This window comes from Sinohyriopsis cumingii, unplaced genomic scaffold, assembly GCF_028554795.1.
Source record: "Sinohyriopsis cumingii isolate HCF-2022 unplaced genomic scaffold, ASM2855479v2 utg002917l, whole genome shotgun sequence".
Classification (NCBI taxonomy): domain Eukaryota; kingdom Metazoa; phylum Mollusca; class Bivalvia; order Unionida; family Unionidae; genus Sinohyriopsis; species Sinohyriopsis cumingii.
Window position 1 is genome coordinate 847414 of NW_028316337.1, and position 72089 is coordinate 919502.

The window sequence follows — 72089 nt, forward strand, 5'->3', positions numbered from 1 at the left end:
CATGGTAATGCTACAACTGAAAGCGTTATTGATTGAGAATTTTTATTCTCTATTTGAATGCATCATTGACTGAAGATAGCAATTTTCTCTAAACACATCTTTCGTTGAAGATGATAATTTTCTCTGTACACATCACTGATTCAAGATGGTACATATCTCTCATTGATTGAAACTATTATCCAAGAGATACCTCTGCGTATTGCATTATTCAATGCCCAATCAGTAAAAGCGCAAAGAAATAGTTAATTTTATCAACGACCAGAATACTGACGTCTTTTTCATAACAGAAACATGGCTAAAAACATCAGGCGAGAAGCCCAAGTGTGCGGATCTAACAGCCACTGGTTACTCCATCAAGTCGTTCCCCCGCAACTATCGCGGAGGTGGAATTGTTGTCATCACAAAGAACTCCATGATCAAACGTCTTAATCAGACCACAACATTCTATTTCGACCACACATCGTTTGAACTAGTCCAAACCACACTGACACTGGAGCAAACGACAGTCCATTTTTTCTGCCTATACCACCCTCCTCCATATAGAAAAAGCAAGCTGACCGAATCGCTCTTTTTGGAGAAGTTTCCGAATCTCCTGGAGTATGGAAATTCGATCGGTGGCAACCTGATTATTCTTGGAGATTTCAACTTTCACTTTGACTGTCCCAGAAACACAAACACATCAAAACTCATAGATTGCATTAATGTTTTCAACCTCAAATAGCCAGTTAACCAACCCACCCATAAACATGGTCACATTTTAGACTGGATTCTTCATAGACCTGATGATAACATTCTACGGTCATCCCTGGTATCCCATGAACTTGCATCAGATCACCTCTGCATTATATGCCATCTTGACGTATCAGTCCCTAACCCCCACCTTTATCTGCTACTTAGAGAAACCTCTGTATGATAAATAGAACCAAACTAATGCATGACATCCAAGAAAACCTAACAACTTGCTTACCTCCTACAACAGAACAACTCGATAACTGCCTGCGTTTTTTGCTCGACAAACATGCCCCAGTTACCAAGTGCAGAGTATCAATTAAAAAGTGTTCTACATGGTATGGCAGTGTTAGGGACCAGCTTCATACTGCTAGAAAAGACCGCCGTAAAACTGAAAGGCTTTGGATTTCCACCAGACTCACCATTCATAAACAAATCTATGAAGCCGCTAAGAAGACTGTCACAAATATAGTCCATGCAGCGAAATCAGCCCACTACACTACTAAGATCATGGAAAGTTCCAGCTGCAAAGAGCTCTTCGAGATTACTAGCAAGCCAACGTCAAGGAACAAATCTACACCACTTCCAACTACCTTCTCTCCAGTCGAGCTTCCGGACATGTTTGCAAATTTCTTCCGTGACAAAGTACAAACCGTTAGAGATAAGCTTGACACCACAATTTCAGTTGACACGTCGTCACCCTACAGTTGGGATGCAGAATTTGAGCGGCAACCATTAGCAGCATTTGAACCTGTCTCCATGGATTTCGTACGTACAATCCTGATGAAGAGTGCAACGAAGTCATGTGAACTTGATCCAATTCCAACATCACTGCTGCTTGAGTGCTTAGATCCAGTATTGCCTTCACTAACTGATGTTATTGATACCTCTCTCTCATCAGGGGAATTCCCATCATTTTTCAAAACTGTCATTGTAAAGCCTCTGCTGAAGAAACCAACACTAGACCATAACGATTTAAAGAACTACCGCCCAGTTTCTAATATCCCATTCATATAAATAAATCTTAGAAAAGGTTGTTCTATCCCAGCTTGTATCTCATCTGAATTCAAAGGGTCTTCTCAGTAATGTACTATGTGAGTAGTAATGGGGCCACTTTAGCCTCAAGGGGAATTAGCATTAAAAACACCCCTGGGCCACTATAGCCTCAATGGAAATTTAACATTAACCACCCTGGGCCACTTTAGCCTCAATGGAAATTTAACATGGGCAAAAAACGATGGGTCACTTTAGCCTCAATGGAAATTTAACATGGGCAAACAAACCCTGGGTTACTATAGCCTCAATGGAACTTAACAATGGAAGAAAAAGACGTTTGGGTCTGTTGAGCCTCAAGGGGAATGGAATAGGGTTGGGACCCTATTTTTTTTTAAAGAAAAAAAAGGGGGGGGGTAGGCAATGGAAAGTCAATCTCTTTTCGAGAAATGTGGGTGGCCCTGAAAAGGGCCTTTGGTTTTATGTTAATATTAACATAGACGGCATCTGTCACATCTTCATCTTCTTAAACTCCTTCTAACTGCAGGTCCATACACAAGTACCCTCTTCAGGCATCCTTGTCTTTCTATGTAAACTCTTCTCATCCATAGACTAGTATCTGTCCTATCGACAACAGCCCACTTGGATCGGACATACATGGGTATGTCCGTCCTGAACATCATTGTTGACACAAGCGTGGAAGATTGAACGTCGGTCCACATCTTGAGGCTCCGAGAACAGGTGAGTGATTGCGCTGAACTGCGCTTATTTATAGGGAGAGGCAGGATTGAAACGGATTGAGTTCATTGACCAGTCCAAACACGCGTGACAAAATTCAGTCAGCCCGCATCCAATCCGAAGAGAGCAGTCTGTGACGTCACGTGGTCTATATAAATTCGCTAGCGCCTGCGTGCAGTCAATCTATGCGACAGTGATTCAACATGACGGAAACTCAGAAAACGATTCACTGGGGTGCACCAGCAGTGGAGACTGCCCAAGGGAACCCGGACTTACTTTCAGAAGAGGTACATTGGGATTTTGTGCATTTTCTTACCTCGCAAGAATTTGTTCCGGAACCTTCGTCTCCTTCTTCATTACCGCAAGTGGAGAATTTTAGACAGAGACAGAAAGAAGAATTGGAGAAATTTATACAACGACAAAAGGAAGCGGAACAAGCTTTTCTCCTACAGCAACAGCAACAGCAACAAGAAGAGGTAAGAAAAAAACAACAACAAGAAGAAGTAGCAGCAAAGAAACAAGAGGGTGAAAATCAAACGGTCACGGTACTGTTGGACATTTTAGCGGAGTTAAGAAGTCTGAAACAAATGTATCAGACTTCTTTATCACGACCGAAGAGAATACGACCTTCCCGAGCTAAACACGCCAACCCTGTGACTAAGCCTACCGTACCACCCTTAGTGATTTCAACCCAATCATCATCATCAGAAGTAGGTCTCAGCCGTGGTAAAGGCTTAAGACAGTTAAAGTTGATTGCTTAAACTCACCCCTACACCCCCACCCACTTCTCTCGAAAAGAGATAGCCTTTCAATTTGTCAATAACTCAAAAATCAACAACAAAAAAAAACCATTTTACCCCTATAGTACGTGTCTGTGTATGAGTGCGTGAGTGTAGCTTCATATTTAAAATCAAAACTCAAAGACACTTACCTTATATAATTAATGTATTCTTTTGTCCATAGTTACAATCCAATTCACAACAGAGCACTTTAAAAAGTTCATACACTTCTTCTGTTTCTTTTTTTTACTCTCTCTGTTTTTTCAATTTCTTCACTGTCACAGTCTTTTCCTCCTCTTCCTCCTCACTTTCTTCCCTTCTTCTTTTCTTCTCCTGTTTCTTTTTCTTCACCTGGCTGCTTTCTTCCTCTGAAGAATCTCTCTCTTCTTCTGAAGAATCCCTCTTTTCTTCTGACTCCTCTTGTTTCTTTTTTGGGCAATCTGGAGACCAATGTCCTTTTTCTTGACAATAATAACAGGTATCTTGACTTTTGTCTTTTCTAGCCCCTGTTTTTTTTTTCTTTTGACGGTCTGGACACTCTGAAGACCAATGCCCTTTCTTCTGACAGATATAGCAAGTATCTTGACTTTTATCTCGAAAGGAAGGAGAGTAGTCCGTCGGCTGGTCTGAAGAGAATTTTCTAATGACCCCTCGCAAAGCTCTGATGAAACGTTCGATTTGGCTAGTCTCTTCCATCGTTGTGCTCGGTTTGAGAGTGAAATGAATAGTGAAAGGACAAGACACACACCCTTTTATATACGCTGGTTTGCTATGACTATAAATTAGTCTATGGTGTTTAAACTTGAGTCATTTGACGTTTTGCACTCAAGATGAAACGATCCTATTCATTCGAGAAGAAAGAAGAAGAAAGTAAGAGGCAGAAACGTGATCTATCGCCTCGTACCAGAGCTGAAGTCTTGGCACAAATTCATGCCAGTGATTTTGAAGAGGACATGAGTGAACCAGAATCCGAACCCTCTAAACAAAGTTCACCACCCTTAGTCAACCCTGAAAAGTACTATTCCATTCGAGAGACGGAAAAGCGCTCCTCTAGAAAATTTAGAACCACGGCTTACACCTACACAGTGAAGTTTAAAGATTTCAAGGCTGACGTACCGTTAGAGAAAGCAGAAGGGTTTATCACAGAGATGTGGGATTCTTTGCTCACCGCACTCAAGCGACAATGTCAACCCAAAGAAGACGATCGCTTGACACTATCCATAGATCACGACAGCTTGAAATCCCCTGTTTGGATCGAGTTTAGCAGACCCGCAGAACTGACCCCTTCCAAAGTCATGGACAAGATTCAACACTTACAACAATCTAATGATCAGTTTGACATCACCGATGGTAAAGCCACACTGAAAATGGCTCACGTCTCTCTTCCTCAAGGGACAGGACGCAAAAAGGTCTTATTGGTGAATGACCTTCGCAGCACCAAAGAGAGTCTCGGCTAAATTAACAACCCTCAAGACCAGATGTGCTTAGCCCGAGCCATCGTGGTGGGAGGAACCTATGCCAACAAGAACGACACGACAGAATGGAAAAGAGCCTGGAAAACTATTCGACAATCGGACCGAGCCAAACAACGAAACGAAGCAGAACTCCTGTTACAACAAGCTGGCCTGTCCAAAGACACACCCTGTGGCATTCCTGAAATGCAAAAATTGCAAGATGTCCTAGCTCCACGCTACACCTTGAAAGTGCACCCTCAAGAAGTGCGTGGGCCTCTGTTGTTTCGAGGGAAAGACTTTAAGGATGGAAAATACATTCATGTCTATTATCACGATGACCATTTCGATACCATTACCATTATCACTGGATTCCTGGGACACAGATATTACTGTGAGAAATGTGACTATGGCTATAATAATCGAGAGCAACACAAGCATTGTGGATTGAAATGCTCAGGATGTTTGGCCTCTCCACCCTGTCTGAGCGAAGGGCAAAAACCAGTGCATTGTCCTGCTTGTCTGCGCACGTTTGTCAGCCCTGCCTGTTACCAACAACATCTGAAGACGCAAGGTTCACAGCAGAAATGTGCTTGTCAATTCCTGAGATTGTGCCCTACATGTGGACAAGGCCTACGTACCAACAGTGCAAAGGCACACTTATGTTCAGGAAAGAAAAAATGTCACATTTGTCATCACATCGTGGACTTGGAACACCAATGCTACGTGCAAAAATACCAACCCCCACCAGAGAAAGAGGATGGACACAAGAAGAAAGGCAATTTCATCTTTTTCGATTTCGAATACATGCAAGAGACTGGTATTCACATTCCTAATTTCTGCGTGGCTCATCGAGCGTGCAAGAAGTGCATTCAAGAACCTATCTTCAGTCATTGCCCTCACTGCAGCAAGATTTAAGGAGGGCGTGAAAAAATCTTTCGGGGACCGAACACGTTAGCCAATTTTGCCCAATGGGTCTTAGACCCCATCGACAAGACGTGGAGCCAAGAGGACATCGAGGAGATTGTCATTGTCATGCCACAGTGATGGGTCACAATTTCTCCGGACAGTTTCTTTTGAGGTATTATACGGAACAAGGCACCGAGCGTCCTAAAGTCACTTTGAACTGAGCCAAAATCAAGTGGGACAAGTGCAATTTAAAGATTCGATGAGTCACTTGGCATGCCTTTGAGTCGAATGCCTAAAACATTTGGAATGACAGAAATGGCTAAAGGGTACTTTCCACACTTTTTCAATACGGAAGCCAATCAACACGCCATTCTACCCCATTTGCCTGAGGCTCACTATTACTACCCCGACAACATGCGTACCGAACAACGAGAAGCTTTCTACGCTTGGTACCAGGCTCACGCCTCGGACCCTTTCGACTTTCAGGAAGAAATGCTAAAGTATTGTCGTTCCGACGTGGACATTTTACGACGTTGCTGTGGAAAATTTCGAGAACTGTTCATGGAACACGGAGGGGTCGATCCTTTAAAAGAAGCTTGCACCATTGCCAAAGCGTGTTCCTTAGTGTACCGCCAACGATTCATGCTTGAAAACACCGTGGCTGTCATCAGTCCTCAAACGACCCACTATGTCAAACGTCAATACTCGGTCAAAGCCCTACGCTGGTTACATTACTTGTGCGACAAGGAAGACAAATGGATTCAGCATGCCCGCAACGGAGGGGGCGAAAAGACCATCGGAACGGATTCGGTCGACGGCTGGGACTTAGAAAACCCCAAGATCGTGTACGAGTTTAACGGTTGCTTATTTCACGGATTTCGCGTCTGTTATCCTGACCGTTGCACTAAAAATCAGTTTTTACAACGAACTATGGAAGACTTGTACCAGACCACTTGTCAGCGACGCCTAAAGTTAGAACAGGAAGGATACCAAGTGATGGAAATGTGGAAACACGAATACGATCACCGTATGAAAACCGATCCCGAGTTTAAACGCCTCGTGGAAAGTTACCAGTTCATGGACCCCCTGAACCCGAGGGATAGTTTGTACGGAGGAAGGACCAATGCCACCTGTTTGCTGTACCAAGCCGACGAAGAGAAAGGAGAAGAAATCAAATACTTGGACGTGTGTTCGCTGTATCCCTACGTGTGCAAATATTGTCGCTTTCCTGCAGGACACCCACAATTGTTCACGGAACACATCGACCTGAAAAACATTCGACAATACGAAGGCTTGATCAAGTGCAAAGTTTTGCCTCCCACGGAGTTGTACCATCCCGTCTTACCTCACCATTGCCAAGGCAAACTGATGTTTCCTTTGTGCCTTACTTGTGCCGAAACGTGCAACCAAGATCAGCCTTGCCAGCACACCCAGGAAGAACGCGCCTTGACGGGGACGTGGGTCAGCGTAGAATTGTTCAAAGCTCTGGACATGGGATATCAACTGTTAGAAGTGTACGAAATTTGTCACTTTCCCAAGACACAACAATACCACAAGGGTGACCCCACGCAGAAAGGCATTTTCGCCGACTAGGTGGATGCCTTTTTGAAACTGAAACAAGAAGCCAGTGGCTATCCGTCCTGGTGTCACACTCCCGAAGACCAAATAAAATTCAAAGAGAAATACTGGGCACAAGAAGGCATTACTTTAGATCACATCGAGAAAAACGAAGGCAGGCGATCGTTTGCCAAAGTGATGTTAAATTGCTTGTGGGGTAAAATGGCACAACGTCCGTGTTTACCCAAGACGGAGTATTTGACAGAACCTTCCCGCTACTTTCAGATGATTCACGACAAAACCAAATTCATGAAACACGTGGACGTCGTTCGCGTGGATTTGATCTTGGTCAATTACGAAGAAGATCTGGACTTTGTACAAGACGACCCTTTTGGAAATGTCATCATTGCGGCTTACGTGACAGCTCATGCTCGCTTACAATTGTACGAAGCTTTAGAACTGTTAGGGGAACGCGTCCTGTACTTTGACACGGACAGTTGCATTTACATCCATCACCCGAGTCAACAGCACCCTGACATCGAAGAAGACCGTTTAGGAGCCTGGACAGACGAGCATCCCGACGACAAGATTCTAAGTTTCGTCAGTGGCGGTCCAAAAAATTACGGCTACGAATACCGGGACCCACAAGGAGAAGTGCACACGAAGTGTAAAGTGAAAGGATTGACTCTGAATTATTATACCAGTCGTGTGGTCAACTTTGGGGTATTGAAAGAAGCCTTGCAATCTGGAGAAGATGAACACTTTAAAGTGACAACCTATCAACCCAACAAGATTGTACGTTTACCCACTCACCACATCGTCAGTCGACCCTTGGAAAAAGTCTATCAAATCGTGTACCAGAAGCGAGTGCGTCTTCCCAACCACTTTACTTTGCCGTACGATCACATCGATATCGGACAGTATATCAAAAGGAATCATCTGCAAGGCCAATAGTAAATGGTCAAGTGTCAGAAGAACCCGTTACCTAGGACAACCATTCCCTTGAGGACAGGACTTTCGTTTACATTCCCAAAAGACCCTTTCGGGAGGACACTTGTGTGACAATACCTCATGTAAAGTCTGTCAGAACATTACACTCTGTCCCTAAGACATCTTAGTGACCAAACACATGTTTTACAGAGACTTGTTTCTATTTCACGTTGATCGTTTTCATGTGCCTTGTATCGTTGTACATAACTATTTGACTTTGATGCATTTTCGTCTTTCCTGTTTATTTTTGAAACATTCAATAAACGTGTCCTGAAAAAGGTATATACACTCTTGTCTGGTCTGTTTTCGTGTCACAAGTGACATTCCTAACACTATGGCTACCTCTGCTGTCTCTGCTCCCTCTTCCTCTACTGTCAAAGTGATCGACGAACACTTAGATCGTGCCAGTTGGGAGGCTTTGTATCTTCGCCATCCCTTTAACATGCTCATTGCTGGACCTAGCGGTTCAGGGAAAACCGAATTCGTCAAACTCTTGATCGAACATAAACATCATTTGATCGATCGACCACCTCAGCGCATCGTGTGGTGTTACAAAGAGTGGCAATCGGCGTACAGCCTCTTGCGAGAAAGTCAAGGCGATTCCATCGTGTTTGTGGAAGGCATTCCTAAAGAAGACGACGGCATCGTCTCTGACTCCCGTCAAAACCATTTGGTCATTTTCGACGACATGTTAGGAGAAGACGAAGAAGAAATTAAACTGTGGTTCACGCGCAAAGGGCATCATCGTAATGCCAGTGTCGTTTACATCACTCAAAATTTGTTTCAACAAAGTAAAGCCCATCGCACCATCAGTCTCAATGCGCATTACGTGGTCTTGTTTAAAAGCCCTCGAGATAAATCGCAAGTGCAAGTCTTAGCCAAACAGTTAGGGACACCTTGGCTGACTCAAACACCTCCACGCCTATTTACTCGTCGATTTGAAACCTACGACCCCCGAGGATTTGCGATTTCGTACCCACTTGTTTCACCACTGGTGCCAAGACGGAGGGCCTGTCCTGTACACGTCTCCGTCCTCGACTTAATTTCACTCCACAAAAAAATCTATAAAAACCTCAGACCCTTTACGTCTGTCTCACACACATTTTGAACATGACGTCCCTTCAGTCGCATCTTCCAGTCAAATTGATTCGTGCCTTGTATGGCATCAGTCGAGAAAAAAATCCACAAATACGAGCTCGTGTCTTAGAAGCTAGTCTCAAAGAAGTCTTACGATGGTTCACGGTGACGGCTAGCCAATTACTCCAAGGAATCATTCAGATTCCTCATCAAACCAAACGCTTTTTTGATCGAAACAAAGTCGCTTTGACCCAACTGGCCGATCCCCGAATCGACACTCAAACCAAAAAACAAATCATTTTGAAACCTGGAGAGAGCGGTACTCTAGGAGGGGCCATCATTCGCTCTCTCTTAAGATGGGATCCTAATGCCCCCAAAGTTCTCATCAAGAAAAAAGTCAAACGAAGCTCCAAGAAGAAGAAAAAGACCAGGTCCCCAAGGAGAACTTCTCCAGTGGCGGGACCCTCCTCTTACCAGACACCACCCCGGAAAAAGAAAATAAGCCCCCAGAAAAAGAAAAGTCCACAGATGAAAACTAGTCGCAAGAGAGGCACTTCGGCCAGGACGCAACTTTACACTCGCAAACCACGACCTGCCACGGCGGTGACCGCGTCTCCGGCAGCCTCAAGTTCATCCACTTCTCCGTTGATGACACCAAGAACTGAAGAGTACTTGGAGACGTTGATCACACCAAGAACATCTCCGTTGATGACCCCAAAAAGAACTTCCCCAGTGGCAGGACCCTCCAATTTAGTTAGTGTGGCTGCTGCTCACAAAGTACCTTCTCCCAACATCAAAGTCCAAGAAAGATCGGGCATGCTACAAAGTTTACTGGATTTGTCCAAGCAAGAACTGGCTCGATTTAGTCCGTTGCGTACCCCTGCACGACGTGTCATGCCTGTCCTGAAGTTGATACAACGTAAAGACAGTCAGTGGCGACGCGTTCCAGTATAAAAAAGGTGTGTGACCAAGTAAGGTATCAGTGTTTTTGGTGCTCCTGAAGACTCAAAGATGTCACCCTCCAGAAAACATCCCTCTTCTAAACAACCCCAAGGAAAGAAAAGGAAAGGACTGCCTCCTCGATTAGTCAAACATGGGGACATGTTATCTGTCCTGTCCAAAACTTCTCCACCTCTACGAAAACAACTCATTCAATCAGCCCCCAAAGAGGCCATCGATACCGTGTGCGAATGCTGTTTGAACGTCTTGAAAGGCATGATCCCTTTGTCCAAACACCAGAAACAATGCTTAGGCAAACATCGTCACGTTCTTCGCCAAATGATTCAAAAGAAAATTCCCATTCGTCAAAAGAAGAAGATGTTGGTCCAACGTGGAGGCATTTTACCCCTCTTGTTAGGTCCCTTACTGAAAGGAGTCTTGGGAACCATGTTGGGAGGACTGGTGGGAGCAAGATAAAAAGGCCTTCGGAAGTCCCAAGATCTCAGAATCGACCCTTGATAACCCCATGGAAGGACGAAAACTGGCTTTAGTGATTTTCCAAACGATGGATGGAATACCATCGTTGGCAAGAACAACGCACCCCGCATTTACATCTAAATCCCCATTTGAGCGAGATGTCCCAGTTACAACACGAATTGCAGTCCTTGATGGATCGCCAAGATTTGTCCGAAACAGAAAAATCGCAAAAGTACGGTCAACTCTTGCAACGACTGCAACTCTTTCACCAGAAAGCTTTAGACGAAACAGCTCTACCCACTCTGAAAGATTTTAAGACCTTGATGAAAAGTCCAGCACCATCACCAGTACCACCACCACTACCAGTGACCAAGACAGAAAACGGAGAAGAAGAAGAAGAAGGGTTTGAAACTTCACCAGAAAAAGTACGCAAGTTAACAACACCAGCTACCTCCAGAATTGGATGGATTAAAACGATGATGGCCACCCCTTCTTCATCACAAGAGAAAAAGAAAGTGAAGACAGAAGTGAAGACAGAAGTGAAACAAGAACCAATATCCCCCGCTCAGACATCCTCCTCTTCAACACCTATTGCCGGTCGCACACGCAAAGCATTGCAATCCAAGAAAATACCCCAAGAGAAAAAGTGTAGCATCTTCCAAGAGTGGGTGTCTTATTAACACACAAACACAAAAAAAATGGAAAAAGTCTTAGCCAGCATTTACTACGATCCCTCGCATCCTGCAGGTTACGCAGGAGTTCAAAAATTGTATCGTGCTGCCAAAACTCGACTGAAAAGTCTCCGTTTACCTCAAGTGCAACGATGGTTACAAGAACAAGCTACCTACACTTTACACAAACCCATTCGACGCAAGTTTGCCAGAAGTCGCACCCGAGTGGAAGGCATCGATCATCAATGGCAAGCCGATTTAGCCGATGTCTCTCATTTGGCCAGCTACAATCGTGGCTACAAATATTTGTTTTGTGTCATCGACGTCTTTTCCAAATTTGCCTGGGTCGTACCCTTGACTTCCAAATCGAACAGCGAGTTAGTGCGAGCCCTGCAACGAGTGTTGAAACAAAGCGGTCGTCACCCGCTTCGATGGCAAACGGACAAAGGCACCGAATTTCTGAACCAAGCTTTCCAAAAAGAATTAAAGAAACGTGACATTCATTTTTTTACCACCGAGAATCCCGAAACCAAAGCCAGCATCGTGGAACGTTTTCAACGCACTTTGAAAGAACGTATGTGGAAATATTTTACGCATCACCACACTCTGAAGTACATCGACATCTTATCGCACCTGGTGCAAGCGTACAACCAATCTTACCATCGAAGCATCGGACGTGCCCCGCAAGAAGTGACTCCCCGGAACGAAGTTTTGGTGTTTGAGCGCCTGTTTGGTACGTCCCCGACGAGGGCTGTCCCCAAGAAAAGTGGAGAGTTGACCGTAGGAGATTGGGTGCGCATTGGCAAAACCAAACGCACTTTCGACAAAGGTTACTTACCTAACTGGACGACCGAATTGTTTCGTGTCACTGGACGAGTGCATGGCCGTCATCCTGCCGTCTATAAATTGGAAGACATGAACGGAGAGGTGCTCAAAGGAACGTTTTATTTGCCCGAGTTACAACGTGTCACCAAAAAAGAAGACGACGTGTACGATATCGAAAGCATTCTCGAACGCAGAACCCGTAAAGTGGGCAAACGACGTGTCAAAGAAGTCAAAGTACGTTGGAAAGGATATCCACTCAGTTTTGATTCTTGGATCGACGCTTCGCAAGTCATCGACTATAAAAAGAAGTGACCATCATGTCCTTTCACACAGATGCAGCTACGTCGACCACTCCTTCACCCAGTTCTTCTGTGCAAGATTTACAAAAACAACCCTTGTGGGTGTGGTGTGGAGAACGTGTGCCTAAAACGCAAATCGTCTTTTTCTGCCAAATCTACGTGGTGTATTGTGTCATCGGGGCAGCCATTGCCAATTTGAGTTGCAACAAGGAGACAAACAATTGTGGACCATTTTATTGAGCAGTTGCATCGGTTACCTGCTTCCTAATCCCTCCCTGAAATACTCTTCCAACGGGAACCACGGGAACCTTGTGTCCAGTGCCAGTGCCAGTCACCACTCCAACAACAACCAGAACCCCATTTTGGGCGGAGACACGCCTCTGACGTCCAGTAACCCCTCGGACAGCCACAGAACTCTGGAATTATGAGTCGCCAAAACCAATTTTACTTAACCTTACCCAGTGACAGTTCCATGGAGGTGTTTCCCAACAACACGTTGTGCTGTTACACGGCCAAATTACCTCAGACCATCCCCTTAGATCACGAAGCCCATTGGGAAGTGGCTTTAGTAGAAATCATTCACCCGACCCAAGTCCTCAATGTCCTTCCCTATCGAAATGTTTTTGATGTAGAAGTTCATGACGAACAATTGCAACAGTACTTGGATACCTATGGCAAATATGACAAGAAAACCTCTGGCACAAAAATTCAAAAAATACACCACCTATCACTTGTTCATTCCTCCAGGCTATTATTTTAGTGGTCAACATTTGGTCAGCACCATAGCCTCAAGATTTAATGTCGTGTTTCTGAAAGCTTTGGAGAGTGTCAAAAAAAGTGTCACCATGGAATACCACAAAGCAGCTCGTCGCTTATTGATGAAATTTGACGGGAGTAAAATCGTGTCCATTTTATTTTGTCCTGAATTGTTTGACATGTTGGGCGGAGACATGGACATGAGAATGGCCATACTCAAGAAAAACGAATTACCAATCGTTTACGACAACGAGTCTTTTAGCAAGTTATTTCGTACCCCGGTAGAACTGAACCAAGGACTGAATTTGATGTTTGTGTACTCCGATGTGGTGGAGTACAACGTGGTGGGACACACCTCCGTACCGTTACTGCGTGTCATTCCTTTCAAAGTGGATTCTGCCACGGTCACTGACGAGGAAGGTGGAAACACTTATCACGTTCACCGCGAATTTGTCCATCCTCACTATTTGCCTGTCAGCAAGTCGTATTTGGACACGGTCAACATTGCTATAAAAGGAGATCTGGGGAAAAATATTCCATTCACCAAAGGAAAAGTCACGGTGAAACTCCATTTTCGAAAACGGTTCTCTCACGACTCGTAAGTCATGTATCCAGTGTACCGAGGGGTTGCTCGACAGCGAGGACACGGTTTAGGAGATATGTTAAAATCGGCCTTTCGTTCGGTGGCCCCGGTGTTGAAACCGATGGTGACACGCGGATTACACGCCTTGAAAGATGCGGCACTGACGCAAGGCAAAGAATTTCTCCAAAATGACATCATCGACAAACAAAACCCTAAAGAAGCCTTCATGAGGGCAGGCAAAAATATCTTGCTGCAAACGGGCAAAGACCTTTTGGGCCGACGCGAAACACCTATAAATGCCCTGCACGCTACCGAGTCAGGCATTCAGCAAGGACAAGGCAGAAAGAGACGACGAAGAAAACACCCTTTCACCAGACTTCACACTTCTAAAGCGAGAAAGGCAAAGAAAAGAAGAACCGTTCGAGACTTAGACGTTTTCGATTATTGAGACACAGAATAAAATGATGCACCGAGAGTCTTGTGCTTGTTCCAAGTCGGAACTGGATCTCTTTGCCATGCCCCCTACCATGATGACGATGCAAGAATCTCAGTGGGTCGAATTTCATCCCGTCTCCTCTTTGACGGATTCCGCTCCCATCGAATTTGAAATCAAAGGACAACCCGAAGATTACATCGATCTGAATAGCAGTTACCTGTATTTGAAAGTGAAAGTGATCAAAATGCACAACACCAATCCAGGAGGCGATGCTAGAGTAGCTCCTGTCAACAATTTCATGCATTCCTTGTTCAGCGAAGTGGACTTGTACTTGAATAACAAACTGGTCAGTAGCAGCATGGATACTTACCCATATCGTGCCTACCTGGAAAATCTCTTGACGTACGGAAAAGAAGCCAAGAATACTCATCTGGATGCTTGCGTGGTATGGAAGCCTGACATGGCAGGTGTAGGCACGTTTAGCGACGCAGTCCTGACAGAAGATGACAATCCTCACAATGTGGGGTTTAACGACCGTCGTAAGAAAATTCTGCAAGGGCGAAGTTTAGAACTGATGGATCGTTTGCATTTGGACATGTGGTTGCAAGAAAAGTATTTGCTGAACGGGGTGGATATCCGTCTGAGACTGAATCGTAGCAGTGCCGCTTTCCATTTGATTGCCCATGCCAACGAATACAAAACTATCATTCAAGAAGCCCGACTTTACGTGCGTCGTGTGGAAGTGTTGCCTAAAGTGGGAAACGACATCAGTCAGACGTTGAGCAGAACGACCGCCAAGTATCCGATACGACGCGTAGAAGTGAAAACGTTCACCATTCCCGCTGGACAACGATCTATGATCGAAGATCATCTGTTCCAAGGACAGTTACCCAAGCGTTTGATTGTTGGTATCGTCAGGAATTCAGCCTTCAACGGAACCCACGATCAAAATCCTTTTGAGTTTCAAATTACAATGTGTCCAAGATCGAAGTCAGTCGCGACGGCAAGACCTTGTGTACCCGACCCTTTGAGCCCAACTTTGGTGTCGCAAAGAATTATTTGAGATCGTACTTGTCCCTGTACGAAGCCACCGGACAGTTAGGAACCAACACCAGTCACGGTATTTGGTACGACGATTATGCAGGAGGCTATGCTTTGGTGGGGTTTTGATTTCACTCCAGACCAAGGCAGCGACGAGGGACATTTTCACCCTATATAATCGGGTCAGATTCGTGTGGAACTTCAGTTTGCAAATCCACCTCCAGATCACACAGTGAACGTCCTCCTGTATGCAGAATTCGACAATACCATAGAAATCAACAGTTTGAGAGAAGTCATTCTAGACTATTAGAAGTCATAGAAGACTGTTATCCCTCTTTGCCTAGTGGAGAAACTTTGAAGATGGAATGTGAGGAAACCGGGGAAGAAGAATCTCAAGACAAAGACGAAGAAGTTGTCATGATGAAGTCAAGATGGCCAAAACAAGAAGCCCATTTAGTCTCCTGTTTTGCCAAACACTTGGTCGAAAAAATGACGGAATTGATCAAGAAAAATTGCTATGGATGTCAAAACGATCATCCCAGTCAAATTCAACACGATAAATGCCTGATGTTGAGTCAAGAAGAAAAATTGGACGAGTATCTGGACGAAGCTTGGAGTCTCATCTCGAACGAAGTCGTGTGGCATCAGTGGTATAAAGACTTGCGTGAACATTCTTGTCCACCATTAACCACTCAAGAGATCCATCGAAGCTCTCCTGAATCAGAGTGAGGAGACGAAACGAAGAAACGGTTATTTGTCAGACATTTTCAAGCAAAAAGTCAGGATCGAATTGATGACATATTATTACCTGTGAAGAAGAAAAAAACATGGATACGTGGGAACTTTATTACCTTTTGAACCACAGTTCGTATACGGCTTCTTGGAATCCTGTCGTCTGTGCTAAAGATGAACTTCCTCATCTCAAACCTCAAGACCATCAAGCTTATGTCATCAACACGGACGACAGTCATCTCCCAGGAACCCACTGGGTAACCGTTTACTTTCCTCAAGAAGGATGTGTGGAATATTTTGATTCGTATGGATTGCCCCCTTTGGAAGACGATATCATCGACTTTATGAGAAGAAATGCTCAGACTACCCGATTCAATAATGTGAAATTACAAGGCACAGATTCCTTGGTGTGCGGACAGTACTGTGTGTATTTTCTGCATCATCGCAGCCTGGGCTATTCCTGAGAACATTTAGTGACTCATTTTGATCCTCGTTCTTTTTCTAGAAACGATGTGAAAGTAGATCGATGGTTTTGTGACCATTATGCTTATCTTTTGTCTCAAGCTAGGAAACGTAGTGTCCATCAATGGCCTAATGACTTCCAACAGTGGAAATCACAATTTCATTCACAACGTTTTCAGCCCTGTTCAAAATAATGTGTAAATTGAAAAAAAATGTTTGTGATTTGAAAAAAATGTTTGATGTTATATGGTTGGATTATTGTTAAAAAATGTTAGAGTTGTTGGTTAGTGTTAAGTGATTTTGAATAAAAAATGTTGTGTTTTGAAAAAAAAATGCCTTTGTGGTTTGTTTGGCTATAAGAATGTTGATTTATGCTCTTTGACTTCTTAGTATCCCTCTCATGACACTCATTGAACGTTGCGGCTCGAAAAAACCGTGGAGGGATGTTTTCCTTCACGTCCGCGCTTTGACTTTAATAACCGGGTCTGTTTCCAGTCTAACCATCCATTGTCGACTCATCCTCCTACGAAGATGTGCTCCAAACTAGCTAAGCTAAACGAAGCCTACGTGAATTTGCACAGGGTCAGACACAGTCTGATACCGAAGCCAGAAGAGATAGAGAATGTGAGAATGCTAAAAGTCACTGAAGACCTGATAGAAGAGCTCTTCAGGGAAGAAGTGAACAGGGAGAAAGAAGAATGGACAGAGAAGTACAGACTTCAGAGACAGCAGCAACAGCAACAACAACAACAGCAGCAGCAGCAACAACCTGAACCTGACAGAGGCTTTGTCGATTGTCGTATCGACACCAAAGAGTTCTTCTTCTCTTTCCGAAAAAGCAGACTTATCGTCAGAAAGTCTATCCTCAGAGGACGTCGCATTCTTAGAAACTAAAAGATTGCCACAGCAAACAAAACAAAAAACAAAAAAAAAACCAGCCCTTTTCAGGGCTACCCCAATACTCTAGAAAAGAAATAACAATCGATTTGCCAATGTGTGTAGGTAGAGTAGTGTGAATATAAACACTAACTCTTTTTTATAGTGAGAGGGTATGTGTTTGTGTATAGGATTGTGTGTTTGTAAGTGCTCACGTACGTTAGTGTGGATAGTAGATTAAGATCATGTTTTTGGCTGTTTGCGGTGTGGGGAGAGTAGATTTGGGGGTTTGATTGGATTGCTTTGCGTATGTGGATAGTATATTGAAGTGATTAATGAAAATTTTTTTTTAGAATAGTAATGGGTAGTATAAACAAAGTGAGTGAGTGTTTCTTTTAGGTCCGCGCGTTGTTTTGGTCATGATCTATGTAAGATCAATTTTATGTTTTTAGGGGGATGTTTTCCATCACGTCCGAGCTTTTACTATAAATTGAAACTCGCTCGGCAGTCTAGCTACCCTTGTTGATTGATCAACACCAACAGAATGAACACCAGAATTGTAAAGCTTCTAGAACTCCAGATGCACCTGGAATATGCCAGGCGCATACTAAATGAACTGGCCGCGGAGGCCATTGTCGAAGAGGGAAGGATGAAAGAGGAGGAGGAAAGAAGAAAAAAAGAAGAGGAAGAAAAGGAGAGAGGAAATTTCAGAATCCCAGAGACAGAAAATTGGGATTCTGAAGCCACTTATCCCGCCTCTACTCTCCCCCCAAAAAGAGTGAAAAGAGACTGGGGAAGAAGATGTGTGTGTGGCGCCAGGCCAGGAAGGTGCCATCATTAGATAGGTGCATCTGGAGTTAAAAACAAACAGCCCTTTTCAGGGCTACCCAATACTCTAGAAAAGAAATAACAATCAATTTGCCAATGTGTGTAGGTAGAGTAGTGTGAATATAAACACTGACTCTTTTTTTATAGTGTGAGTGTATGTGTTTGTGTGTTTGTGTTTGTGTTTGTAAGCGCTCACGTAAGTTGGTGTGAATAGTAGATTATGGGTTTGTTTATTGTTTCTTAGCGTATGTGGAGAGTATAGTTTGGGTTTTGTAACGGATCACGTACGATTGTGTGCATAGTAGATTATGGATTTCGTTTTAATGCTTTGCGTGTGTAAATAGTAGATTTGGGGTTTGTTTATTGATGCTTCACGTATGTGGATGGTATATTATATGAAATGAGAAAGTAGGAGGATGTTTTCCTTCACGTCCGCGCGTTGTTTGGTCATGATCTAGGTAATATCAATTTTGTTTTAGGGGGATGTTTTCCATCACGTCCGCGCTTTAACTATAAAGCTAACAGTTTAGTCATTAGAACCCATTCCACGGAATAAAGACAAAGAAAATGGTGGTAGCAACAGCGTTACTGAATCATTTGATAGTCATTTATTGTTTGATAGTAGATGTTACGTTTGTCATGGAAAAGAGAGAGAAAGAATTCAAATTAGAAAAGTGTCTCGACTGTTTTAATAATTTGAAGGAAGCAAAGGAGATAGTAACAGGAATGATGGAAGAAGAGGAAAAGAGACTGAGAGGATTGATTGACCCGCCTTATGTAAGAGTGGGAAGTTTAAAGGAAGCACTTGAAAATGTCATCGAAGTCAGGTGCTTCTTAGAAAAGATATTGAATTGGACGGAGTGGTGATACGTAAAATGGGGGTTGGACCAGCTGACAAAAACGGAAGAAGTAATGAGGAAAGTGATGACGGAAGAGGTAAAGAACATCAAAGAAAAGTGGACTAAGGAAAGAAAAGAAGAAGAAAATAGAAAGAGAAAAGAAAGCTTTAAGAAACTCAACAATAACTGGATACGAATACAGGAGAAATTCCGAGCGACAGGTCATCCTGACTGGATGCCTGAATCAGAAATAAAGAAGAAGACAGGAATAATGGCAAAAGTTAGAAGATGGCTACAGAAGTGGAGGAAATAAAAGAAGATGATGATGAAACCAAAGGCCCTTCTCAGGGCCACTCATAGGTCTCGAAAAGAGATTGACTTTCAATTGCCTACCCCCCCTTTTTTTTAAAAAAAAAAATAGGGTCCCAACCCTATTCCATTTTCCCTTGAGGCTCAACAGACCCAAACATTTTTTTCTTCCAATGTTAAATTCCATTGAGGCTATAGTAACCCAGGGTTTTTTTTGCCCATGTTAAATTTCCATTGAGGCTAAAGTGACCCAGGGTTTTTTGCCCATGTTAAATTTCCATTGAGGCTAAGTGGCCCAGGGTGGTTAATGTTAAATTTCCATTGAGGCTATAGTGGCCCAGGGGTGTTTTTAATGCTAATTCCCCTTGAGGCTAAAGTGGCCCCATTTACTACTTATGTGCATATCGCCCTTGCCACAGTACTGAAACTACTCTTCTAAAAGTAGTGAATGACACTGTCTCTGCTTTGGATAGCGGAAAGATTACTGTCTTCACCCTCCTTGATTTGTCTGCAGCCGTTGACACAATAGACCATTATATATTACTTCACCATCTCCAGCATGTATTTGGCATTCATGATACAGCCTTTCTGTGATTCAAGCCCTACTTGTGTCTGCAAATGGAATACAGTCCAGTCCAGTTGATATATGTTGTGGTATTCCACAGGGGTCTGTTCCTGGTGTCGTAGATCATCATCCAGTGTCTCACCAATTGTACGTTGATGACACACAAATATACTGATATATGCACCCAACTGAAGTTGATGTTACCATCCAAGGTGTAGAGATGTGCATTTCTGATGTGAAATCATGGATGACATGTAACAAGTTGCAGATTAATGACAAAACTGAGGCCATTCTGATTACAACACAAAGGCTTTATCATTCACATCCTTTATCTCAAAAAAAAAATATCAGCGATACCAACATTAAATTCACACAATCAATGCGAAACCTAGGTGTTATTCTGGACAGTACTCTCACATTGCACCACCATGTCATGAACATATGCAAGGCTGCATATCTTGAGCTGAGACGCATCAGCTCAATTTGCAAATATTTTTCAGTTGATACCACTAAAACACTTGTGTGTTCATGAGTACTTTCACGACTGGACTATTGTAACTCAATTCTGCCTTGTTTATCTCAATATCTACTCCAAAAACTTCAAAAATCTCAAAACACAGCTGATCGAATCATACTTACACTACCACGATCAGAGCACTCCTCTCCGCTGCTCTGTACCCTACACTGGCTCTCCATTCGTTCCAGAATCAAACACAAAATGTGTTCTCTGTACTACGTTTCATTGACGGACTCTAGTACAACATACCTATCCGACCTCACCCATGTGTACACACCAGCAAGATACTTACGCTTCTCTTCTGACAATCGTATACTCATTATTCTTGTTATGAAAACAAAGTCTATAGACAGCGTTCATTTGCATACCAGGGCCCTGCAAAGTCGAATGATTTGCCCACTGAACTTAGACTCAAAGACAGTGATCACATTCAAGAGTGCTCTGAAAACTCACTTATTTCAACTGCAAGAGTAAACTTTAAAGATCTAATAATGTTTCCTACCTAAAATATTCTCAGCATGTTGTTTTCTATCTTTTCTAATTTCATGGTATTTGTGTTTGTAATCGTATCATTATATGTTTTTTATCTTATAGGTGATGTCTAATGTTGTAAAGCGTTTAGAGCTTCTAAAGATTAGGCGCTATACAAAGTCCTCATTATTGTTATTATTATTATTATTATTATTATTATTATTATTATTATTATTATTAATGTTATTATTATTATTATTATTATTATTATTATTATTATTATTATTATTATCATTATTATTATTATTATTATTATTGTTATTATTATTATTATTATTATTATTATTATTATTATTATTATTATTATTATTATTATTATTATTATATTTAAACACCCTAGATTAATGCACTCATTATATATAGTTGACGACAATTCTGTCTGACGGCATTATTGACAGACAATAGCAATTCAGTTTGAACCCATCACTAATTAGGAATGTTAATTTTCTTTCTGAACGCATCATTTTTTGAACTTGGTAATTCTGTCTATGAATGCCTCATCTCTTGAAGATGGTGATTCTCTACCTGAATTAATATTTCATTGAATATGGTTGTCACAGAATAAGGCAAGAAATAACTTGCCTTAGATCGATTTGACTATTTTTCATTGCGTACAACGTTACCTAGGGCGACTGTACTAGCATGTATCTCGTCGAAAATTACTTAAGGCGAAAGACACTAATAGCACGGTATACACGGGTATTTTACCCTGACTATTACTCACTCTCCTATCGATTTAAGGTAGATTCCATTTCTAACCGACAATGGTCGTTTTGGATCTTGTCAAGGAGTGAACGTTCTCCATTGTCTTCTCCGACCATAAGGGTAAGTGTTAAATTTGTATTGTATTTGATATGTGAAGCTTATTCAGGTTTTAATGTCATATCGTGTAATGATGTATTTACTGCTACGCAGATTTGAAAGGTTGTGAACTTCGAATTACAATATGCTTTTAGAGTTTAATTTATTAGCATATATCGAAAAGAGTTTTCAGAATCCATTAGAATGACCAGTTTTGTTTTATTGTAGCTGTTCAGGGCTGTTAAGAGCTGACTGAAGCTGTTCATGACTGTTTAGAGCTGACGGTAGCTGGTTAGGGCTGACTGTGTCTGTTTAGGGCTGACTGTAGCTGTTTAGTGCTGCGTGCTGTCTATACGTATGTGTGTATACGTGTGTCTGTACACGTGGTTGAGCCACGAATGTAGACGTAGCCAATACAAGGGTGCTGTATGCAGTCTGTATGTATGTTGGATCCGTGAAGGGTCTGTGCGGCCGATAAAAGTGTTGGCCAACTCAAGGACTCTGTGAAACTGTATGGTTCATCAATTTGTGAATCATACGACTGTACAAGTGTCAAGCGGCATATGTTTGTGCCAGTTGATGTTTCAGTTGAGGACATTTTCAATTACATGAGATTATTTTAATCTTATTTGTATTCTAGGAGATTATGTAAAATCTCGCTTAAATTGCATAATCTAGGAGATTATGTGAATCTCACTTAAAGTGCATAATATTATTTGAAACATATTTGAATTCCTTGAGATTATGTGAATCTTAATCATATTCCATATGTGAGATTATGTGAATTTCTCTTACATTGCATACTTTTATTTGAAATGTATTTGCCGACCACGAGGTTATTTGAATCTCACTTTCCATACGTAAGATTACATGAATCATATTTTCGTTTTTCAACTTGTGGATGTTTGTGTAGAGTGACTGGATCAATCGTATGTTGAGAGCGTGAGAGAATCATTATATTTATACTATATATACCTTTTTATTAATTCATTTTATAAATTTTCATCGTCCATCACATTGTGTTTGGGTTATTCATTAATCCAAAACCCACTCCGCTACAATTCTGTTACAGTGGTAATCTCTAACACTATCCTCTAAATTCTGAGCGCAAAGCGAGGCAAATGCTTCTACCGTTTTTATGTTTGTTTCATATGACTCGTTTTGGGGTTCGAACCTGCGATCTGTATCCAATGTGGACGCTCTAACCAAATATGGCATTGTTTAAAGATAGTAATACCGAATCACTACGCATCAAAGACTGAAGATGAGTATGCTATGTAGGAATACATCATTGACTGAATATTACAATTTTAGATCTCTTATCACATTCGTTTCCTCAGCATCTGAACTTTTCACACATTTGAATTTCTCCATCGTTGGTCGTAGTCCATCCATATGTTTTCCAACGTGTATCGTATTAGGCATATTGTCCGCTAAAAATATACTTTTCAAGTTATACATACCATATTCAATCAAACAAAAACACGACAGAAACTTTAATTTATGACATTCACTTCCGTACAAATAAGTGTGATCACATTATTTATCTTTGCTACATAATGAAAAATAAGCCATATAATCAAGGCACAATTTAATGACCAATCATGAATTGAATGTAATATATTTATTGTGTCAAACAAACCTAGGTCTGATTTTGTTATGAATTGTTGTCAGAATAAGAAAGGAATTGCTTGTTTGTCCTGTTTAAGGGAATTTGACGTTAGTAACAATACTACATTAATTTCCAAACCCATATAGTAACATTACACTTTATCCAGGCACTGACTGTATGATCACCAAAACATGATGTAGTAACAGTACTACAACTGAAATAGCAACAATACTACAAAGCTATCTTCCCAAAACTACGTAGTAACATTACCCTATACCCAGCCCCTACTCATGTGATCTCCAAAACCTGATAGTCACAATATTATATAGCTCTAATGTTATCTCCCAAACCCATGTAGTACCATTGCCCTATTTCCCAGCTCTGATTTTGTGATCTCCAAAACCTGATGTAGTAGCATTACTACGACTGATGTAGTAACAATACTACATAGCGATTCCCCAAACCCATATAGTAACATTACTCTATGCCCAGGCACTGATTTTTTTTATGTCCAAAATCTGATGCGGTAGCAACACTGCGTATGATGTAGTAACAGAACTACATAGGTCTAATGCTATCCTAATACCCACGTAATAGCATTACCCACGTAATAGCATTACCCTATGTCCAGGCACTGATTTGTGACTTTCAAACCTTTACGGAGTAACAGTACTCCATAGCATCACAACCATCCCCCGAAACTCATGTAGTAATATTACCTTATTTCCAGGTACTGACTTTATGATCTCCAAGACCTGATGTAGTAACAATACTACTACTGATGTAGTAACTACATAACTCTCCTGCTATCCCCAAACCTATATAGTAACATTACTCTCTTTCCATGGTATTCATTTCATCATTTTTACAATATGAAGTAGTCAGATTATTATAGCTATGCTTTACACTGCCTCCAGATCGCATAACAGATTCACTGTTGGCTTTCTTATCGGACATTACCTTTGTATTTAATATTAAATATCATTACTACATGCAAAACCCTTCTTCATAGTAGTATTACCATTCCGGTGGCCTAATTGGAGAGACGAGTCGCCTCAGATGCGACAGGTCACAGGTTCGAACATTTCCAGAGTCATACCAGATATTTATATAAAAATGGTACTATCTGCTACATTGCTAGGTGCTCTGCATTAAGAGATTCGTATTAAGACCGGTCGGTCTGATGTGAGGATAATGTGAGTAGGTGGGACATCATGATACATGTCAGTATGATGCCCCTGTGGTAGATATCACTACACACTGCCACATAGCCATCGTACTGATATGGCTGAAAAACGGTTAAATCTGAATTAAAAATCAGAATCACACATACATAGTAAAGTTATTTTAATGAGTATCAACTGTGACGACGTTCCGAAGTCAACATTGCTCATCGCCATACTCAGTGTAGTAATGATAGAACCCATCATATGACTTTGTGCAATATTGCTTTAACTTTTAAGCTGTAAAACAACCATTGAAACTTTCCATACCATAACATGGATCATAAAAAGATAGATTTACTCTGAAATATTCAGCATAATTTTCAGTGACAGTTAAACACGTTTCAGCTTTCATGGAGCAGTAGCAGTAGTTAAAACAACTATAGTACTTGCAATATATAGTGTCTGAATTGTGTACTGAATATAGCTTGTGCAATGATACATATATCAACGGATCACAAGATGAAGTGGATTTTATTGGTAAGATTAATCAAGACAGACATCTAATGACAAAATAGTTCACAATTCAACGTTGAGCAAGAATTAATTTAAACGTCTGAATAAATACTGAGAATGTACATTTTGTAAACAAACATCAATTACAACAACAACTTTTTCAACTCAGAATTGGATTATAGATGTTTCTCATGTAGCTATGTAAAATCTATATTGGGGTTTGGGCCGAGAAAAGGAAATCTCAGTCAAGGGTTTATATTAGTTGTCTCCCCACGAGGCTTGCGCGAGTGGGGAGACATATAATATAAACCCTTGACTGGGATTTCCTTGTCTCGGTCCTAACCCCAACGTATATTATTTTTCCCACCCAATATTTTCCTTTAAAAGTAAAATTAATTCTTCACTAGGTAGTGTTTACGTCCAATGTTTGCATGCGGCGCATGCATATAAATATGTTAATGAGGTCTGTGGTGTGACCGTTGCGTCCGAAGTACACAGCTATGCGCGTGAGCAAAGAAAAATAACAGTATACAACGTCCCTTTAATAATGAGGTATTATCACAGTTAATGTATGGATGTTATATGGAATTGACAATAAGTAATATTTATTACAAGAAACTGTTTTATTTTCATCAGTTCCAATTTTGAAAAATTATTGTAAATAATAAAACGATATTGGCCACTCAGCTCTACTGTAGATCAATTTGACTATCGTATATAACTATTCTTTTCTTTGCAGGAGGTGAAGCTGTGTGTGACATACTTGTTTTGTCCTTAATATTGAGTTTAACATTACCCTCGTGTACAATAGACCCTCCAAAAACGGACTCCAGCGGATAACCATGTGCTAAACTTTCAAGTTCACGGATTCTTTGAACATTTATTTTTCTGTCCTGGAAATATGGCAAGTGCTACAGTGACATTTGCTTATGGATTAATATATTGAGGGATAAATGATTCCTTCTGGCTGGTAAGTGCATTATTTGTCTTTAAATATTGTAGCTATATTTTTTCAACCGGGGCACAATGGAGATGATTAACACAATTAGAATAAAACATGTTTTATATAATACCTTACTAGCTGTTACTAAGTGTTTCGTAGTTGTTAAGAGAGTTAGGAGGCTAAGAAATGTATAGGTCTATAGTCTTTAAAATGTTATCCTATCTGTAGCACGGTCATTTTTCAGGTCAGCGTCATTAAATGTAGATAACAGTATATAATTTGTTTCACAGAAAGTATTTAAAACTAGTCGGATAGCTTTAGCTACTTTTAATGACGCTGATCTGAAAACTGTACTGAGCTAGGCCTGCATATATATAAAATGTACCATGCTGTGTGGTGAATTCGGCCAATGTGGGTATGTGATAAAGCTTCCCAGTAGCTTCTTGTGGGTCGGTGGTCCTTTCCGGGGGTTTCCCGGGTTCTTCCGCCACCATTAACTGGCCACCATGTATAGCCTATCGTATGTGCAAAATGGCGTTAAACCAGACAACAACAACAACCCTGCTGTGTGGAACGAAATAGCATAATACCAAAATGTTCGACATCGTATACATTTGTCTTTGTCTCTCTCGAAGTGGGTTTTGTATTCTCAAAGATGGATTTAACTTAAGTTACTATGGTTTTGTTATAGGTTTATTGTTGTTGCTGTTTGATTTTAATACAACTACGTCAGGCAGAGCAGAAGACAACAAGGGTTTCTTTTCTTAATAGTAGTTCTGAGCGCGTGGACACCTTGACTGAGACAACATGTCTGAGATGATTAGACTCAGATAAGAAAAGTAAGGTTAGCAAAACAACTAGATTTCTCTGCCGCATGGGTGAGAAAGGTCGATCAGTGTGATATATGTTTGTGGGACGTAAACCACTACTCAGCTTAATTGGTACATATATGCAAATGATGATTAAACTGATTAGTGGGAAAATATTAAAGTGATGATGCAAACAAGTGTTGATAATTTGTGTGCACTTTGCTCCTAGTAAACTGTCAATGTATTCAGAAGTCGTGATTAATATCAGGTGTGAAGCACGAGCAAGCAAACTTGGACTGGTTTTCTAAAGTGGAAAGTACAACCATATGCATATGAATGTGGGAATATTACTATATTGCTTTAGTTGTGGACAACTCAGGTGATTAGGATGTATGGAACTTGACATCAGATTACTTTCTTCATGCTGGCATCTTCCTGGTATACATAAGTTGAAAGACTCTAATGCTGGGATCAGCCTTGCATAGACTGGAAATCATCATAATCCTGTACAGAGTTTCATTCAGATCATGTGTAACCCATATATAGAGAGAGCCACATTTTTAATGTGTGGGGTGGGTGGGTGGGTGTGAGTGTGTGTGTGTGTGTGTGTAGTAATATTATATTTTAATAAACGATATGGATATATCAGTTTTATTCATCTGTTTAAACCATTACTAGCAATACAAACTTTGACATTATGTAGTCAAGTACTATAAATCCTTATATCCAAGTACATGATTGTATACATGAGTGGAAAATGAACAGGTAAACATCTTCTTAATGCCTTTTACCTTTATCATGTAGTCATAGAAGTTGTCCATTGACTTTGTTACCACAATAATAAAACATGAACAATCATATCAGTACATTTCTGTTACATAGAAAACAGCATGTAGCTTAAATGAGAACTTTTTAAACATGGCACATCAGATACTTCCTGGATACATGAACACAGCATTTAATTTTTAATGGTACGAACAGGTCTTCATATATATTTAGAAATTACATCTGTATACAAGAAAGATGTCATTTATACGTCAAGTTTGTCATCCCCAAGACCATAATGAGCCTTCTTTGCCTGATCAAAGCACGGAGACATACCTAAGAATTGTGGCACTGAATAATGTACATTGATGTTGAAAGTAATGTTTACCATTGTGAGATGCAATGTTTTGTAAAGAAGCAAACTAACGCAATTTATTATTGTTTTTGCAAGGTTTAACACCACTTTTCAGCACACGATAGAATATTATTAAGAATGGGAAGTATACATTTTGGTTGAGGAAGGACCGAGGAAAACTCCGGAAAGAACCACCAACCTACACATATACACACACACACATACATACATACACACATATATATATATATATATATATATATATATATATATATATATATATATATATATATATATATATATATATATATATATATATATATATATAGCTGCTGGCAAGCTTTCTAACATACCCAAATTGGCAAAACCCGAGACTCGAACCAGCGTTGACCGAGGTGAAATAGCTGTAATCAGTAACGTTGACCGCATTAGACGACTCGTCCACTCAGGGCCATATCTACAACAAGTGTCAAAATAATGTCGTGATAAAATATAACAAATTTCTATTTCGATTATGCCCTGATATTTTAACATTAAAGATTGAACAAGTAAATCACACGAATCTAACGTATTTCATTTGGTTTGTGTCATATGGTTCATAGCCATTTTGCATAGTTTTGTATCACATCTCACTAGCCATTTATGGACAAGTCACAACAATGTTAGCTTTAGTTTAAATAATTTCTTACTTTAATTTCCACTTCCTCTTTGTTAAAATTGTTTTCATAAAAATTGTACCTATCGAAACATGTCCAGAAATATAAGTAACAGATAACCTATTTGTAGATCGTTTTGTCATCTGCATCAAACTGTATTGCCATTTTGCTGGTTTTGTCTATTAAGTGATTGTTTTGTACTTTTCCAGTTGGAGCCTCACAAAATGTAATAGTGTTTTTTTCTCCAAAACAAAAATGCAAGATAAAATTGTTCGTTGTTATATTCGACCAGAGCTAATTTTTTACCCCTCTCCTTCCTTCAGCGAAACATAAATACAAATGAATTGGTTACTACTAATATAAACATCAGCTGCATACCAACTGTGAAGATACAATAAATTATGTGACTTCTGAAAAATATACACTTTAAATCATATTTGACAGGATAAATGGTCCGTTAAAACATGTTAATATTGCATATGTTGATGTCATATAAAATACAAGTGAACAACTTATACTTGTGTAGTACATACATATTTATATAAAAATTTAATAATGCTATGTATAGTCATTCGAGTCACATTACCCATAATATGCTATTATTTGTCTTTTAGACAAAATTAAGACAATGAGTGGTATGAAGTATGCTTTGGTCTCTTATGTTACTACTGTCACAATGCAGCAAATTCATAGACAAAATGCATTAAAAACATATTTAGTTTCATCTATAAAGGCAATATTGATTTTACATACATGATTTATATTGCTAATCAAATATTTTGTTTAGAATGATATATTTTAAAAATACTAAATGAATATAACTTGGAAAAAAATCATCCTCATTTAAAAAAATGTAATTGATTAATGTATACTAATTTGTTCAATGCAACTGTATTTTGGGAAATTACTTTGTATATAGGTTATTAAAACAACTGAAAACCTAGCTATCAAATTAAAAGATATCATTAAATCAGTTGATTCAAATATCATAACTTGGAAAATATACCTTCACATGATGTCTGACTGCTGCTGCAGATGTATGTAGTGTCTTTTTTTCGATCATCAAAACAATGGTGTATTTGGAAACAAAACATTCTTTTATCTCCCATTTACGTTCGGGCTCCGTTTTGCCTTTCGCCCTACAGTCTCACTTCTCTGAGGATGACGTTTCAGAAATTACCAGACAACTGATATCAGTTTTCCTTTAATCGACGCTAGGACATGAAGTCTATCATGTTTCGGAGCTATCAATGTCAGTTTGCTGGAATCCAATTGACTAAGTGGAGCAAAGATAAATTATTTGATATGTGAACCCATCTAGATTGGTTCGACGAGAACAACGGTACCATTAAATATATGCTTGCCAGAAAGAACACAGCATTCACGGACTGGCATAATGACACAAGCTCCATCCCCAAAGAAAGACTGCTTCAAATCCTATAAAGGTGAGGTTCAGAGAGAAATCAGCAAGATGCATGACCGTTGGTAGGAAAGGAAAGCTGATGAAGTGCAACGCTATGCCAATACTAACAACTTCAAAGAGTTCCAAAACGCCATCAAGTAACTGTTCAACCCCTCAAACTGGATGTTCCGCCAACGATAGAGGAGTTAAGGACGGCCATTAAACAAATCGACTGTGGCAGGGCACATGGAAAGGATGTTATCCCAGCGGAGGTGTACAAATCTCTCAGTGAACAGACTCTGGAGGCATTCCACGATGTGATGTACTAATGCATCTGACAGTAGCTGTTCGAGCCCACTCGTAGCCTTTTTATTCTTTTTATGTTTTAGTTTTTCTCATAAATTTAAACCGTGTCAATTTATTGTATCTTCTATAATTCATGTTTTTCTTTCCACACCATGTCTTTGTTTCTCTCTTGCTTTCCATTTGTTACATCCTTCTGATGAATAAGTCAAACGTATGTTTCCGTAGTTTTGAATTAGGATCTAGCTGTATTTCCATCAATACTTGTCCATGGGCTTCCATTAAGAAAGAGAGAGAGAGAGAATACGTGAATAGAAAAAACTATGGTGGTGGTCGTGATTGATTTTGGAGGGAATATCTTTAGTACTTTGCTAGTATTCGATTGCTGAATACTCCATGCATGTTGTTTTATTTAACAACTTGATTTGTACCGGATTATTGGGTATTTACACGTGTGCGTGTGAGCACACGAAAACTAAAATTTTGCCTTCATTTGGCAATATTGTCATCCATAGTTGCTGCATTATTTCAAATAAAGTGATAAATTATAATACTGATTTGGTTTTCCTACATGTTTTGACAAGTATGACAAGTTCTACAGTATTTACAAATATCACGTTTAATATCCGGCCAATACAAATGATTCAAATTCTTGTGATAAGTCCAATGGACAAACAAATAACGAGCCAAAGGAGTTTCAGCGGCTGGACTAAGAAGTTCCTGTCAATACAACTTACCAAGAATTATTAGATAGCCCGCTGTCCACTACTCACCAGTGGGTGTCTTAGGTTCTTTACATGTTCTCATAAGGACATCATGTTTAACAAAATACTAAACAGCTACTTCTGGCTACGTGGAGTGATTCAGTTTCGCTAACACCCCTTTGAAACAAAGATAATATCTTAGGATATTTGTCTTGTTCGACAATGAGGATCACTGTTATCAATACCTTCTAATTGATCCTCACCAGGAGAAAAAACTACCTCGTCAAATGTCTGGAACGTGCCAGCTGAAGGAATAATTATCTGATAAAATGTATTCACCATAGCCTTCTGTACCATAGCTCTGATAACTGTACAAGCAAGGTAAAAATCATGGATTTGATTTACAATAGGATCAAATTTCCGGTGCAAAATTAGACTTGTCAGATACAAGTCGATTCACCACAACCTTATCTCCAGCTAGGTCATTGACTTATAATAAAAACTGACCACGAATGCCAAAAAACAGCACTGTTTTGACAGTCGGGCCCTGAGACTATACCTAATTACAATTTACACAATGGAGAGGAATATTAACAAAGCCGCACTCTACTAACTACATAAGAACACTCTCTTTATACGTAGACTTTTCATAATAATGAAAAATACACAGTGCTACATGACTTATTTGTCCCTTAAAAGTTTAATAGGGATAGGATTGGCAAAATCACTTATAAGTGATGTAGTAAATTTCGAGATGAATGACTCACATATCGTCATAGTAAAATTAGACTGGTGTTTGTTTGACACAGCAAACGTATTGCTTTTGTTAATGGCTGTGACCTTCGACTCGTAGAATAAAAGCATTTGGAATAGCTCTGTCTGTATCCTCATTTTTCTTGAACTCTTCAACTAATGCTAGTTGTGAGATTATCGTAGTTTTTACCAACATTTTTTGATTGAGCACAATCTATGAAATAATTGTACTTTTCTTTGTTATAACTCCTAAGTCGATATGCTTCAGGTACCAACTCACAACCCTGCAAAATACATCTTAACCAAATAGTAATCAGCACTTTTTTGTACTGACAGGGTGGTGTAGAGTGTTCAATGCTATCTTGGCATTTCAAACTTACAGCTCCTGTTTTCACAAAATAAAAAAGATTTATACACATATATTTCCTTAAAATGGATACTCCACCAAATAGGTCTAGTAACATCATAATATGAACATGTATGTAAAGTGCTTTCCACCTGCCAGTTATTATTCTTCAACCTATATTGAAGTTCCTTTTATTTCTTTTCTTTTCCTCTCTTCTTTTCATCATTGCAATAGCGTGCCCTTTCTTTCTCTACCTTTCCATTTCAGCTTTCTGCAACTGTATTAGCATTTGCATCTCGTTTTCTTGATACACAACTGCTTTTCTCATTCTTTCTGCTAATGAATTGGCCCATATTTGTCCTCTTCCTGCAATTGTCTTTGTCCCTTACTTTTCATGGCAAATGCATTTTTTTTTCTCGTTTTGCAAATGCGTTTGACTTAGTCTTTTTCTCTAATTGTATTTTTTCGTCTTTCTCTTTCTAAAGCTGAAGCTTTCTGAACTCTATTTTATCTTGTGTTTTAATTCCAATTCTATTATTTTCATGGTAGAACCAGATCTAGAGTTACTAATAAAACCCATGCATGTTTAACCAAAAGGTCTTTTCCACCAAATATTGGACCAGAATATGATTTGTATTGTTTTCTTCGTTCAAGAAGCATAAAGATCATATTGTCTGGCAAGATAGAGCAATCCTTCATTTTTTAAGACCTCTAAAATTTCCTGGGTAGGATTCAAGATAAATATCTCAACTATAGATGACATTATTACAGATTGTTGTTTCATGTGAGTTTTCTAACAGACGTGAAATAAGAATACCTAGAACTTAAAACATTTCCAACCAAATTTAATTTATATCTAAAAATAAATTTTGCTGAAATATTATAGTAAAAATCGTCTTCCGGACAAGTAGCCAAGTTTCTGTTACGAATCCATAGTCTTCAAACAAGCAACAGAAAAAAACGAAACCCATCAAGTTTGGTAAATTTGAATCAACTATTTCCCAAGAACACAAAGTGGAAATTTAAAAAGAAAATACGGTATTGTGATTTAAATCCCACCGAGTCGAAACAGTTCTATCTGAAGTCCAAATGAATAACGTTCCAATTAACTTCCAGTGGTATTCAAAACAAGTTCCAATATTGGATGTGTTGATGTGTATTTAGTCACGAATACGCTAATATGCCAGTGGTCTAAAATGTGGCGATATGCCAACAGTCTTTTGAGTTACATACTAATCCAAAATGCAAGAATATTATTGGGCGCTTTCTAATTCCAGTGAAGAATAATTTGAATAAATAATTCCAACCAATCAAAAACTGAACACAACAATAACAAAGATTCCGTTTCAGATGTAAATGCATGAACGAGTAATGGTATCAGTCAATAAGATTAGATATCCATCTACTTCCCCTAGGTAACCATTATATTTTTTATGAAAGTAATCTTTTTCCTTTCTGAAATATTATTTTTTATGTTTATATAGTGAGAGTGTAGACTAAAAACATGTTTACCATTAATGAGGATCAGACTATTTGATCGACAATCGAAGTGAAATGCTTGCTCTGTTGTTTTCAAAACAAATGGCTGGGTCAGGGACACCATGATAGTAAAGGATACGTTTATGTCAGTATCAAACCGTGAGATTAAGCTGCGCTCATACTACTCAAATGTAATTCGATTTTAGGTCAATTATAATTGCACTATTTCCGCCCATCTTCACTTGCATGTGGATAACCTTTTTGATGACGAGAATTATCTGACGTGTGTATGCTTATTCCTTTTTTATAAAGCAAGGTGACTTTAACATTTGATCACGAAATAATTCCACCTGATACTTTTAGTGGTCTCAAGACATGAAAATAACGTCATATTTGTTCTGTGTTCCTTCTACAAAAGCTGTCATCTGCTGTATTTTAGTATTCATCTCTTATTAAGAGAACATTGATTCTCGTCATTAAAAATAGTTTACCAAAACAAAATATCAGTCCCAATTGACCATAATAAATTTTGTTTTAATCAATTTTTTTCTTTCAAAACGGACTCATTTTGGTTCAGTTTAAATTCTGAGCATTTCAGTTTGGATAATGTGAAATTTGTATGCTAAATAATCACATATGGTCTTTATTCTGGGCAAGAAATAAATAGAAACCTCAAATATCCATTTCATTTTCCAGGTCATTGAAAGAAGTTTCCGTAAGTTGGAAACTGTATGAAACCACATGAACCCTTTCCTATTTCCAATGTAGTCTTGTAGTTTCTGTAACATTGAAACACAAAAGAATCCCATTCGGTTACCAATAATTTCGGATAATTCCCTAAACACGAAAATACATGTTACTAAAATATCCCATCCAGTATGTAGTGTTTTAAGCAGTTTGGAGAATACACAAATACCAGAAAATAAAGGAACCCATCCTAGAGGCAGTTTCTGCATCACTGAATCACATAAAAATGAGATGTCGTTTCAATTTCCAAAGTTTACCGAGATTCTATTTAAGAATTAAATTATAAACTACATTAATTTGCATCAGTTTTAAATGCTTTGTCGAATTTCCATATAACAGAAATACCCCAAATCTCCTTCTCTGAATTATTCTCCTAGTTTGTTTAGTTTACAGAAAAAAATAGATAACACCATCTGTGCTATATTTACTGTCGGAGCCCCGAGTGGCCAAGTGGTCTAAAGCGCTCTCCGTTACGGATCACTGCTATCTCACCTCTGTCTGCTTGGGTTCGAGTCTCTGATTCGGCCAATGTGGGTATGTGAGAAAGCTTGCTAGTAGCTTCTAGTGGGTCGGTGGTTCTTTCCGGGGTTTTCCGGGTTCTTCCTCCACCATTAATACTGGCCGCCATGTATAGCCTATCGTGTGCTGAAAAATGGCGTTAAACCCTACAACAACAACAACAACAACAACAATATTTACTGTCCAATAGAATATGACAACAGGCATACCAACTTGAACTCGAAACTGTTAACATCATGCAACGTTTTCAAAACATATATATATAAACCAAGCTTGTGAAGTTGTGCATTGAAAAAGTAAGTCCAAAAGGATGAAACATCGTTTTCAGAAAGATGCATTAATATTTAATTTTGTAAATGCCATAAAATAATAGATAACTTCTTTGATGCATATGTAATTTATTCAAGGCTGAGAAACCTGACTTTTACCGTTCTACAAGTGGGAAAACTCGAATTTACAATTTTTTAAATAATCATTACATTTTCCTAAGGCTGCAAAACATTGTTAATATTTAAACCTTCAAATGGGATAATAATTTGTAATTGCAGAGTAATTACTTAATGTGATTTTTTCCCTTTGGGTACTGCTGCAGTGTGAATATGACACTGGGGGTTTCGGTTCGTCTCAGCTCCGACATCTTCGTGATTGTCACTATATAGTATATACAAATTTAGGTATATTAATTTAAAAATGTATTCATTTGTTGTGCTGTATTATTCGTTGGGTATATGTTGATAATTTATTATGCCTTTAATTTAGCTTTTGCCAATATAAATAATAGTGCATTAGCCTAAACGGATATATATATATATATATATATATATATATATATATATATATATATATATATATATATATATATATATATATATATATATATATTATCTGCCCTTCTATCAATCCTTAATTCATATATTTCGGAACTATTTTCTATACAAAGAGATTGATTAGTCCATTTAATTTCATATAGAGAACAATGGCAAAGAATACATTGGGGCTCTTGGTCTGGTCATTTATGAAAGATGTATTAAATAATGGGCACTGAAGACATATAATTCTAATCAGAATCATTCTCGACAGCTTTACAAATAATTTGACAATGCAGATCAAAAGTGTGTATGTCAGATGATATTACTGCCAGTTTGTATTACCAGAAAGTGTCATTCATTTAAAAACTTTTCAGTTGTTGTATTCAAATGTTACTTTTCTAGAAAATGCAATATAATCTATAATGATTTATATACGATGTGTTCATCAGAAATGTATCGAATGCACCAGAGTTCATCAGATATATCAGCAAAGTAAGAAGATGCATACGAAACGCAATTAATGTATTGACGGCGTGACGCAATATGATTGCAAAGCAGTAGAAGCTATAGCGACTGATGTATTTGTATTGTGGAGCATAAGTAGCATGTTTATGTAGAATGTTGTCCGTTGTGAATACTATGAAATGTACAATAGACAGTATTTCATCTTTTCAGAGCATACAACCGGATAATAGATGATGATATATGCTACGTAATCAGATACAACTTCTAAATATCGTCAAATAAGTTGTACTCATGATTTGAAAAGATCGTGCACCATTAATTTAATTATAGACATTATAGATGGCGATATGACATTTATTACCCAGACTTCATTACATACGTCTTTATCTTCAAAATTAATCTTCAGTGAGGAAGTTGTGGCTGCTCCACTGTTGGTTTGATAATGTATGAATTTGTTCCAGGAATTATGAAATCCTTGCCCGCCAGATCAGTAAACACTGTGCATTTCCGGATGGCATCGTTGGGAACCTGTGGAAAGGTATAACAATTGGCATTTATTGCTTTGATATAGTCATCATCTGCATTATCCTTCTCCTGCTACTGATGCTAATTATTCCGTTTCTAGTTTCTACGACTTCCACTAATACTCTTTCTGATGACCCAACTACTACTAAAGTTCATGTTTCAATAAATTACAAATTCTACTACCCTTCTTGTACTGACATACTATGACTTCCATAAACGGATACTTTAATTATTGTTGTTTCTTCTACTCATTTTTAACAATCGAAAACCTTATTATATGCCATATCTTTGACATCACCCATCTTGGACAGTACATTATGTGAATGTTCTTCATGGATTTGTCTTGGCTAAGTTATGGTTCAAGCGTTGTGAGGACACAATGTATTTCATTGACCCCACCGCTCGTATTTATTCCATGTGATATTTTGTTTCTCCTCCAATTCGCTGCCTTTAAGACACGTGGATAACGTATCATCAGGATAGTTTCACAATTATATGTTTCTACAAATGATCTCAATGTACCTTTTTAAGTGGCGTGTAACAGGCATGATGGTGTTTCTTCACGGGATTGTTGGTCGCTTTGTTGTAAGCAGCAAGGAAAGCCCATCTTCTCATGTCGCTGTTGTTTGGTCCACTTGTGTGCAAAATGTTGCAGTGGAAAAACACTGCGTCCCCTAAAATAAATCAAAGAACTATAACGACACCAATATATTTGTCTTCCCTAATGTACCATAACCTTCTGCATTTATCAGAAGGGAATATTAACAGCCAATTCTCAACTCACTTGAATAACAAGGGTCTTCATGTAACTATGCATGGTGTAATATTTTATGGACATCAACGTTTCCGAATTTGTTACTATACTAGCATCAAGGAGGTGATTCCTACCAGAAACAAATGAATAGGTCGGACCCCAATACGAATCATTGTTTACCATTTTGCCATGGTTCTTGATTTCCATTTACAATAACACGCATTTGCGATCAGAGTTGGTATGATACCCATATATTATCCACGATATTATCCATGATTTCAGGATTTGCGTGGGTAATATGCAAATAATATACGAAATGCTGTGGAAATCGCTTATCCATGAATCCATCAGTATTTGCCAAGATACAAGATTATATGAAAACAATTAGAATGACGCTTATAGTTTGTTTGCAGGCAAACATATTTCACTTCTAAAAAGAAATCTAATGGACTTGTCAGCATAGCTGAGCTTAAAATGAGGCATGTCTAGCTAATGAGCTGTCGTGCACTAGGGCTGTTGCTTCTCCATATAATAAAATCCAAAACACTGATCGAATTTCTTCCTATCTCCCATCGTTTATTTGTTGATGACTCGTTCAAAACACAATCCGTATCAAAACCCAATCTTACATAAAGATGCATATTGGAATCTTGATTACTAGTTAAAAGTAGTGGTCAGTATAAATTGACTGCTAACGATTTTATTAAAATGTCACACGCAATATTTCTATAAAATCGCATTTCGTTTCAAACTGCAAATTACTATGCTAAGTTTTATAGGTCGGCAGGCAATGGATAATTATAAACGTTTTACAGAATGGTTAGTTTAGCTGATCTTTCCATGATTACTCACATTAGAATTACCCCACCCGCAACTCAACGAGCAGAATTTTCCAACACCCCATAAAGAAACAACGCTGAATAAATCCTATAGAATACATATGTAAGGCAGTAACAATTTGTGTCCCATATGTTACGGCAATGAATAAAAAAGTGCGCAATGAATCGACTGGATTCCTACAAAATCACCCACTTTTAAAATTGCCAGAAATACATAAAGACAGCATGCAGACATAAATAGCTGTTACATCAATTAGAGCCATATGGTCATCTCAAATCCGATTAGCAGAAATATATGTTTGAAATAGAATGATCCCTTATGCATATATCATGCAATAATTTAGTATTATCATCATTGTAAACAATGAATGAGAAGCTTGAAGAAAAAGTTATAAATGCCTCTGCAGCAAAAATGTATACCAGGATTTGTTTTTATATCTTTATTCAGATGTGTATGTCGAATGATAAGGAATTTTTGTGGGGCAAAGGCAAGACAAACTGAGTATTATTTCTTTCGTCATCGTTGGCTGCAACGTCAACATCGGTTTAAGACTTTTTGATATCCAATGCTAAAGTTTTAGTGAAAAAAACATAAGGTCGCAGGAGAAAATACATTGCATACCGGAAAATCCTAATATGTATATATTGGTTATGGAAATTGTCCAATATCATCACTGATTTGAATGCTGTATAATGTTTGTGTATCAATGGCTTTGCTGTAAGGAGTGTTACATTTTCTATAACGATGTCAAGTTCTACAGAGGTTTGTGAATGTTTATTACAGATGGAAATCATTTAGGGTAGGATAGACGCGTAATGCCATGAATAAAGATCATTGCATCTGAAATATGGTACAAAACGCAAGTAAAGGGCTATTTCAGATGAGTGGCTATGGAATTCTAAAACTTCAGTTCCATATCCAAATGAATCGCACTTAGACATTCATTTGCAGCCAAATTGTAGGAAGCCTATATTTATATTTAACTTTGTCGATCGATCGATCGAGAGATTGAGAGATTACATTATATTTTGATCGTGAACTACTATGCAATCAAGAAAATTTGATTCTAGTTTTTAAACACGTGGCTATCGATGTAAACTTATCTTAAGAATATAATAAAGTAATATCAACATTGTAACCTGACACAGAAGCTGTGGACTGCACTGGAATCTCCTGACAGGGTTTTACGCGTAGCTATTATCATCGTTGTGCATTGTCCAGCAATTTTGAGATCCTCACCATAGTGTGATTTTAATAACAGCCATAATCTTAATATAGAATTGGCTTAGCATGACTATCCACCGATATTTGGCTTGTATGTTTACTTAACGTTTTATTTAAACATGCACATTATCGTTGTCAGAGGTGTAATAGTTTTATGATAAAACATTTTAAATGTTTGCAACATTTAAACAGGAAGTGAAATCTTGTGATATGTGTGAAAGGGAACTACCCGGATCCATCTCCACGTATATAAGTGAGGTTTGTTGTTTGATTGCCTCAACTCTTTCCAGGTCTGCTTCTTCCTGAATGCCTTTAAGTATATGCTCGATTCGTCCATACTTGTGTGATCCGGGTAGTATCTACAACAAATCAAAATGATTCAGAGGGCGAGATAATTAAAGCTCGGCGAGAATGAGGTAGTCATTATCATGGTTGTCTTCTTATAATATACGAACTTTGGTCCATCTATTTTCTTACTCTAACTTGTGAAAATGACAATGCAAACAACTGAATCGGGGTTCAAACGTTTAGAGTATGATTATGTAATTAGGGTTGTGAAGAAGTTAGTGAAAAGAAATCGAAAACCAACAAATTAGAAAAAGTCAACAAATGATATATAGAAGTGAATAATTAAACATAACTTTCAATATTGTGGATGATATCCAAAATAATCCATACAGATCTATCGCAATTCCAAAAGTGTAGAGCATTCCATAATAGTTCCAGTGATTCACCTAACTGAGGTTTCACGATCGTATAATCCGAAACATCTATAGATGAATTCTAAAATAGTTACTTAACCATATAGTTTATGAGCGTCTTGTAGTTCAAATAATTGAAATACTTAAATCTTCTCAAATGAAATTTGAACACAACTCAATGAATGTCTTAACTATAGATGTTTAATTTAGGAATAATACTTCTCTTTTTTCACTACCTTATATAAAAAGCACAATTTCATGAACCATTGTGTGGGCCAAACTATCAGATTATTCTGACTAGAAAACATGGCCAGGTCCCATAAAAGCCAATAAAAAAGAAATCAGGGAAAACCAATGATCCAAAAATCCCATCCAATTCTTCAGCATAATTTACATCTACTGCCCCAAGGTAAAAAAACCCACACATATATGTTTGCTCAATCAAAACGAACTCATGCCAAAGTACTAACACACAAAGGATATAACAAAAAACTTAGGATACTAAAAGACGAGATGGTAAAATGAAACAAAAAAAGTAATAAGGGCCAGTGAGTGGTTTCCAACGGTTTTTAATATTTAACGAACCCACGAAAATATAATTGTGACATACTGTTTTCTATAAATGTGCCTTTAGAGAAAACACTAACGGGTCCATTTGATTCGTTATTTAAACATCGAAGTCTTATAATTATTGTGGTTGTCATAGTGATGGCATTCACAAGAGTAAACCTCTGTATCTATGATACACTTTCATGCTTTGATTTTTACCTCGAGGCATCCGTTTTCTTTCACACACCGGTCTATAGGTATAAAAACTGTCAACATGTCCGGACGTAGGCATCCATTGTGATACCAGTACCTAAAGAGTTATAATTTTATATTGTTAAGTGTTTTTGTTTTTTGTCAGATCTTTGTTTCATATTTTTCGGTATTGACTAAGTTACATCAACGTTCCCATTATATAACTGTGTAGAAATAAAATTATAATTACACGATCTAAGTTCACTTGCAAGCGTTACCCATAAACTACAGAGTTTTATTGGGCGTCTTAGATATGAGCTATACAAATAATCAGCTGTCCTTGAATATCAATGTGAAAATAAATATGTCTCCACCTCAAATATTGCAAGCGGTGGACATTATGCAAATAGTCTACTTGCTTTGTTCAAAGAAATGTACTTTACATTTAGATCCTGATTTTTATTTGTTTTTCTATTGTAATGCTTTTAGACTCAAATTATCTGAAATTGCCATTAGCAATTGTTCCTCATCCAAAATATACTTTTGAATCTACGCTTATCCATTCCACAATTTACAGTTCATTTAGTTACTCAGTTACGGATCTCACCCATAGTCCTGGTGCCACATGTGTCTTCCACCAGTTTTGGCGTCTTTCAGCAAAAGTTTGCTGTGATAATGATAGACCTCTCCGCCCAAAAGCTAATAATAATAATAATAATAATAATAATAATATCAATGTTATTTCTGTTTTTGATGATGTTGTTGATGCAGGTAGATAAATATATATGTAACTGATGGGTGTGCCCTTAATGTAAATGTATATTATTTTAACAAAATGTTAGACGGAAGTTGTTGCCGCGAAGAGCATCACCTGGTGGTTGTTTTTCTAAATATTGAGCTGGGTTCACCAACTGCAACAGACGCAAAGTTCTGCAGCGAAAAACCCGATTACTTCGAGATCCACGATGGGTAAAAAGGTAAGTTATTGCATCATTAGCACAATACAGATGCGTTTTACCGAAATAGTCTTTAGCTGTAGAGCTGTGTCACGGGGATTCGTATAATTATATCGAGTTTCGTGTAAACCGGGTGCTGCGGTCATTTATAGTGGTGACTCTGAGAAAAATATTGGTTTACTTCGACTTAGGGGTGAAAGCTAATGGGACCTATATATATATATGCGCACAAGGATAGTCTAATTCATTAATCGTAGAATTTTATTTGATAAGTACGGATCGCATTCAATAAACTATGCCTAGTGTCTTTGCTAGGTATAATCCAAACTCGGTTTCATCCTCTAACAACTGTTGCAGAAGTGGGCGAAACGCTATCGTTGGTTTACATAGGTCTGGACTCAATTAATATTTGTCACTTATCTTTCTCCGAGAACGAACTTCCTGACAAGGCATCCGACATGTGAGGGAGGAAATGTCTCGCTACATTAGATATTGGTCAATTTGTGAGAAGTGGTAAGACAGAAAATCAAAAATAGCATTATCTCTAGTACAGTCACTTTGCTCAGACACCAGTTGTTAACCCCTTGTACCAAGAAGTTGTACCAGTTTCTGAGTGAAATGTCAATCACGACAATTTATAAACGGATACACAGGCATATTCTTCCACTGACGCTCGGGGAGATGCCGATGATGTGGTCTTGAAAGAGAATAAATTAGGTGAAATGGCCAAAGACCCGAGTGCCAGAGAATCCGAGAAAAGTGGAGCCAACAACGATGGCAATGTTTAATCTGGGAAAGATGCAGATCAAAGTATATATATCTTCGACATTTAAGTAGTGGAGCCATATCTCGTCCGATTGACAGAAGCGAAACACTTTTGTTCAAAAAGTAACATTTAGTATTAGAAACAGACGGTGTTCATGAGGCAATTATTCGGGAACTAACAATGCGAGTACTAAACTCGGTAAATGCGCTGATAGTTCATGATGTGATTGAATCAATCAGCACTTGTCTCGTTCCCGAGATGCGTGTACCGACAGCTGTTGGTACAGGCACCCGTCAGTCAATTACGGTCTTTACGAGAATCTCGTTAGGAAAAGCAGAGTCTCGTTAGGAATAACCAAAATTCTTGATGAAAATCCCGGTGTATTTTCGTTGATCAATCTCTGAAGAAAATATATAGATCGAGATGTCATTATTGCCCGGAACCGTCTAAGCGATGTGCATGAACACACCCATATTTGACTTAACGATTGCAAATCTAGTCGGCTGTAGACTCCCAGCTACAATAGAGGTTATGTTTCCTCATTATTTAATAGTTGTATACTAGGTAGCAGTGTAGAGAGAGAAAAATCCTCTCCGCTAATTGAAGGTTCGAACGCCGTGTCCGATGTCAAAAGCGATGAATTTATATTAAGGAAAAGGCATAACACGTCTTTGAAAATTACTCCAGGTATATTGAAGCAATGTAAATGCGGAGAGTCAGTTCTACTTTCATGTGCTAGAGGAAATATGTATAACAGTGTTGGGGTACCTGAGGTGGTTCTCACGGATTGTGGGACTCTATTTACCTCAACATTTATGGTATAAATTAGTGGTTTGTTATCAATTAATCTTTTGCGATGCACGACGTTTCACCGCATGTGTAATGGATTTGTAGATACATTCAACGGAATAGTAAACCAAATGCTAAGTCGAATTTCCTCCGAAAGACAGCGAGCGATGAATGCATATTTCAACGCAATATGTTTCACGTATCGCGAGGTACAAAACGAAATCGGGTGGGAGAGTCAAATTAGTCCACTGCGGATTGTAATTGAACTTTATTCGGATATTATGGCAGAAGAAGTCAATGCGTCGTCCAATGGCGCAAGAGATTAGCATATACCTGCAAGATGACAAACAAGGAGATCGCAAACTCTGGAATCAATTAATCAGAGTATTACAAATGATGAACGTGATGAAGGAAATTCGACTAAATCTTGTGACGAAACAAAGATGTATCTCATTACAGACACTCGCCATGAGCGCCTCATACTATTTGGTAAAGTGTTCATAATGGATTGATAAAGCATGAAATAAGTATCAGAACCAATCCGAACTAAAGCCTATCCTGAACCTTTTAATGGGCGGATACAACCAACTTGGGATGATTTAACTTCCATCCGATGAATGCAATCACCGTTTTTCGTCAGGAACTGATTCCAGATATGGAGGGTTTGTTTCAGAACCTGGCATTGAACCAATATGTTTCGAAGTTAGACCTTAAACAAAGGGCATTCGCATGATCACATCGCAGATAATATGCGCAAGTTAACGGGACTATCGATCCAAAAAAAAATTTACCACTATAAACTTAAGCCTTTCGGTCGGTCGCTGCCGATGTGTCGTGTGTTTGTCTCATGCTAAAATAGTTGAAAGGCACGTGGAGCCAAACTTGTTTCGTTCGTGTATTCCTGGGAAGAGCATATATAGGTATTAATCAACTTTTTCAATAGACTCCTCCAGATCAGTCTCATAACAAAACCCGCCAATTGCAGTATTACGTTTTAAAATTTATAATGCTTAGGCAATCTCGTAAGATGTCCAAGAAGTTGAAGCAGAACCAGGACAACATTAAACAGTTCAGAGTTGATCCTTGGAATGAAACAAAGAAACGAATTTGATCATTTCTCGGAATGATAGGACTTTACAGGAACTTCGTTCCAATTTAGTCCCTATAGCAAATCCGTAGGCTGACTGTGGAAGAAAATGGCAGCCAAATATAGATTTTTGGGGTTCATGCCATGATATAGCTTTAACAATTTTTAAGGAAAAGGCGAACAGTTCACCAGTCCTAATGTTTCCAGCGCTAACAGCATCATTTGTATTAAGAACTGGTGCATTCGAGATGGGGTTAGGAGAGGTTTTGTTATAGTAGCAAGAGGTAGTAAAGTTATCCATTTCATGACAGTAGGAATTTACTGCGTAGGGAGCAAAACTAGGCCATGGTCGAAATGGAGTATTTGGCTACGGTATTGGGGAAAGTTCTCACATATCTTTCTTTTTCTTCGGAATTAGTCCTAGTCCATTGTGTATTTAAACGAAACAAATGTCTCCAAAGTGACATTGCGTATTCACTTTACAGCCATAACATTTTCGGATTGAGGCCTTTCGAGGGTTGTAAATGTTAGGGGCCGATTTCATTAACTGGGTTTGATTTGCATATCTTTGTTTTACCTTAGCGACATGGTATTGTAAATGATAAGTTTCACTGGGTAGATTAAGCTCACATTCTGCGATGTTTCTAAAGTGTTTCCACATATGGGAACCATATGTTTATCTGCGCGTCCAGAGTTATACAATTGTGTTTAGTAACAACCCTAGTTATTTCGATCATTTGTGTTCAGTTCACCCACTGATGTATGCTCAAAGTTCCTGCAGTGAGAAGCCTGATTTCATCAAGTGCTTTTGTTTTGGATTTGACCATAATCACGATACTTATAGAGTCAATTTTCCCTGTATTATCACAACGCAGACGAGGTTTGTCAGCTCGCTGTTCATTTTAAGTTTTGGGGTTGTTTCCTGCTGATTCGTAGAACGTATGTGTGTTTTGCATAATAAATATACTGCTGTCGAATTGTACCTTGGCATGGTAGACGGTGTTTTTTTATTCGTAATTAGGGTCCAAATAATTTCTACAAGCTGGTCTGCAGGATTGGGGATACTTTCAAAGGATCATTTGGCACACTGGGAGGACCGGGTCATGTGTTCTCGCTCTTTGAACATTCAACGGTACCAGTGGAAAAGGAAACACACTGCCTTTCTCGACCGGAAGATAATACATGTGTTCCATTTTTGAAATCAATAATGCAATGCCATTATATAGTCCAATATCGCTGAAAATTATTGCACTTTAATGATAAATAAATTTTACTTGGTGAATAATCATTCACTGTTAATATTTATTTATCAATTATGTTTATTGCTCATATATGGTGATAGAAGAATATATCAGTCATATTCGTTTATAAATGATATACATTGATCATTCATTATGATAGGTTCATATCTTTGTCAAGTTTGTTTATAGGTTCCATATATTAATTTTTGTTTGATTTCTCGTTTAAGTTACATGCTCTGATTACTTATATTTAGGAACGACATCGTTATGGTGAACTCATTGCTAATAATTATATGAAATCCGTTGTTGTTATATGCACGAGTATGGTGTCAGATTAATTCATAGTTGAATTACGTTATAAATATATCATTCACGAAATTGTGTTCAATGTCTTCCCTATACTAACCCGGCTTCATCCAGTTACAATGTAGGTCTTTTTCTCGTAAGTACGAACATTCATATATGAAAGCAATATTGTAACTCAGTAAACGTAAATCAAAGAAACATTATTCACACAAAATTTCAATCAAAACGACACGATATTTTCGTATCAAAAACAGTAACTGATTATTTTACCCTCTCCAACTATTCATCTATGCCAAATGTTTGAGCAAAAATATTTTGCATCTGCTATGTGGTTGTTTCAAATAAGTTAGGATCTCAGGAAAACATGTGTTTGTTCATTAACTTGTTTTGCGTCATCTAAGAAACAGTATCCTTTATGGTATGAAAATATGTGATACAACCTGAACTATCAGAGAAGACGGATAACTGACTCGAAAAAGTAAAGTTTTAATTGAGAAACGTTCCATTAATACAGTGCGAAATTACGTTGCCATCTTTATTTATTCTTGTCTCACAAGTGCACACCACTTAAATATACCTGTTCACTTGTACCTGCCACCTTTTCTGATCTTGCCAACACACCTGTGATGTCATTTCCTGGATGGGTCCATATGACTCGGCCGAGAGGGCGCCCCTCTGGATCATCAAGCTGATAACGGTGTTACGGACGATATTTAGAAGCACAGAGACGGAGTATAAGACGAACATATTTCCTCATTCAAAATTAAATTGATGTAATTACTGACTTCTGCTTCTAGCTACCATTCAGTGGCAATTGTTTGTATTGTTTCTTTAAAACTCACCACAGAAATAAACTTTAGATAAAATTAATCAAAGCGGTCTTTAAATGAATAAGTTTCAATTCTGAACATGTTGAATGTTAACTAGTTTGCTTGGATAACTATCCTAAGGTCGTATTACATTGCACGATCTCAAGTGGTGACGATTAGTAAATAGGGTCCAGTGTATTTCAGGTATTTGTGAACGAAACGTGAGAATTGGACTTTTCATGAACTGTGTACAGTTCTGTGGATATTTTTTATATAGGTCGTTTAATTTACATTGAAACAGTTGCTATTCATCTTTTTTCTGAAGCTAATATATGTCGGTGTGCACGATTTTCACATATAAGGCGATATAAGACCATAAATTTTTGCCTTAACACGATTCAATTAGTTTGATTAAAGCAACGTACAATCACATATAAAATGACACTCTTCTGGAATTTCAACAACTAATAGGCGAATATTCAAACTCAAATTGTTGCCTATGGAACTTATAATCATGAACATTCTTTGTGACACAAGGTTAAACGATTGTTTGAAATTGTACATATACTTCGTCATGAAATTATTCACAACTATGGAGAAAGCATTAAAAAAGTTATAAACAAGTCTAACAATAAAGAGCGTAAGGCATGAATAAAACAATGTCTTCTTATAATACCCCACTTACCGAGTAGCGATGTTTAAGTACACCGTCTGGTGACGCAACTGCTTTTTTAATAAGCTCAAGTTCTTCCTTATCCAACAGACCCCTGTTAACAATTAATAATCAAAACTCAATTATTTTCATGGCTGAAAGTGGCATATATTAAAATAGCTGAGTAGCATTCATTATATAATATACACTCTTCATCTAAAAACACACTTGTTTATTAATGTTTCATCATTAAAAACGTATATAATCTAACACAATTATACAAAGCATATCCTTGTTTTACTGAACTATATGAGACGAATTTTCAAAAGATCAGATATGGATGATTTTGTTTAAACACATTTTTTTTTTAAATGTTCCATACCTTATATTACCCTTAAGAGGTTGATATAGGCCCGTGCCATTCCGAAAGCTTGAGTCACCTGTGCCATGGTTACAATAAAATTTTAAATGAATTGAATCCAAAAATAAGTCCTTATAATTTCCGATGTAAACATGTAAAACCCAAATAAGTACACAATGAGTGTATTTAAGAAATATAAGATAACTGGGACCCTTGCCATAACCTTATATGGAAAGCTAAGATTAGTGTGGTTTCATGTAATCGATGGTTGCCTAAACAAATATACCGACAGAGGGCAGCTAATATTCTACTTCTGTTAGTTTGTTCACACATTTGTTTCTGTAGCCGTGATTGCTCGAATAAAACCTGGATTAAGAGAGTTGACGTAGAACTATGAACGAAGACTTTGACCAATAATAAATCAATACAATTATTACACATTAAATTGTACAAAAGTTTTGTTATAAAGTGAAAATATTATAACACTCTTGGACTGTAAGTTGTATAACATCTTGATTACTTTGAATATAAACGAATCTATTCAACATAATGCAAGGTCTAAAATCAGTTTATAAATGTAACATTTTTCTATAACTCCTATCATATTTCGTGCTTTGCATAGTCTTATCTTTCTTTACGTAATGTGTACATATTAGTATATATTAATTTCTAGACAAGTAGGTTCCACACCACAGCCAGACGTAGACAATTAACTTTTAAAATGCAATATAATCATGTTCTAATCACTTTTTTCTTCATGACATTCATATTTAAAAAACCAGATTCCGTTCATACATTTTTTCACTTTGCATGGACACTAAATGTCAATATTCTTTATATGATATTCTATGTAAGAGGTGTAGTATTAGACTCAGTATATGATATTCTATGTAAGAGGTGTAGCATTAGACTCAGTATATGATATTCTATGTAAGAGGTGTAGCATTAGACTCAGTATATGATATTCTAAGTAAGAGGTGTAATAATAGACTCAGCATTTGAATTAGATGTACGAAGTCTAGTATTGGACTCACTATATGATATTCTATGTAAGAGGTGTAGTATTAGACTCGGTATATGATATTCTATGTAAGAGGTGTAGTATTAGACTCAGCATATGATATTCTATGTAAGAGGTGTAGTATTAGACTCAGCATATGATATTCTATGCAAGAGGTGTAGTATTAGACTCGGTATATGATATTCTATGCAAGAGGTGTAGTATTAGACTCAGCATATGATATTCTATGTAAGAGGTGTAGTATTAGACTCAGCATATGATATTCTATGCAAGAGGTGTAGCATTAGACTCAGTATATGATATTCTATGTAAGAGGTGTAGTATTAGACTCAGTACATGATATTATATGTAAGAGGTGTAGTATTAGACTCGGTATATGATATTCTATGTAAGAGGTGTAGTATTAGACTCAGTATATGATATTCTATGTAAGAGGTGTAGTATTAGACTCAGCATATGATATTCTATGTAAGAGGTGTAGTATTAGACTCAGTATATGATATTCTATGTAAGAGGTGTAGTATTAGACTCAGTATATGATATTCTAAGTAAGAGGTGTAATAATAGACTCAGCATTTGAATTAGATGTACGAAGTCTAGTATTGGACTCACTATATGATATTCTATGTAAGAGGTGTAGTATTAGACTCGGTATATGATATTCTATGTAAGAGGTGTAGTATTAGACTCGGTATATGATATTCTATGTAAGAGGTGTAGTATTAGACTCACTATATGATATTCTATGTAAGAGGTGTAGTATTAGACTCACTATATGATATTCTATGTAAGAGGTGTAGTATTAGACTCGGTATATGATATTCTATGTAAGAGGTGTAGTATTAGACTCACTATATGATATTCTATGTAAGAGGTGTAGTATTAGACTCACTATATGATATTCTATGTAAGAGGTGTAGTATTAGACTCGGTATATGATATTCTATGTAAGAGGTGTAGTATTAGACTCGGTATATGATATTCTATGTAAGAGGTGTAGTATTAGACTCGGTATATGATATTCTATGTAAGAGGTGTAGTATTAGACTCGGTATATGATATTCTATGCAAGAGGTGTAGTATTAGACTCGGTATATGATATTCTATGTAAGAGGTGTAGTATTAGACTCGGTATATGATATTCTATGTAAGAGGTGTAGTATTAGACTCGGTATATGATATTCTATGCAAGAGGTGTAGTATTAGACTCGGTATATGATATTCTATGTAAGAGGTGTAGGACTCAGTATATGTTTATCATAATGTTATTTACAATGTTTACATTTAATATTGACTAACTGGTCAGCATAATTAATGCAACACACTCGCGTCCACCTTATTCCACCAATAATGGATGCATTGGATAAGTATGTTCATAGAGTATCACATCACAGACGAGGCAGCTAGGGGATAATGTAACAGAAGGATAAGAAGAGAACAATAACAAATTAAGAAAATAAAATCGATATTTGGCGAAAGCACAATCTGGGATGACCACGACTACAACTTAGCACAGCATTGTAAGTGAAATCAAAGACGACTTCAGTGAGAGTAATATTTGGTTCACCGTAAACAAAATCAGAACAGTTGTGTAGAAGGTAGATAAATTACGACAGTTGGAATTTGTACGTCCTATATAATGGAGCTGTCCAAGGCGTCAGAATATCACTGACAATGTGGCATTATGATCAGACAAGGTCGATATTACATTACATACATTACTACAGAGTAAAGTATAAACAGCTCAGATATAGAGTGGACAAACGTTAATTTAAATTGAATAAGCAAAGATTGACTCACAACTGGTGGCAGGTATGTAGTCTTTACGTGAAGGAGAAAGAGAGAAAAGAAAAGTATATACAGGATAAGACCGAATGATATGACCCACGGAAACAACTAGAACGTGGGGAAAGACAGGCCAGTAAGAAGATGAATATATCTGATGATAAAATTTAGTACAATTGATAGGTGAGACCCATCTTTGAGACAGAATACTTCTGATAATTCTATATTACGTAAAATGTGTCATTGGTCAATACGGTTACAACATAAAGCCCAATTTCAGAAACATAAACGAACAGGCTTACACATAATGAGGGAAATACTGAGTGGGAAGGAATGACTTGTAGAACGTAACCCATGTATCCAAAACCAAAACTGCAGACAAATTCCAAACCACATCCATATACTGTTTACATGTACTATTTTTTTTTATTTTGCAATAGCACAAAACGTGCTTAAGGATCAATTTAATGTCGTAGATTCCCCTCAACTTTAAGCGTGTGTTAAATGTTATAAGCATTGATAGTGTTTTATTTCAATCATCCTTCACTATGAGCGGGACTGTGCGTGCAATGATGACTCAATAAGAAAGATTTACCTCAAGATGATGTATCCATATTCATCGAATAGCTGTTTCATTTCTGGGGTAACGGTGAAATCGCCATTAAACCTAACGTCTAAAATAGAACACAAAATGTACTAACAGTAGTGACGGTGGTAGTGTAGTGGTAGGAGTAGAAGTGGTGGTGGTAGTATTAGCAGTAGTACTGGTGGTATTAGTAGTAGTAGTATTGGCAGTAGCAGTAGCAGCAGCAGTATTACTGTGGCTTATATTAGAAACATATTATGAAAGAGGGGCATTCATCATCATCTTCTTAACAGGCCCTCATGACCAAATTCTGCTGACTATTAAGAGCCGATAAACATTGAATCATATAATGTTTAAGTCAAAGTCGATTTTGATTCGACTCTTCTGCAGTCATATCGATTTTGATTCGACTCTTCTGCAGTCATATCGATTTTGATTCGACTCTTCTGCAGTCATATCGATTTTGATTCGACTCTTCTGCAGTCATATATTCAACTTCTATTTTGTATACGTATTTGGGTGCCAGCCAAAGCTTACACTGTTATAATCTGGATGATTGTTTTCATTTGTTTTCATTTTTGGCCTCATGATCAGAAAATTCATTTTCCTATAATTCTTGTTTGAACCAGTCTGTAGTCATGAATATGATTTCAAGAAGGGAACACCTGTTTAGAGTTCAGCTTCACACTAAGACATATTAACAGTAATTTTTACCAAAGCATATTTATGTTTATAAGCGTCAATGCCTCTGCCCTATCCTCCATATTATTTGTTTCTATCAGTGATCGACAGCGCTATTCAACCACAAGTTTTAGATAATGAATATAGACACACTTCAAATAAATATTACTTACAATTAGATCATGATGTATATAAACATAATACTTACAACTAGAGCAAAATGTATATACACAGTGTTTTGTAAACCCTATTTAGAACTGAATGTCCATGATGTTTCTTATTACTGATATGGTTATGGTATTACGATGATTTCAGAAACATAAATACTTATTTTGACTATTTTTGTTCCATATTACTTTTTCCTATAGTCCTCCTTGTCTCAGTGTCCTTAAGGTATTTTTCTTCTCTCTTTATAATTACTAATAAATATGTAGGTAATCTTATGGTAGACTGTACGTTTTGGTTGCGCACCCCCATAGGCATACACAACAATAACGCTTACTATCATATAGCAACAACAACATACGGAGTTATTAAAGCTACCGTTGTTATTTGCAGTCTGTTGACATACGACGTAATTGTTTATATCTATACTTTCACTATATATGGTAAGACTTTTTACAACACGTATTTTTAATATTTGCTGAAACATTGCAGTGCTGATTGAATATCCAGGAAAAGAAGCCTCTCGACTTATGTAAAATGTAACATACCACACTTATCCATGGCGTATGTCTAGATCCTGTGTGCCAAAACAGATCTTTTCAGCTTTTCTGAAATAGGAAGTCTTCACATAAGGGCTAGCCGTATGTATATGTTCGACGTAAACTAGGTCATATGTATTATACTGAAAAAGAGATTTAAAAGATTAAATGCGTTTTTCTTAGTCAATGGCATTAAAAACTGTCCATAAAATTTTCTTTAAAGACGTTTTCATATTTGTTGTCTATTTGACTGTGCCCCTCCGAACATATGTACTTAATTTATTAGTGTTGTCACTTTATTTGTATATATGTGTGAAATGCTCTTAAGCCTTGTATATAGTTTTGATCCTATTTAATAATCCTGCTAGTTATGTGACCCACACACATGAGGCTACAAAAATTCTCATTTCCTCAAGCTTATTAAAAAATGAAGACAAGTTGAGAAAATGGATAACAGAAAAGTGTGGACCACTGCCGTACCATTTCTGAATAAAACCAGCAAACATTTTATTTTGTCATACACTTATATAAGTTATGTCAGATGTTTTCATTCCACACCAAGCTAAACAATCGTGGCGAACATGTCTTCAGATTTTGTAGAAAGAAACACTTTTAATCGTATAACAGCAGGCAGTCTACTTCTAATAAATATACCTTATCTTCCCGTTACCAAATGTACTCTTATTTTACGACTGTGGACTGCATAATTTGTACGATATAATGTAATACAATTTGTTTCATGACACTTGTGTAGGTAAATAGTATATATCATAAAAATGCTCTACCTTAGAAAGATATTTCCTCTTGAAAATTTTGTTTGTCTTGACATACGTGACTCTACTCACATGACTGATCTGTTGTTTATTTTACAAGGGTATCCTATGTTCGAATGATTATTTACACATGTTTCATCTTTAACCCATTTTATCTTTAATCAGTTCATGTTTGCTCAGGCTGGCTCGTGCATATACATATTGTCTTGATAAAATTGACTATCTTAGTTACAAAGATTTTGACCTTTCCGTATTGAAGGTAAATGATTGCATATTCATAACGTTATATAGATTCTATTATCGTATAGGTATTATACTGATCGAATGACGCGTCCGCATTACGTCCACTGTTTAATTTTTATGTGAAAGAAAACCCATGGTATCATCCGAAAATGCGGATACTTTTCTGCTTTCTATAACATCCTGACAAATTCTTATTATCTAGGCGCGTTAGGATATATACCTCCGACGGATTCGTGGTAATCATTTATGTACACAAACGCATGCCATTCTTCCCAAGTACGTTATTTTACTGGTGACAAAATATTGACTCATTCATGGTTGAAAACAGTGAATCATCAGTTCTGATTCACTTATAATAAAAATCGGATCTTCAATAATACAATTGCTCACACAGATAAACCATCAATAACGTGAAAGATTGAAAAACGCTGATTGGGTTCAAAATTTTCACACAAAATCCATTCACATTTCATTTTTAACAACATCTTCCGGTATTAATTTATTTTTGCAATACTGTTAAAAAACTGAGAAGATTTTTAATGAGAAATCACTAGCAAGTGACCCTTTTCTTTCTGAAATATAGCGAAATTTATTTTACATACATTGTAAATAATATGTGTTTGTTTTTATATATGTGCCTGCTTGTGTGCGTGCATGTGTCTGTGTGTGTCTTTTTCCAGCTATATCTATGACTCCCATGGCAAATTATGCATGCATTTAAAAACGCATCGAAACAATCTAGTGTTGAGAAAGGAGCAGAAGCATGTGGATGTACGATAAAGTCGATAAACCACCGTGAACAGGATTTTATAGCTAAATATTTTTGAATGAGGCAAAATAGCGGTAACAACATTGGCTGATAGCATGTTCCTTGCAATAAATTGGTCTCTATAATCAGCCGTGGAAATTATTTCTGTCGAATCTGTATATGCTATTTATCTTGTGCCGGAAACAATTTGTATTGTTTATTTTTATTATAAAATGGGTAAAATCCACAACAAAAAGAATAAAAGAAAGAATGAGAGCCTTTATAGAGTACGTTCTTTCGCTTTAACGTCTAAAGTATACTTCGTCGTAGTCATAAACTTAAATAAATAGCAGCTTGTTTATTTGTTGAATGAAACAAATGTCAATTTTATTATTGATTTCTTTATATGCATAAGCATCATCTATTAAGTACTAATTTATATTTCCATGAACTTGCCCCATTTTCTTATAATCAGCATACGTATTGTCTACTACAACGTATATGCCTATATTTTATCAGATTGTCCAGACTGCCTCCTATTTTCAACACCATATGACTTGGAATTAAACTTATGTAACACCAATATCATAATGGTGCAGTCAAATATTTGAATTGAAACTACATATTTAAAATTGTATTGGAATATTTATTGAACTATGTTTTATCCTGACTGGACTGAAATAAATGTTTCAATTGATTTGAATTTGTTTTATGTTTGCAGTACTTGGTACAGTTGATAAAGGCTGGGTGGTATATATTATACCATTTTCTTCGCGACATATCACAAAAAACTAGTACATTTATTCTAGACATTCCTTCATCGGTTAGATCATATATGTATACACTTTCATCTTAATTAGTGGGACAGAAATGTCACCTTCAATACCAAAATTGAATTCGAATAAGTGCAAACGTACATATTTCTCACCTATGCGACAGAGAAATCTGCTTGTTTTGCTAACCTTATTTTTCCTGTCTCAGTCTAGTCATCTCAGACCAATCGTCTCAGTCAAGGTGTCCACACGCCACGGACTACTTTATCAAGGGATGTAACCACAGTTGTCTTATGCTTGGTCTGATGGAGTTATTTTCGGATCAAAAAAAACGCTAACACTTTGGGACATTTAACAAAATAATTTTTTGGAGTAGAGAGAAAAAAAAAATTTAAAAAAGAAGATCTAGAAAGAAAACGATAAATATAAGACAAAAATAAAATGGACTACAAGCTAGGAAACATTTTGACTCTTAAAGGTAGGAGAGCAAAAATCGTAAATGTTTACAACGGACTGGGTACCTATTCCATTTACCACTCACTGGGTACCTATTCCATTTACCACCCACTGGGTACCTATTCCATTTACCACCCACTGGGTACCTATTCCATTTACCACCCACTGGGTACCTATTCCATTTACCACTCACTGGGTACCTATTCCATTTACCACTCACTGGGTACCTATTCCATTTACCACTCACTGGGTACCTATTCCATTTACCACCCACTGGGTACCTATTCCATTTACCACCCACTGGGTACCTATTCCATTTACCACCCACTGGGTACCTATTCCATGTATACAGCATGCTTTATGGAAGATGGAAGTTTCGTAAATTATGCAAAACATGAACAGGTAATTTCAGAAAATTCACCACTGCATGAGTCAGATGATCTTTACTTTCTTTTTGATGACTGGAAAACAAATGAAATAAATGTGCCGCTGAAACCGAACCAACTTTCGTCGGAGAAAATAATAAAATCAGGTGTGGAAATAAAAAACACTGAAACTGTCAAAGAGAGTAGATTTATATAAGTGGAGACCAATTTGTCATAAATTTTGTTTTAGAGCAAGAAATTTCAAATACCAAAGGCAAGACACTGGGACACATAAAACTACTAGAAGAATATCTTGAGAAAAAAAACAAGACGCGCCCTATACATCAAGTGTCGGCACCTGCCTTGAATATCATTCTCTCAAGATTTTTCCTTTCAGTTCGTCAGAATGATGGAAGTGAATACGAGCCGACAACATTGAGAGGTAAAAAAAGGGCATACATACTGACTGCTAACACACAATTGAATTTGAAAAATAATGTATGAGCAAATAAAATGATGCATTGCGCAACTGATATAAATTCAATTTGTTTGAAACATAAATTAATTTTTAAATGAGTGAAAGAATGAATAAGTAATTACCCCAAAAAATATTATGTAATGAACAAGAATTGTATTCATAGTTTTAAAAGGTAAATTACCTTATAAATTAAAGAACTTGACTGATGAAGCAATTTAGGCCCTCGCCAACATGGATGACAAATGATAAAAAACAGAGAAGAGAGAGAGAGAGAGAGATTTGTTACCCTAGGTACATGGTTTTTTTATAATTAATTATTATTTATTATTAGGCATGATGGGAAGTTTGGAACGATATCTGAGACGAAACAGATACAATTGCAGCTTGGTTTATGGCCCTGGACTGTACCAAGCAAGAGAAGCCTAAAAAGTAAACAGAAAGATTTGACGAAGAAAGGAAAAGGAAACAAACCCAAAACTGCTGATGCTGTAACTGATGATGACATAAAAAAACTGTATGAATATTCGCTTTGGGCCCCAGCACACCGTCAAGTTTACTGAACACTTTGTGGTTTAATAATACTTTGCACTTTGGGGTACGGGGAGGGGGAGAAGAACACAAAAACATAAAGTGGGGAGACATATCATTAAAGCAAGCTTGCGAACTTAACCTGGAATATTTAGAGTTTAACCAGAGACAGACGAAGACGAGGACAGGAGAGGACATAACAAACACGAGAAATGAAAAGCCAAGAATGTACGTTAACCCTCTATTTCCAGATAGATATCCGGTAACTATCTACAAATGTTTCATGAACAAACGTCCAATTGATTTTTGTAACTCTGACCATTCATTTTACCTTGCCCCTGTAACGTACGTGCATGTACCTGGGCCAAATGAGAATGGTTGTTACGTGCACCAGTTGGTGCCCGAAAGCTTAACTCGCTAATGAAAAAATATCTTTGAAAGTAAACTTGCCCGATTTGGCTTCTAAGCGCATTACAAACTCTAGCGTGAGAAAATATCTATGTCAGAAACTAATAGAAAACAACGTTCCAGACACTCAGGCTATACACATCACCGGTCACAAAAATCCCAACTCTCTCAACAACACAGAAGACTTAGTAATAGCCAGAATGTGTTATGTCAAGCATACTTTCTTCTAATTTTGTTCAACACCCCCATTGTGCCCCAATTGAATTAAACATGTGTATGCAGTCTTTGAGGACAAATAATGCACTTACCAGCCAGAGGGAATCATTTATCAATCCACACGTTATTCCACAAATACATTTCCCTGTAGCAGATTCTTCCACTACTAGTAAAAACACTTGCCATATTTCCAAGACAGAAAATATAAATTTTCCAAGAAATTTTGAACTTGAAATTTTATCACATAGTTATCAGCTAGGGTCTGTATTTGGAGGGTCTTTGATACACGGTGGTAATTTTACAATCAATATTAATTGCAACACAAGTAAGTCACAAACAGTTTCATCACCTCCAAAGAGAAGGAGAGTTATATACGATAGTGACTCTGATCTCTAATTATCCGTGAATAACCCAAACACGGACACTCATGCTACATGTAACTTTTCGTTATAACAATAGAGGTGTGGGCCTAGTGTCGTTTCATTCTTTACAATATAATTTTCTAAATTGGAACTGGTGAAAATGAAACATTTTCTTGTACTAAATATTAACTATTTTTTGTTAATTTCATATAACATCCATATATTAAATGTGATAATACCTCAATACTATACAACGTTTTATGATGTTATTTTTTTTTGACTCGCCCATAGAAACGGTGTACTTCGGATTACACGGTCACGCCACATTCCTCGTTAACATATTTGTATTAATGCACCGCATGTAAACATTTGCGCTTGAACTGCATTGCACACGTGAGAAGTTAATTTTTAATTTAAAGGAAATTATTGGGCGAGAAAAAGAATCTATGTTGGGGTTTGGGCCGAGACAAGGAAATCCCAGTCGCGGGTTTATATTGTATGTTTCCACACTCGGGCAAACCTTGTGCGGAGACAAATAATATAAACCATTGACTGTGATTTCCTTGTCTCGGCCCAAAGCCCAACATAGATTCTATATATATCTTCACACTGATACGCAGTTGCTGATATAATTGGAAAGAAAGAACATGAAATACGATAAATGTAATACAAAAATTAATTTCTTGGAAACTCATTAGCTTACAGTGAGAAACTTATGCTATCTTGTAAATCTTTAAAATAGAAAATACAACATGCACATCTAGTAGAGATGATTAGAAACTGATTGCATTGTAACAAAATCATTTTATTATTATGGAGAATTTTTAAACCCCCATTTTTCAAAGCACATTTTTTGCACTTGGTCTGATATACAAGTAGTTTGTGTAGGACTAAATTTCTTCTTTGTTCCAATAAATATATTCCGCGCGAACAATGCATGAAACAAGTAAATGTGCATGCTAGGTTTGCGTAAGTTTTATGTCAATGCGAATTTTCCAATATCTCTTCCTCTATCGGAAACCAACGATTGTATGTTTGAAATTGTATTTCATTGGGCTTACATTTGTTTGTTAAAACGTTTTCATGACAAACGTCCTAATTTGAATTCCGATTTGAAAATCTATTGTGTATTGCTTTTATGAATAAAGCATTGGACGATTTAAATCTTTTTATAAACTGATCAAGAAGTCGTAACTAACCATGAATTATTGGCAATACTTCATTCAAAGTTTGCTAATGGCAAACCAGTTTTAGATACAATATTATGAAAACATTTTCAAGAAAATTCTTATAATCCTTCAATAGTCTTACATACAAGCTATAACCTTGCTTTTTGTACCGTTAATGACATTTATCCATTATATATCTTTAAACTTTCAGTACATGCATGCATGCATGCATGCATACATACTTGCATACATACATACATACATGCATACATACATACATACATACATACATACATACATGCATACATGCATTCAAAGTAAGCTTACATACATACATACATACACACATACACACATATACATACATACATACATACATACATACATAAATACATACATACATACATACATACATACATACATGCATACATGCATGCATGCATGCATGCATGCATACTTACATACATACATACATACTGAGTCCTATAGAAGTAGCATCCATTTTTTAAGTTGATTACTCTTTGTGCAACACACACATTAAGTTTTCAACTTTAAAACAAGCATATGCCGTCCTCAGATTATTTTTTTGTTGTTGGTCTTACTGAGATATCAGAGTAACTCCCCTTTCATAACTTGGACTGTACATAGCGTCTGTTTATTGTTTGTTTCCCACAGTCATCTGATTTAAAGTGGAAATTAAATTCATTTTAATACAAAGAACAACAAACATATTTAAATTATATATTCAGGGTCATTGTTTCTATTTACTTATTTGCTGATTGCAGACCTTAAGACCTGAAATATCATAGCACTCATGTATAGTATCAGAAAATCAAAACAAAACAAAAGACAAAATTCTAATTTTGAATTATTTAAAATCAAAAGCTGAATTGTCTGATTCTAAAAACATTCCGTGACATAAATGCATATGGTGAAACTTTTCTACACCTAGGTCATATGTTCCAAGACATACGAAATGAAATAAATTTGTGTTTAATTTGCCCTCCCCCAAGTTGCAATACAATTGACAAACAGAATGCTTATTTGATAATACAATGAAAGAAATTAACATTGTATTGTTATGACCTATTCCTCTTTTTTCCATCATAAGCATTAAAGAAAATTTATCTAAAATGTAGCGTAGACATCCATTCTGTAGCATGCTTCACTTACATCAGATAACACAGGACACATTGTTCGCTGACATGAACATAGAGAAACAAATCATGTTTGGTTGTACTCAACGGTTTTAATATCTTATCCAACTGAAAACTGGATCCAACAAAATCACAAGCGAGAGTGAAAAAATTAAACGATTGCTTAAAGGTATGTGTCATTCACGCATGTGCAAATTAGCCAAGATTGTATTATAGTATCTTGCAAATAAAAAGCATTATTTGTCATTATTTGAAAATACATTCACTTAAGTGCAAATTACAATCGTTTCGCTAGCATGGATTACAAAAATTATTATTAAGCAAAGTATTGCTGTGTATACTATTTACCTGTCGAAATCAATGCCCGTTTGTATTAATTATGATTATGGATTACAGGTAAACACAACTGGCAGCGAGCAGCAAACTTTTGTTTGAACTTGCCGACAGGATATCAAAGACAAATGCTATTTTTTATTGCAAAGCAAGCTGACCTTGGAAGCCGACATTGGATACGTTTAAGCCGATTATTTTTTAAAGGATATAAATGAAAAGGTTATTTTTTTTAAAAGCAAGCCAACCTTGGAAGCCGACATTGGATTATTTTAAGTGTGCTGATTTTTTATATACTAAGTGGTCCCACATAAGGAAGTTACTTTCATTTCTTTTGACCAGATTCAAGTGAATTTTGGAAATAAATTGAAACAATAAAACAATTTTTAAAGTAATACTACATAGTACTTCGTATATGGACATCGATGATCCAGGGTCGCCAGGAAGATTTGGAGAAAATAAAATAATTTGATGAATTTGTGAAGGCCAGAAGAGAAGATGATTTCGCAGACAACATGATCATTAACATGGATGAAATTCTAATGTGCTTTGATCTCATTCCTGGATGGACTGTCAATACGATGTGGGTTGAAAGGGTGAAAATTAGCACGACTGGTGCAGATCTTTAAAAAATGAGTAGTAAGGGGGGTCACCCTAGCCTCAATGGGAATTAGCATTACAGAGACCCCTGGGTCACTCAAGCCTCAATGGAAATTTAACATGGAGAAAAATCGTGGGTCACTCTAGGCTCAAGGGGAATTTAACATGGGAAAAAGTCTTGGGTCACTCTAGCCTCGAGGGGAATTGAACATGGGAAAAAGTCTTGGGTCACTCTAGCCTCAAGGGGAATTGAACATGGGATTTTTTTTTTTTAAATTTTTTAAAATTTAAATTTAAATTTAAATTTAAAAAAGGGGTAGGCAATTGAAAAGTCATTCTCTTTTCGAGAAATATGGCTGGCCCTGAAAAGGGCCTTTGGGTTTATGTTAATGTATCCATTAACATAAAGGGCAACGCATTGGTCTTCTTCTTGTCCTTAGGCTGCGTCTCACTGTAGGACCGTAAATCAGGACTCTTTTGAGGCATCCTTGTCTTTCTACGTAGATCCTACGTATCCACATACCGGTGTTTGTCCTGTGGACAACGGTCCACTTGGATCGGACATACATGGGTATGTCCGTCCGGAACTTCATGGAAGACACAAGCGTAGAAGATTGCACATCGGTCCACATCTTGAAGCGACGAGAACAGGTGAATCAATGCACTGAACTGCGCTTATTTATAGGTAGAGGTAGGATTGAAACGGATTGAGTTCATTCACCAATCCAAACACGCGTTACAAAATTCAGTCAGCCCGCATCCAATCCGAAGAGAGTAGTCTGTGACGTCAGTTGGTCTATATAGATTCGCAGTCAATCTATGCGACAGTGATTCAACATGACGGAAATTCAGAAAACGATCCATTGGGGTGCACCAACAGGGGAGACTGTCCAAGGGAACCCGGACTTACTTTCAGAAGAGGTGAATTGGGATTTTGTGGATTTTCTCTCCTCGCAAGAATTTGTTCCGGAACCTTCGTTACCTTCTTCATTACCGCAAGTGGAGAAATTTAGACAGAGACAGAAAGAAGAATTGGAGAAATTTATACAACGACAAAAGGAAGCGGAACAGGCTTTTCTCCTACAGCAACAGCAGCAAGAAGAAGAGGTAAGAAAAAAACAAAGAAGTAGCAGCAAAGAAACAGGAGGGTGAAAATCAAACGGTCACGGTACTGTTGGACATTTTAGCGGAGTTAGCGGAGTTAAGAAGTCTGAAACAAATGTATCAGACTTCTTTATTACGACCGAAGAGAATACGACCTTCCCGAGCTAAACACGTCAACCCTGTGACTAAGCCTACCGTACCACCCTTAGTGATTTCAACCCAATCATCATCATCAACATTACGCAGTCCAGAAGTAGGCCTTGGCCGTGGCAAAGGCTTAAGGCAGTTAAAGTTGATTGCTTAAACTCACCCCTACACCAAAATAAAAAGGCCCTTTTCAGGGCCACCCACATTTCTCGAAAAGAAATACAATTTCAATTTGCCAAATAACTATAAAAAAAACCACCCATTTTACCCTTATAGTACGTGTCTGTGTATGAGTGCGTGAGTGTAGCTTCTTATTTTAAAATCACAACTCAAAGACACTTACCTTGTATCATTAATTTATTCTTTTATCCATTGTTACAATGCAATTCACAATTCACAACAAAACACTTTTAAAAAAAGTTCATTGACTTCTTCTGTCTCCTTGTTTAGTCTCTCTGTTTTTTGAACTTTTTCACCGTCACACTCTTTTCCTCTTTTTCTTCCTCCTCCTCGATTTCGTCCCTTCTTCTTTTTTTCTCCTGTTTCTTTTTCTTCACCTGTCTTCTTTCTTCCTCTAAAGAATCCCTCTCTTCCTCTGAAGAATCCCTCTCTTCTTCTGAAGAATTCCTCTTTTCTTCTGATTCCTCTTGTTTCTTTTTTGGGCAATCTGGAGACCAATGTCCTTTTTCTTTACAATAATAACAGGTATCTTTACTTTTGTCTTTTTTAGCCCTTGTTTTTTTTTCTTTTTTGACGGTCTGGACACTCTGAAGACCAATGCCCTTTCTTCTGAAAGATATAGCATGTATCTTGACTTTTATCTCGAAAGGAAGGAGAGTAGTCCGTCGGCTGGTCTGAAGAGAATTTTCTAATGACCCCTCGCAAAGCTCTGACGAAACGTTCGATTTGGTTAGTCTCTTCCATCGTTGTGCTCGGCTTGAGAGTGAAATGAATAGTGAAAGGACAAGACACACACCCTTTTATATACGCTGGTCTGCCATGACTATAAATTAGTCTATGGTGTTTAAACTTGAGTCATTTGACGTTTTGCACTCAAGATGAAACGATCCTATTCATTCGAGAAGAAAGAAGAAGAAAGTAAGAGGCAGAAACGTGATCTATCGCCTCGAACCAGGGCTGAAATCTTGGCACAAATTCATGCCAGTGATTTTGAAGAGGACATGAGTGAATCAGAATCCGAACCCTCTAAACCAAGTTCACCACCCTTAGTCAACCCTGAAAAGTACTATTCCATTGGAGAGACGGAAAAGCGCTCCTCTAGAAAATTTAGAACCACGGCTTACAAATACACAGTGAAGTTTAAAGATTTCAAGGCCGACGTACCATTGGAGAAAGCAGAAGGGTTTATCACCGAGATGTGGGATTCTTTGCTCACCGCACTCAAGCGACAATGTCAACCCAAAGAAGACGATCGTTTGAGACTTTCCATACAACACGACGGTTTGAAATCCCCTGTTTGGATCGAGTTTAGCACCCCTGCAGAATTGACCACTTCCAAAGTCATGGACAAGATTCAACACGTGCAACAATCTAATGACCAGTTTGACATCACCGATGGTAAAGCCACATTGGACATGACCCACGTTTCTCCTCCTCAAGGGACTGGACGCAAAAAGATGTTACTGGTGGACGACCTTCGCAACACCAAAACAAGTCTCGTCCGAGTTGACAACCCTCAAGACCAGATGTGTTTAGCTCGAGCCATCGTGGTGGGACGAACCTATGCCAACAAGAACGACACGACAGAATGGAAAAGAGCCTGGAAAACTATTCGACAATCGGACCGAGCCAAACAACGAAACGAAGCAGAACTCCTGTTGCAACAAGCTGGTCTGTCCAAAGACACACCCTGTGGCATTCCTGAGATGCAGAAATTGCAAGATGCCCTAGCTCCACGCTACACCTTGAAAGTGCACCCTCAAGAAGTGCGCGGACCTCTGTTGTTTCGAGGTCAAGATTTTAAGGACGGAAAATACATTCATGTTTATTATCACGATGACCATTTCGATACCATTACCACTATCACCGGATTCCTGGGATATGTTTATTATTGTGAGAAATGTGATTATGGTTATAACAATCGAGAGCAACACAAGCATTGTGGATGGAAATGCCCAGGATGTTTGGCCTCTCCACCCTGTCTGAGCGAAGAACCAGTGCCTTGTTCGACTTGTCTGCGCACGTTTGTCAGCCCTACCTGTTACCAACAACATTTGAAAACACAAGGTTCACAGAAGAAATGTGCTTGTCAACTCCTGAGATTGTGCCCTACCTGTGGACAAGGCATACTTACCAATAAGGCCAAGGCACACGTATGTCGAGGAAAGAAAAAATGTCACATTTGTCACCACATCGTGGACTTGGAACACCAATGCTACGTGCAAAAATACCAACCCCCACCAGAGAAAGAGGACGGTCACAAGAAGAAAGGCAATTTCATCTTTTTCGATTTCGAATGCATGCAAGAAACCGGCATTCACATTCCTAATTTCTGCGTGGCTCATCGAGCGTGCGAGAAGTGCATTCAAGAACCTATCTTCAGTCATTGCCCTCACTGCAGCAAAATTCCCGGAGGGCGTGAAAAAATCTTTCGAGGACCGAACACGTTAGCCGATTTTGCCCATTGGGTCTTAGATCCCATCGACAAGACGTGGAGCCAAGACGACATCGAACGTTACGGAGATTGTCATCGTCATGCCACAGTGATGGCTCACAATTTCTCCGGATACGATGGACAGTTTCTTTTGAGATACTATACGGAACATGGCACCGAACGTCCTAAAGTGACTTTGAACGGAGCCAAAATCATTTTCATGCAAGTGGGACAAGTACAGTTTAAAGATTCGATGAGCTATTTGGCCATGCCTTTGAGCCGAATGCCTAAAACGTTTGGAATGACAGAAATGGCTAAAGGGTACTTTCCACACTTTTTCAATACGGAAGCCAATCAACACGCCGTTCTACCCCATTTGCCCGAGGCTCACTATTACGACCCCGACAACATGCGTACCGAACAACGAGAAGCTTTCTACGCTTGGTACCAGGCTCACGCATCGGACCCTTTCGACTTTCAGGAAGAAATGCTAAAGTATTGTCGTTCCGACGTGGACATTTTACGGCGTTGCTGTGGAAAATTTCGAGAACTGTTCATGGAACACGGAGGGGTCGATCCTTTGAAAGAAGCTTGCACCATTGCCAAAGCGTGTTGCTTAGTGTATCGACAACGATTCATGCCTGAAAACACCGTGGCTGTCATCAGTCCTCAAACGACCCACTATGTCAAACGTCAATACTCGGTCAAAGCCCTACGTTGGTTGCATTACTTGTGCGACAAGGAAGATAAATGGATTCAGCATGCCCGCAACGGAGGGGGTGAAAAGGCCATCGGAACGTATTCGGTAGATGGCTGGGACTTAGAAAACCCCAAGATCGTGTACGAGTTTAACGGTTGCTTATTTCACGGATGTCCCGTCTGTTACCCTGACCGTGGCACTAAAAATCAGTTTTTGCAACGAACCATGGAAGACTTGTACCAGGACACATGTCAGCGTCGCCTAAAGTTGGAACAGGAAGGATACCAAGTGGTGGAAATGTGGGAACACGAGTACAATCACCGTATGAAAACCGATCCCGAGTTTAAACGCCTCGTGGAAAGTTACCAGTTCATGGACCCGCTGAACCCGAGGGATAGTTTGTACGGAGGAAGGACCAATGCCACCTGTTTGCTGTACCAAGCGGACGAAGAGAAAGGAGAAGAAATCAAATACTTGGACGTGTGTTCGCTGTATCCCTACGTGTGCAAATATTGTCGCTTTCCTGTAGGGCACCCGCAATTGTTCACGGAACACATCGACCTGAAAAACATTCGACAATACGAAGGCTTGATCAAGTGTAAAGTTTTGCCTCCCACGAACCTATACCATCCCGTCTTACCTCACCATTGTCAAGGCAAACTGATGTTTCCCTTGTGTCGTACTTGTGCCGAAACGTGCAACCAAGACCAACCTTGTCAGCACACCCAGGAAGAAAGTGCCTTGACGGGAACCTGGGTCAGCGTGGAATTGTTCAAAGCTCTGGACATGGGATACGAACTGTTAGAAGTGTACGAAATTTGCCACTTTCCCAAGACACAACAGTACCACAAGGGTGACCCTACTCAGAAAGGCATTTTCGCCGACTACGTGGATGCCTTTTTGAAACTGAAACAAGAAGCCAGCGGCTATCCGTCCTGGTGTCACACTCCCGAAGACCAAATACAATTCAAAGAGAAATACTATGAACAAGAAGGCATCTCTTTAGACCACATCGAGAAAAACGAAGGCAGGCGATCGTTTGCCAAGGTGATGTTAAATTGCTTGTGGGGTAAAATGGCACAACGCCCGTGTTTACCCAAGACAGAATATTTGACAGAACCTTCCCGCTACTTCCAGATGATTCACGACAAAACCAAATACATGAAACACCTGGACGTCGTTCGAGAGGATTTGATCTTGGTCAATTACGAAGAAGATCTGGACTTTGTACAAGACGACCCTTTTGGAAATGTCATCATTGCGGCTTACGTGACAGCCCATGCTCGCTTAAAATTGTACGAAGCTTTAGAACTGTTAGGGGAACGCGTCCTGTACTTTGACACGGACAGTTGCATTTACATCCATCACCCGATTCAACATCACCCTAACATCGAAGGAGACCGTTTAGGAGCCTGGACAGAAGAGCATCCCGACGACAAGATTCTAAGTTTCGTCAGTGGCGGTCCCAAAAATTACGGCTACGAATACCGTGACAAACAAGGAGAAGTGCACACGACGTGCAAAGTGAAAGGACTGACTCTGAATCATCGTACCAGTCGAGTGGTCAACTTTGGGGTATTGAAAGAAGCCTTGCAATCGGGAGAGGATGGAAACTTTAAAGTGACCACCTATCAACCGAACAAGATTGTACGTTTACCCACTCACCACATCGTCAGTCGACCCTTGGAAAAAGTCTATCAAATCATGTACCAGAAGTGAGTGAGACTTCCCAATCACTTTACGTTGCCGTACGGTCACGTCGGTATTGGTCTGTATATAAAAAGGAACCCTAGGCAAGATCGATAGTTCATTGTGACTACCAAGACCGAGCGAACAAGATGAATACTTTCAGAGAAACACAGAACAAGTTGTTTAGAAAGGCACAATTCAAGTGTGAGGCTTCGGAAGTGGAATGCGATTGTGAGCCTTGCGATGGGTACGATGCTGTACGTTGTGACCTGAGCGATGCCGTAAAGCATCATGGGAACTTTAGTGTCACTATCCCTATCATGGAAAGGGATGCTGTGCGTGTCAAACCTGAGGGATGCGAAAGTGATGCCGCTCGTCCTCTTGGACATTTTACTGGGCTTCGTTTTAAAGGGGAATGTTCACCTTCACGTCTACCCCCCTACGGATGTCATCCAGCCCTGAGCAAACTCCTGCTCATGTCACTCAACCCTCATCGAAACGAGCCTGTGAAAGACGAATATTCGTTTCCTGTGCGTTTGTCGGAATACTGCGACTTTGAAAATCGTCTTCAATCGTTCAAAGGAAAATGGCCTAAGGTTCTGCGAGGACCGACCCCCGAAGAATTAGCCAGAGCCGGATATTTCTACTTGGGCGAAGGAGATAAAGTCAAGTGCTTCAGTTGCGGTGTGTCACTTCACCACTGGGAACCGCAAGATTCGGCCTACGTAGAACATGCTCGATGGTCACCGAATTGTCATTACTTACCCTTAGTGGGACCGAGACATTGAAGTAACTTACCATAATCTGTTCACGGATACTTTACAAGAGAACATTCGTGCTTTGCCTGTGGAGTTGAGAGAACGCATTTACCGAGAGCTGGTGAAAATACAAGTGAAACTTAAAGAACAATTGCATCCGTTACGTCACTGGTGTTTGAACCACTGGTACCTGAAGGCTATACAAGGATTGATTCAATTGAAAGTGTTCCATCGGACAGACATTGATCAACGATCCTCTAGTTTTAAAAAGGATTGGTTTGGTATGGACGATTCTACCTACATCATTGTAAACGTACTGCATCGAATTCCAGAGGAAGAGTTAACGAATTACCAACATCTTGAACACAATGTCAACTTAGTGAAAGAGGAAACTTCTGAACGAATTGTAATGTGCAAATTAGTGACTAAACGATTTAAATTCGACACTGAAGTAAAACCATGTTTGTGCAAAGAGTACATTTCTTGTGTCAGACCAAAGAGGATTTAGTATGACCTATTCATGGATACTTTGCTAGAGAACATTCGTGCTTTGCCTGTGGAGTTGAGAGAACGCATTTACCGAGAACTGATCAAAATAGAAGTGAAACGCAAACTCAAAGTGATTCGTCCGTTTTTAAATTATGCTCTGTTCCAAAGTACAAGAAGACTGATTATGAGTGGATATTACATTAGGCACAAAGTTAAACGAAGCTATTGGTCACCACCCAACGATTCCAAAAAACAGTGTATATACTTATGGATACTTTACAAGAGAACATTTTGGGCTTGCCTGAAGAGTTGAGAGAAAGGATTTACCGAGAGCTGCTGAAAATACAAGTGAAACGTAAAGAACAATTGCATCCGTTACGTCACCAGATCTTTAACCACTGGTACCTGAATGGTATAAGAGGACTGATTCGTCAGAAATTTTTTCAGTGGTCAGACCTTGTTGAACACTTTCAGTTTGGGGATGATGATGGACTAGACGTTCGTAATTTTGGTTACTTCGAGATTCACTTACTGCAACGTATTGAGGAAGACGAGTTAAATGATTACCAACATTTGCTACATGGAATCTGCTTAGAAAAAGACGAAACATCTAGACAAACTCAGACGTTTCAGTTACAGTATGTAACATTTAAATTCCCTACTGGAGAACGAACATGTTTGTTTAGAAATTACCTTTATTGCTTCCGAAACAAAGACACTATAAAATGAAGTTGCCATGCCACGGATTATGTCACATATTATTGAACAGATTCCGTGGAAGGAACTCAATGACCATATTCAAACCGTGGATCATTACCATCGATTATTACAAGAACTGTATCCATTCAATTTGGGACGACAAGTGGTGTGTGTCTTAGTGACTTGTTTTCTGGGATTTCGTTTATCAGCCGATTCTTTGTGGACTCTTTACGATCAGTACTTACCACCTCAATGGCAATAAATGGTCACGAAAAACTCCTTTTGCTCAAAGCCCTGCGTTTTCATCTGGATACTTCTGTACCTCAACAGGAAAAAAGATTCGTCAAGTTTTAGCTACCCAAGACGTGTATGACGATGTGTGTGTACCTTGTGACTTACATCCCCATTGGACAGATGTCCGTGTCTGGAAAGAATGGGGTTTTGAGGCATGGACCCAAGAAGTGGCCCAGTATGCACGAGAGTTGTTCAAGGAAAAAAGTTACTTTTCAACCCGTGTTAGTGACGGTGCCAGAAGAACCCGTCACCCAGGATAGGACTGTCGTGGACAGGCCTGAAAGACCCTTTCGGGAGGACACTTGTGTGACCTTACCCCCTACTATAGAACTGGTTAGAACATTACCCAAAACATGTTGTTGTTGTACAGACACTTGTTTTTATTCCACGTTAATGGTTATCATGTGCCTTTTATCCTTGTACTTAAGCCTTTGGCTTTTATGTATTTTTGTCTTTCGTATTCATGTTTGAAAAAAAAACATTCAATAAACGTGTTCTGAAAAAAGTATATAAACTCTTGTCTTGTTTGTTTTCGTGTCACAAGTGACATTTCTCACACAATGGCTACCTCTGCTGTCTCTGCTCCCTCTTCCTCTACTGTCAAAGTGATCGACGAACACTTAGATCGTGCCAGTTGGGAGGCTTTGTATCTTCGCCATCCCTTTAACATGCTCATTGCTGGACCTAGCGGTTCAGGCAAAACCGAATTCGTCAAACGTTTGATCGAACATAAACATCATTTGATCGATCGGCCACCTCAACGGATCGTGTGGTGTTACAAAGAGTGGCAATCGGCGTACAACCTCTTGCGAGAAAGTCAAGGCGATTCCATCGTGTTTGTGGAAGGCATTCCTAAAGAAGACGACAGCATCGTCTCTGACTCCCGTCAAACCCATTTGGTCATTTTCGACGACATGTTAGGAGAAGACGAAGAAGAAATTAAATTGTGGTTCACGCGCAAAGGGCATCACCGTAATGCCAGTGTCGTTTAGATCACCCAAAATTTGTTTCAACAAAGTAAAGCCCATCGCACCATCAGTCTCAATGCGCATTACGTGGTCTTGTTTAAAAGCCCTCGAGATAAATCGCAAGTGCAAGTCTTAGCCAAACAGTTAGGAACGCCTTGGCTGACTCAGGCGTACGACGATGCCACTCAAACACCACACGCCTATTTACTCGTCGATTTGAAACCTACGACTCCCGATGATTTGCGATTTCGTACCCACTTGTTTCACCACTGGTGCCAAGACTGAGGACCTGTCCTGTACACGTCTCCGTCCTCGACTTCATTTCACTCCCCATACAAAAATCTATAAAAACCTCAGACCCTTAGACCCTTTTTCGTCTGTCTCACACAGTGTGAACATGACGTCCGTTCAGTCGCATCTTCCCGTCAAATTGATTCGTGCCTTGTATGGCATCAGTCGAGAAAAAAATCCACAAACACGAGCTCGTGTCTTAGAAGCTAGTCTCAAAGAAGTCTTACGATGGTTCACGGTGACGGCACGTCAAATACTCCAAGAAATCATTCAGATTCCTCATCAAACCAAACGCTTTTTCGATCGAAACAAAGTCGCTTTGGTCCAACTGGCCGATCCCCGCATCGACACTCAAACCAAAAAACAAATCATTTTGAAACCTGGAGGGAGCGGTACTCAGGGAGGGGTCATCATTCGCTCACTCTTAAGATGGGATCCTAATGCCCCCAAAGTTATACCCAAGACAAAAGTCCAACGAAACCCCAAGAAGAAAAAGAAAAAGACCAGGTCCCCAAGGAGAACTTCTCCAGTGGCAGGACCCTCCTCTGACCAGACACCACCCAGGAAAAAGAAAAGAAGCCCCCAGAAAAAGAAACAGAAAAAAAGTCCCCAGAAAAAGAAAAGTCCACAGAAGAAAACTAGTCGCAAGAGAGGCACTTCGGCCAGGACGCAACCTTACACTCGCAAACCACGACCTGCCACAGCGGTGACTGCGTCTCCGGCAGCCTCACGTTTATCCACTTCTCCGTTAATGACACCCAGAACTGAAGAGTACTTGGAGACGTTGATCACACCAAGAACTTCTCCGTTGATGACCCCCAAAAGAACTTCCCCAGTGGCAGGACCCTCCAAATTTAGTGACAGTGGCTGCTGCTCACAAAGTACCTTCTCCCAAAATCAAAGTACAAGAAAGATTGGGCATGTTGCAAAGTTTACTGGATTTGTCCAAGCAAGAACTGGCTCGATTTAGTCCGTTAACTACCCCTGCACGACGTGTCATGCCTGTCCTCCAACTGATACGACGTAAAGACAATCAGTGGCGACGCGTTCCAGTATAAAAAAGGCCTGTGACCAAGTAGGGTATCAGTGTTTTTTTGGTGCTCCTGAAGACTCAGAGATGTCACCCTCCAGAAAACCCCAAGGAA

General features: G+C 38.4%; 2 protein-coding genes across 3 annotated transcripts; one reads left to right on the forward strand and one right to left on the reverse strand.

Moving 5' to 3' along the window:
• Window positions 1-35160: 35160 nt before the first annotated feature.
• LOC149769967 (uncharacterized) lies at window positions 35161-53462 on the reverse strand. 2 transcript variants are annotated; one of them, XM_089949586.1, is made up of 10 exons: window positions 53371-53462; window positions 52595-52654; window positions 51210-51288; window positions 47481-47562; window positions 46564-46674; window positions 41449-41540; window positions 40869-40959; window positions 39629-39758; window positions 37104-37255; window positions 35161-36584 (listed from the first exon to the last, which is right to left on the reverse strand). In XM_089949586.1, exons 2-10 carry the CDS (start codon window positions 52605-52607, stop codon window positions 36459-36461), a joined length of 876 nt encoding a protein of 291 aa, XP_089805712.1. In that variant the 5' UTR covers window positions 52608-52654; window positions 53371-53462; the 3' UTR covers window positions 35161-36458. The 2 variants fall into 2 exon arrangements, with proteins under 2 accessions (XP_089805712.1, XP_089805711.1); XM_089949585.1 differs by having other exon boundaries at window positions 52595-52728; window positions 53371-53455.
• Window positions 53463-55972: 2510 nt separating this feature from the next.
• LOC149769968 (uncharacterized) lies at window positions 55973-57545 on the forward strand (the record flags this gene model as incomplete). The annotated part of the gene is made up of 3 exons (XM_089949589.1): window positions 55973-55980; window positions 56962-57211; window positions 57417-57545. Coding segments are annotated over exons 1-3 (387 nt in total), but the record flags the coding sequence as incomplete, so codon positions are not given.
• Window positions 57546-72089: the final 14544 nt, after the last annotated feature.

What these genes read in the sequence shown, in the direction of transcription:
- LOC149769967 (XM_089949586.1), bottom strand. An exon ending in TATGGATACATCATCTTGAG is followed by an intron (nt 47,563 to 51,209) that starts GTAAATCTTTCT and finishes AATTGTTAACAG; the next exon opens with GGGTCTGTTGGATAAGGAAG. An exon ending in TGGCAGGTACAAGTGAACAG is followed by an intron (nt 41,541 to 46,563) that starts GTATATTTAAGT and finishes TATTATTATTAG; the next exon opens with CTTTTGGGCGGAGAGGTCTA.